At 36.4% G+C, this 72,089-nt stretch overlaps 1 protein-coding gene and 1 long non-coding RNA gene across 5 annotated transcripts in view; one reads left to right on the top strand and one right to left on the bottom strand.

Moving 5' to 3' along the window:
* LOC126821004 (uncharacterized) overlaps positions 1-2,679 on the top strand; it is a 5,808-nt gene extending 3,129 nt beyond the window's left edge. Inside the window, exon 3 of the long non-coding RNA XR_007680221.2 lies at positions 2,016-2,679. This is a non-coding gene — a long non-coding RNA (uncharacterized LOC126821004). The remainder of the gene's footprint in view (positions 1-2,015) is intronic.
* Positions 2,680-26,151: 23,472 nt separating this feature from the next.
* LOC126820875 (enolase-phosphatase E1) lies at positions 26,152-66,321 on the bottom strand. Of its 4 annotated transcripts, none has more exons than XM_050549013.2 (6): positions 66,186-66,321; positions 40,013-40,230; positions 34,788-34,892; positions 32,384-32,929; positions 28,904-28,996; positions 26,152-27,888 (listed from the first exon to the last, which is right to left on the bottom strand). In XM_050549013.2, the coding sequence occupies exons 1-6, from the start codon at positions 66,289-66,291 to the stop codon at positions 26,725-26,727; spliced, it is 2,232 nt and encodes a 743-aa protein (XP_050404970.1). In that variant the 5' UTR covers positions 66,292-66,321; the 3' UTR covers positions 26,152-26,724. The 4 variants fall into 4 exon arrangements, with proteins under 4 accessions (XP_050404970.1, XP_050404973.1, XP_050404971.1 ...); XM_050549016.2 differs by having other exon boundaries at positions 32,744-32,929; XM_050549014.1 differs by lacking the exon at positions 66,186-66,321 and adding an exon at positions 49,093-49,246.
* Between the last annotated feature and the right edge of the window lie 5,768 nt (positions 66,322-72,089).

The raw sequence follows: 72,089 nt of genomic DNA, 5'->3' as shown, positions 1-72,089 counted from the left end.
TAAATGTTATTATAAACTAATTAAATCTCTTAATGGAAAATGAAATGAAATGGGATTTAACGTTTTACTGTTCGGCCCCGACTGGGATAATCAAGACGGCCATGCCCCATGCTGTGTGCGATGAGGGAAATTGTATTTACAGGCTACAGTCAATTCCAACTGTGAAGGATTCTTTTACGTGCATGCCACGGGAACTCATTTTGTCGTCCAACACGAACGACTACACGTTGTCATTTGTCAGGCTCTCGGTCCTACACCACAGGCAAGAGGGAACCACGCCGGAAAATCCAAATGAACTTTATCGGACAACGTAGGGATCGAACCCGTTACCTTCAGCTTAGAGAACCAACGTCTTACCCACTGAGCCATCCTGATTCCGTCTAAAAGTTATATCAGTGCAAACGTGGTTAAATTCCGTTCCGTATTTACCAAGAATATGATGAAAATTGACATCTGCCATTCTATACAGATGAAAGAAATGGGATAGGGTCAATAACCGCCAACTGTAATCATCGCGACAATCAATTGATGGGCCTGTTTTTAATCCCATGGTATCCAAGTCAGGAGATTATCTACCGTTGGTATTTGGATTTTGCTCTCTTAGTTAAATCTTAAATAATCAATTTGGGTCCATTATTTGGGTCAGTGCAAACGTGGTTAAATTCCGTTCCGTATTTACCAAGAATATGATGAAAATTGACATCTGCCATTCTATACAGATGAAAGAAATGGGATAGGGTCAATAACCGCCAACTGTAATCATCGCGACAATCAATTGATGGGCCTGTTTTTAATCCCATGGTATCCAAGTCAGGAGATTATCTACCGTTGATATTTGGATTTTGCTCTCTTAGTTAAATCTTAAATAATCAATTTGGGTCCATTATGATTTGGATCACGCCATGGAAAACTTGATAATTTTCGGGAAAATGCAAATGCTAATTAAACACAAAACCTATTCCAGATAATTGGTGATTTTTCATCACAATGGTCAATATAAGAATATAATGAAAAAATATTTTTTAACTCGTACTGGCCATTTAATTAACCACAGATACTAATGCCATTGCATCGGGCACGACAAGTATTTTACTTGTGTAAATAATGTATTTTGCCAAAAAACGAAAAGAATATAGAAACGACAACTTACAGTCAACTAAGGGTAATGCCTACTATGCTATCCAGGGATAAGTATTTCAAGAGTACAATAAAACAGAAGTCTCATGTCAATCAAAAAATATAGTACCGTCGATCGTAAAGAGTAACAAATTACATACAAATACAAAAGGACAATTTTGTGTAATAACTGAAGGACATGTAAACGGTATCGTTGCGATGGACATTTAAAAAGAAAATGACGCAGTCGTGGAAAACTTTCCAGGAGCGATTTCTGTATAGCAACTGTTTATCTCAACTACATGTATAACTCTAACGCTTATTCGCTGCACGTGCAGTACAGATAATGGTGGTGGTGTGCAGATTCTTTATCTCGCTCATTATCCTCTTTTGTATTGAAACCATAGAAAGAATAACGTAACTATGTTAGTCTTCAAATAACTAACGTAGAGTTTTGTTGTGTTTTTAAACCCCATTTCACCTCTAGATATTTCACGACCTGATTATCAATTTACAGTTCTATCGACGGCTCTATCACCTGATTAGATACCTAATAAGATGATAGAAGTATGTTCATAGCTAGCTAAAGCCATGTTTTATTTCCTTTGTGCTCAGTGAACTTTTCCAGTAACAATTTTAGTGCTGATTTACTCATTGATAAATTTTAACACGAATAAGAACTTTGGTTCCATTCAAACATTGACAGAAAATATGAATTATCAAATATTCTAGATACTCCAAGTGGAAACTAGTCTTGGGGGGCGACGCTCTTCGAAAAAAGCCTAAGGTCCCCCTTAATTCATGTACGATCGACATGAAACTTGACATGCGTAGTAGTCAGTTCCTGATACTTGTTTCAGCAGCTTTTCAGTAATTTGTTTATATTTTCTATATTTCAGATACGCATAAACCATCTTATATGCTCCGAGGTTGTATGACTCTAGGTGATACAAGAGAAGATGACTGTGAGGAATCGGAGTTGGAATACCATTGTTATACTTTTTGTTCAGGTCATTTCTGTAATTTTGATTCTGGATTTGCTTTAGACACGGCCACCAATAGTCAGCCATTTTTCGTGCTAGTTTATATGTCTTCTGTGCTAGCCTTATTTATGAAATAAATCTGCCTGTATTGTGTGTCGTTCTTGGGCCTGGAATGTTATCTACAATATTAATTAGGCATTAATTAACTTATCCAAACCATAATCAACCCTCGATACCATCGTTAGCCTGCGATATTTAGTGGATTTAAATATATTTTGTGATTGATAATATAATGTAAACATAGATAATTGAAACTTGGTTTATTATCGAACCGAAGTTAGTAATGACGTTCGAGGCTAGCTTAAAATTGAATCGCTAATATCTCGTTGAAGCAATCTGACTGAAAATTTCAGCATATTCTGTTTTCACTATCTATATTTTAACTATTTTAGCGAGATTTATCAGCTCTTTATCTAATCGTACCTAATGCCTCTTTAAAGAAGGCAGCATATCCACTAATTTTTAGTAAGGAGTTATATCGTCATAATAAAATCACATAATCACATATATCTTCATAATAAAATCACATAATGAATCTGAGTGTTTTGTAATCACTATTAATGTTTTTATACAACGAGACTATAAGCTGCTGTTCAGACGGCATTGGCATTTGAACAAATTGTTGTTATTTACGAATAACGAACTACCTTTATATATTGTACGGCACATAGCTATAATAACACCTCGTAATATAATTAGTGCAGTATTAAGCCCCACTTTTATGGTCCATGCACATGACTATCACGTGATCATTCAACAAATCTTATCTACTTCTTTGTTCTGCGGAAGGCATAACATTTATTTCTAAATGCAAAGCATTATCACTATTACGCATATGGTTCCAAATTGAGTGGCCAGTACGGACCCGAATGATTTCATATTTCTATAGTTGACCGCTTGAATGGGATAATTATGCTTAGTGTATATTAATTTAATAATAAAATTAGCACGAAAATGATAATTTCGTGTATTTAGAGCCTGTTATTGCTAGAATTGTTTCTCTTACACAAGAAACGTTATCCTTTACAACTACAATGTGATCTGACACCAGGCGGGACAACCTACCATATAAAAATTATATTCGCAACCAATCGCTATCACCTAGAATATAAATCTATGTAATTATTTATGAACAATAATTTTATAATCAAAATAAACTGGGATTGGCCTTTTTTATACTGAAAATCTCAAATTGCCTTACTTAAAGGAGCTAAATCGCTATAATATTGGACCTAGAAATTTACACAAATGGGTCGCAACGCATACAATATGTAATATGAATGTATATAAATTGGTTTACATTCAATCGTTTCTGTTTTTACTGTAATTTCTTATCAATTAGGTTCGGTGAAATACGCCAGAGTCACAATCGAATGGCAATCTCTAGCGTCTGATTATTCCAGTCTACGCCAATAGTATTCATTGCGCATGGTCTCCAGATAAGAATATAGCGTCGCCGTTTGACATGACTTATGGAATATGCCTAGCCTCGTTTTTCGAATCTCTTATTACAAATGGCGCTGAAACGCATTATGGTACACGATTCGTGTACCAATTGTAAAGTGTTTATTTTGTCTTAAATATTGGATATCAGAAGGCCATCTTTTACCGGTAAGATCACAACATCAATGTTGATTTAAACAGACAAATAATTCGTGTTTTCAATGTCGAAGATTTTGGACGATATTGAGTTCGAGACTTAGCTACTTTAACGTAAGTTCGCTTGAAGGAATGGATTGCCCATGTACCTCAAACTTAGCACTTGCACGATATAATTTGAACACACCAGCTATAACTGTATGTCAAATGACAGCGATACTCCCGCCTATTCTTATTTTGATTACCAATTGTACTCATAAGTGGGTCTTTTATGTGCTGTCATTGCTATGGATGGAGCTTCGATGCTTCATCCCACTGAAAGGCTAGGTATTTGTCCTTGCTAGACCCTCGGAAAAGTACCACTGACAAAGGGAAAGCAGGCTGTAAAATCTTCATTAACTTTCTTTGCCAAAACCAGAATCGAACTATACAAACTGTATATTTAAATTTCACCAATTTGAAAATATTATTTGACCGACATGCGAATATCTCTAAAGCGTTTATACCTCTTGAAAGATTAGGCGCCATTTAATGTATTCTAACGCTGAATGGGTTCAAAGTAACCAGGATTGTCATTGTCGATGTTATTTAATCTTATCAAGCTATTTTCACGGTTAGAAGAATGGGTTAATGGCCGTATCACATGTTACAACTTCATTAATTACGCTGCGACACCTTTACAATAATGATGCCACCTTAAACATACTAATTCTAATCAATCTTAAGTCAAAGTACAGCGACTCTTACAATACCCGGGAGATTGACCGTGAGCTAAATAGTTTCTTATTTATGTCTAAAATAGCCGAATATTGGTAAAGAGTTTGGAAATATGTCAGTAAAAGGAATTCTTAGAGTGACTGCATATGCTTTAATTCTACAAATACGTTCATATTCTTCATAATTTTATATCGCGCCGCTCACTTGGTATTTTTTGTTTTATATCAAGACCATTGGATTTATTACGAACAACTCGATCAGTAATAATAAAAAATTCACTATGGATATGGACTATGAAGGTTCGTAATATTTTTCTTTTTCATTAGACTTTCTGATAATCCATTTGGGTCTACGAAAGGTATTACCGTGATGGAAAATTGCCATTTATGCTAAAGAAGTTAATGTTATATACTCTTCAAAAAAAGTAGGGGATATTCAGAAACAATACAAAACTGCGGAAATGCACTGCTGTTTTTATTAGAGGCAACCAGTGTATGTTAATAACAGGCCAATTGCCTACACATGAACATAAACAGTTCATATGGGCGGCTTATCTGACGGTCCCATTTCACTCGCAAAGAGATACACTGTCAAAAGTGAAAATGAACGTTTTTGATTTTTGTCTTCATAATGAGTAATTGCTCAAAAATTCGTCGTGGCATGCTCCTATTCATCCGTCCAATCACGATTTGGGGCAATGCGACCCACTCCTCTTGCAGTGCCACGGCCAATTCTTGCAGTGTTGTCGGTTGACGTTGACGTCGACCAACACGTCTCCCGATCAAATTAAACGCAACACAATAAAGCAAAGATACGCTAAACAGTAAATCGTATGCAAGAACCGATCGGAAAGCAAACATGGATAGGACAAACTAGCAAGCGGCAGTTTTCATCAACCCTTTCTTGAAGTGTCAAATTTTACAATGAACCCCTCCCACGTGTATGGCGCTATTGCGTGTCGCACATGCAGCTCAGTGGTTCTGTTGGGGCGATAAGTTCTTCATCTGTTAACATACTCTCAAAGCATGTCAAGTGTCCATGACTATTTATCATATCACAACCTGCATAGGTATTTGCATTTCAATATCCCCTACTTTTTTTGAAGAGTATTTATCCATATATATTCATGCTTAAATAAAATACTCGTAGATTGTTCCCCAAACCCCGGCGTATTTTGATCATGTGTTGGTGTGTCGTTTTGTTTTAATAGTTAAAACTATATATCTGACAAACTGGACAGTAAAGTGCAGGAGAAACCCAGACGTCAAAGAGACAGACAACACACAAGTAATAGTATAGGAATTGATAAAGCTTTCTAGTCTGTTTGTATTCGGTGCCAGTATAATTCAATTTAGATTCAGACAATAACAAATGATCATAATAAAAATTGGCCCAAATAATGTTCTGTGATATTGTAATCAATTTGTAACGCATCATACGGAAACCACCTCTGTTAGTAATCTAAGTGTATTAAGCTGCGTTCACACTGCATGTACATTCAATGCGAATTCCGGAGACCGGCCTCTGAAATTGGGCTAGGTTTGTCTCGGATTTAAAGCGGTGCGTCCCATTACAGCTTATTCGGCTTTAAATTGAAACACGCAACACTGAATGCATATAACTAGCAGAAGTGAAGGTCATTCCGTACCCAAGATTGAAATGAAGGAGGGGGTGGCGAGTGGTTTGTCGAAAGAAGTTTATCGCTGTCAAACAGTAACCCAATCACTAAAAATAGACTATACTTTCTATTTATCTTATTTGTCAAAGGCTCGGATTAGCCATATCGATCACTACATTTCGTTGCAGTCACGGTCGTCCAGCGAATGTCTTATACTGTGGCAGCTTGATTTCCTCTTATATCCTTATTGTCTGCTTTCTTATTGTGTTCCAGGTTGATTTCGGCGTCATTTCCGTATATGTTAATATGTCACGCGATATCTCACATTTGCATTTCAAAGATAGTGCTCTGCGTAAGATGCTATGTAGAAAGTATAGAGGACAAATGTGATGCGGCACAGCACAAATGTAAAATGTAAAGAGAGAAATGTAAAATGTTGACACGTCAACCCCCCCCCCCCCCAGAATATTCCAAAACAAAAATTGTCATTTGGCACATTACTTTTGACGTTTTATATTTAGATGTGGAAAGCACAGATGCCAAAAACTCAACACAGCCGACGTGTGACGCATACTCTCTTCTGCTTTATGTGATCGTCTAGTATTGTCTCTGGTTATATTTGTAATTAGGGCGAGATTTGTTCAAAAGAACACATATTATTATGTATAATAGTATTATGGTCTTGACTAATTATTGTTTACAAATCATAGACATGCAAATGAGCACGTGAAACAACGGAAATATGTGATATTATGATAATGAATTGAACTAAAGGTTAATAAACACGGTTGCCATAATATGCCATCTTTATGGTCAGGAATGGAATGTGTCTGTTGACCAAATTAAGTAATAACCCCTGTTAGTATGCAAGGTATGAGACATGTCCATTCCATATTCGGCTAATTTGTGACGAAATTGGGTATGAGTGACCAATCACATGATTGATTTCAGAAGTCAAGGCATATAAAACTCTATATATATGCGGAGTTATTCCAGACAATCGTGTAGATTTTGAGAGGCCAAACACTATGTGGAAATTCGTTGGGCGAGACCGTTGAGGTTCAAGAGCCTAGCCTGTTCCCAATCCAATTTCAAATGGAATAAAAAATTGTTTATAAAAATCTAATTCATTTAAATCGGGAAATCATATTAATTTGAGCCAGGGACGACAGGTTTTATTAAGCCAGAATCAGACCATAAAAGAGACTTTGATAGTATACACGACGATGACTAGAAATAATATGAAATGGGGTTTAACGTCCTACTGTTCTGCTGTGAACTGGGCTAATGAAGACGAGCATACGCCATACAGTGTGCTATGAGGAAAATGTTGCCCGGACAGCGGCACTACGGCCTACTCTTATATCGAATTCCAACTCTCAAGAGATATTTTACGTGCACGCCAATGTGTACACGGGACCTCGGTTTTTCGTCCCATCCGATCGACTAGACAGCTGTCCTTGTCAGGCCTTCCGTCCTGCATCACTGACAAGGGGAGACCACGGAGAAAAATCGGCCAATGCAGGGATCGAACACCCGACCTCCAGGCTAGCGAGCCACCGTGCCCCCCCTCCCGAAATAATATGAATTGTCTTTTAAATATATATAACATGATAAGAACTGGCGTGGAAATAATTGTTATAAAGCCGTGGATCGGAATAGTATAATGATATTTATTTATGATCTTTTAGAGGCATTTAGTAACTGGATAGAGCAATAAACTATAACACATACTTATGGAAGAACAATTACTGATTTATTTGGGCGACGTTTCGAAGAGTGTTCTCTCAACGTTTTCAAGCAAGTGATATTTATTTAAGTGATACAATTACAGATTGGGAAACGTGCCTTTTCCTATGCTGGACTTTTTATAGAATGAACTACCAAAGTCAATGATTCAATTAACCTCTGTGTGCCGTTTAAATCTCAACTCAAAACATGCTTTTAAAATCCTGAGTTGTGAAAAATCAGTGAATATAACAACCAACAGCGCCTTAGAAACTGTTCTTCAGTACTAACACGCTTTATAAATGAAATGAAATGAAATGAAATGGGGTTTAACGTCCTACTGTTCTGCTCCTATACTGGGCTAATGAAGACGGGCATACGCCATACAGTGTGCTATGAGGGAAATTTTCCCCGGGCAGCGTCACTATCGCCTACTCTTATATCGAATTCCAACTGCCAAGGGATCTTTTACGTGCATTCCAATGTATGACGATTAGTATTATTATTTTAATGTCACCTACCAAAACCATAACCAGCTAACTAACTTTCTTTCTACTCTTGCATTTCTAGATTATCAGATTGATATCTAGAATCTTACATACTATGGCGGTGTATCGGGTTCAAAATGCGATCTAGAGTAAAAAATAAAAGAATCTAAAGTAAAACGGAAAATTCCTATCTAGCAGGTTTTTTTATGGTAGAAACCTGTAACTTTGTGCATGAAATCTGCAAAAACATCAAGCATTTCAACTACAAATCATCAAAACTCTACATTCATGGACTAAATTTCTACTTTATACAATCATTTATTTTACTTTCGATTTTCACCTATCTACTTTCTACTGTAAACGATTGGCTTTCTACCTCAGACTTTCTACTTCAGACTTCCTACTAGCCGGTGGCTAGTTGGTTAAGACGCTGGCTCGCTAGCCTGGAGGTCGGGTGTTCGATCTCTGCATTGGCCGAGAAAGTTCATCGAGATTTTCCGACGTGGTTTCCGCTTGTCAGTGGTGCAGAGCTGGCAAGGACAGCTGTCTAGTCCTTCGGATGAGACGAAAAACCGAGGTCCCGTGTATATATTGGAATGCACGTAAAAGATCCCCTGGCAGTTGGAATTCGATATAAGAGTAGGCGATAGTGCCGCTGTCCGGGCAACATTTTCCTCATAGCACACTGTATGGCGTATGCTCGTCTTCATTAGCCCAGTTCGCAGCAGAACAGTAGGACGTTAAACCCCATTTCATTTCATTTCATATTATTTCTAGTCATCGTCGTGTATACTATCACAGTCTCTTTTCTGGTCTTATTCTGGGTGGAAAATTTCCCTCATAGCACACTGTATGGCGTATGCCCGTCTTCATTAGCCCAGTATAGGAGCAGAACAGTAGGACGTTAAACCCCATTTCATTTCATTTCATTTCATTTCCTACTAGCCATTTTCTAACGCAGAATTTCTCCAACAGTATGGTGGCTGATAGTGGCCATGTAATTTTCGCCCTTTTTTATAATCCGACAACACAGAATCACGACAGTATTACGACAAAGTAGACTTGGATATTAGAGACTTTTGGCAAGCGTAAATTCCTGGTCCGTATCGTGTATCCGTATCGACTTTGCGTGTGACGTAATCAATGTGTGTATATTTCTCATACGTGGTACGGCACACGGATACGGCAGCACGTATCGAACAGCTTTCATACGGAAAAGGTCCGTGTAACATCGTCGTCTTTTTTGCTACTTTAGCTAGCGTTTTTATGAATCTATGTGTATCCTAGAACACGAAGGTGTATATTTGAGGTGATTTTAACCATGTTAAAGACTGGAATTTAATCATTATTTTTGATGAGTTCTAGGAATTTTCATAATGTTCCTGTCTGTCTGCATGCTGGTTGGTTTACGCGCTAAATTTAGGGAGGCGTGACCTTGCAAATCTGTAAATGATGTGATTGTATGGTAAAGGTGTATAAACTTTCTAAAATGATACATTCGTCTCGATTTTGACAATTGCCATAAACTTAGTGTTAAATTGTACGATAAACGTGATGACTTTGACTTTCCGATTGTTAACTTTCCATTTATTAGTAGTAACATTCCAATATCACCAGCTTATGGAGTGTTTGTGTCTCAACTAATTCGTTACGCGAGAGCTTGTTCATTTTATTCTGAATTTTTAAGTAGATCGAGGCATTTGTCATCTAAGCTTCAACTACAGGGATACTTGCGAACTAAACTTATTAAAACCTTTAAAAAGTTTTATGGGCGTCATATTGACTTGATTGGTAAATATAACATGTCTCTCTCGGCTATTATTCTAGATATATTTAATTGACGCGTATACAATCTCCCTGATTATGTCTGTCTACTACATCGTTAACACTGTTCATCACGTGCATTTTGCATACCGATAGTCTATTGGCCAATCACGCTATTTTACCGAGATTTCGCCTAATAGTTTGGATGCAGCTATGGCGGGTGTGGCGCCAGGCAGGGTAAACTTCCTCTTCCGGACACCTGTTACCACTGTTTGTCGTGTATTTTGTACACGATGAACAGTCAATATGCTGATTACACTATTTTGCCTTATTACACTATTTTGCCTATACCGTTTTTTAGGACTTCGAATTTTGTCTAATGGTTTGGATTGTTCGTACTTGGTTTTATTTTATTAGTGAAACCAAAAATTGCTGTCATAGTCGAAGTCAAAGATTTTTTTTAAAAATAAGATTCGACATTAATTTTCTTTTAATAGCTCAGCGACTGTCGATCGACTTTACTCCCTCTAGTAATTTGTAACCTAGGCACTTGACTGGTACTGATGGTAATCTTGGTAGATGACTGCCATCATGGTGTAATAGAACTAAACTCATCACAGCTACTCGTACGTACGCGGCGCGAAAATCTGACAAAACTCTAAAACTACATTGACGTAACGTATGACGTAACGATACGGATACGTGATACGGATGGGAAAAGTCTCTATTATTGCGTGATAGTTGTCGTAACTTGGTGTAATTATAGCCCACCTGTCCACCTGTCATTAAAAAAAGTGGGCCTAAGCCTATCACGAAAAAAGAAAAAAGAAAAAAAGAATAGAGAAAGAAAGGCGAGGGGGAGGAAAGAAAAGAAAGATGGAAGGAGAGGACAGGACACAGGACAGGAGAAAGAAAAGATAGGGAAAAAATGACTGACAAACAACACAAAAAAAGAAGTGTACTAGAATTCTCAAATGCATCCAGTGATAGCGCTCTTAGGTCATTCTGTTATCTAATTGTATCAGAAAATCAAAAATTTGCCTTCTTCTGCTTTGGTCTGAAATGCTTGGAAAATGGGTTTGCGGTTGTCAATTTTCAAGCGCCTTCGACGCGCACGTGACGCGACTCCGGGGCGTACTTGTGTGGGCCTTGGTCAATGACCTGACTGGTGGGCCCTGAATTAATGAACTGGAGTCTAACGTTATACTTTTCTGCAACAGTCAGGCTAATGAAGACGCTATCGGTATACAAGCGATACAGGAATATGTTGATTAATTCTTTTTTTACTCAAAATAATGAAACATTTTGCATATTCAAGTAATCTAGAAATACACTAGCAGAACAAAAGCTAGTTAGCTGTCTTAATTCCACAAATAAGAAGATATATTAAGTGTTCCGAACTAGTAAGCAGAGCATGTCTCGTTTAGCCAACAACAGTCAGTTGGCCTGTTACTTTATGTTCAGTCGTGTCTAACATCATTGATATCCGTTTATCGATTCAAAAGTTATAACAAATATTTAATGAACTTTTTTTAAGTTTCAATGATTACGCATTACATGAACCCTGATACAATTCTGAATAATCAATTTTATATTATAAAAACTAGATAAATACATCCAACCACTCAATCAACATATGGTATTAAATTTATTGAGATGAAAGCAATATCTTCTCGAATGAATGTGTCCCAAGCTAACTCTCAACTAAGATGTTCCGTCATGCCCATCGGTCATTCTAACACGAGCAGATAAGTAAAAATTTCTGGCCACGCTACTTCCTACAGCAGTATCGTATGTTGTGGTCCAAAACCAATACCTAGCTATCTATTCATTCTGTATGCAACAAAACAAAGGGCTAAAAAACATAAAAATGGTGATGTTTATTTTATGAGTGGATATCAAAAGATATGTTCAGTCACCAACACTCCCAACATACCAGCTTTAATATACCAATCAATGACGTGTTAACAGTAGGATTATAGAGGAAGAGTCGACCAGACCATGAACCAGTGTGAATGAATCCATAAATTGATACCAAAACTTCTCAATCTTTTGTCACGTTTTGTATCTACATTTACCGGTTCTGTGTTCAAGTACCCATCTTTCCTCTGACTAACGGAAATACCATTGACGCAGATAATGTATCGGACACTTTTGTTGAGTATCTCTACAGCAGCATTGAGATTATTGGCATTAAATATATAATAGATGCCGAATAACATTACAACAATTGTTCAGTTGTCAATTCCACAGTGGGTAACTTCTTGTTAAAAGTTCAAAGAATTATCAGCAATAATACTTTCCAGATAATACACAACAAAAGAGCATTGTTTCAGTGGTGACGTATATCTATATCTTGGTAAATAATTGTTACTAAGCAAATCATTGCCGAATAATTTATTTTACGGTTTGTTTCATATCAAATGGAAGTGGTTTTTCTTTTTGTGACAAAACGAACATTGTTGATATCATTGATGATAATATATAAGGATATTTTGATTTACAGTTTTGATAAGAATAATTTTCTGTGTGAGAGTAAATAAAATTAGCACTTATATATTTTGTGCACGCATTTAAACATAATTTGAACAGTTTATATATTTTTGTGTGTAGATATTGAGGGACCACTGGTGTGGAGAATATGGGGCCTGTCAAAGCTAAGAAGTCTTTACCAACTCCGTCCTTGGCAGATAAAATAAAGGCAGCGAATAATACACCACTGGCTGCTGATCAACCAAGGGTATGTTTCTTTTCTTATTATGAAGTGTTTTATTAGTAATAATGTTACTTATTAACACAATATTATCTAAAAGGTAACAGTTAAACAGTTAAAGGCCAACGCTTGCTTTTACAAGAAAAAAAGCCACATTGCCAAGATTTTATCAAATATCTATATACAAAAAAAGAGGAAGATTGTTTGTGTGAATGTGTCCGTTATATTATGAAAACAAACGGTTCAGAGAGAGGGACCACTTGACCCAATGACAGACCTTATGATGCAACACGCACGCGTTAACCATTCGCCCCCCCCCCCCTACCACCACGAACGATTGAACTAACAACACAACAACCACTATTTTGTGCAACAAATTTAATGGGCCACTGCTTTTGTTTTTGGGGCAGTATTTGACGATAAAATTCACAATTACTGATCAATGACAATTTTTTCCGGCAAGGCAGAATGTCCAAGAAAGAAAACTCCATTTTGCATTATAGGGGTGCGGGTATTGGGGTGGAAAGCTTCTCGCAGCGATTAGCAATGTCCCGATATGGACATTAATTGTATATGCTGCAGCAGCACATCTAAATTAAACCAAATATTATCGAATTTTTAATTCCAAATCACGTCAGATTGCGATTTTAAAAGTTTGGAATACCTCTGACTCTGTTTAATTGATAAGTGTCTTCGTCAATTTTGTCAGCGAGAGTGTCTTCTATTTTTGCGAGTTGTTAATGGTAAACTCCATGTAGCAAAGCCAATGAAAAATTATTCAAGAGATCAGTAAACATTTTGCAGGACATTGCTACTAACAGATCTATGACAAGAGAGAGAGAGAGAGAGAGAGAGAGAGGGGGAGAGGGAGATGGGTTTTAACACGTCCACTCGACAAAACTAGGTCATTTCGAGAGTTATTGTGATAATATCTCAAAAAATGATTTATTTAGAGCAATATAACAGTCTAATGTCGATTTATAAAAGGTGTAAACTAAAGCATAAATAAAAGAAATCAATACATAAAATATAATTAAAGAAGTTAGTTTTTACATTATCGAAATAAATAGTACAATATAAGCCATAAAATCCCATCTTTTTACGCTTCGTTCTTTTCTTATCGATCCAATAACAAAGTATGAAAATTTTAATTGCCCAGATATACAAATGTGAATAAAGAGAGAGAGAGAGAGATAGTTTAGTAATGACATATTTAATTCACTATTTATTTCAGGATGCTAAAAAACAAACAAACAAAACAAACGATGAATAGAACGATATAAAATGAAACATTAATGACAATTACATTTACTTTTCATTAACTTAAATCGGACCGTAGTTTCTCGCTATTTTAATAAAACGCTAATCAAATAACATTTTTTAGATTAACTACAAATTAATACCGTAGGAGTATATAGACAGATTAAAGGAGCTAAATCTCTAACTCAATGATATCCATAACATTCGAAATTAAAAACACGAAATAGAATTCAGTATTCGTCCACTTCGATCAATATTGATGTTGTTATCTTACCGTAAAAATATAGGATCCTGGTATTCAATATTTAAGGCAATGAGTCGTGAATTGTATGGTTTTGAAAGAAATTTGTAATGAGCAAACAAAAACATGTTCCTAAAGACAAGGCTGAAGTAATTATAAAGGCTGATGGACAAACAACAAAATATTTTTTTTAAAAAACACGTAGAAGGGACTAAGCAGGCACAAACGATCGCCGTTCAAATTGGAACGTTGGAGTATTACCTAAACATAATTTATTAAAAACTAGTATAGAAATCACATTATATACACTCATAATTAGATCAGTATGTGCTTTTAGACCAAATTCGTCTATGTTACTGTTCTATGCACCATTAGAGCTATGCACCCCTTAATCCTTGTAACAACTTCATGATATTGTGTTCCATGGGTGCGTCCATTAAACCCGTTAAATGACCAACTAACAAACAAAGCACATTGATTTTGCAAGTACAATGTATTCTCTTTTTTATCCGTAGATATGTATTAATAAACGGAAATACCATCTTATTTTTTCTGTGGGAATTAATCATGATCAGATTGGTTTGATAATTACAAATATGGTTTATTCTCTATGAGGACTATTTTCATTTTTATCTTGTAAACATGTGAACTCTTATATCCCTGTTTGAATCAAACCAACTCGAAAAACATCAGAACTAAATCGAAACGCTTTCTGCTTGAGTTATTCAACTTAATAAACACTAGAACAAAATCGAAATGCTTTCTGCGTGAGTTTGTAATTAACGACGAGATTATTAATCTCAAGTAAAGATTATTGGATGTATCGTGTTATAGTTAATATACAAACCATCCATTGATATTCGATGTATAAGCCTCCTTCGAGGGTACTTATTTGGTTTACGGTCATGAATGCAGATATTAAGTATAGAATTAAAGAGGAAAAACATCACCACTCAGAAACAGCCTGGCCTATAGCCTTAAATTTACAAGTGCCATGTAAGTGTCATCAAAGAGTTTTAATTCTTCTAAAATACCTTATACCGATTTTTATCTGGTTGGCAAATTTACACATCTGACATGGTATATTGTACGCTGTAGTTGAGCTGTTGAAAATTAGTAGGGCTCTTCGAGATTGTTTTGAATCGGACAGGTAATATAATGAGAAAAGAGGCACATATACACAAAGCTTATAATTTTCTCCATCTCCGTTTCCTCCTCTCACTTTCCTTTCAAATTTTTTTATCATTATAATATGACACACTCTGTATTTATAATGAAAAGTAGATTGGATTGCGATGGGATTATTACACCTTGTCAGACACTGGTCTGCTTAGTGTGTTGGTGTCATTACCTGTCAGTCTTGTTATTAATTGGAAATTGATATTGAAATGCTGTATAGATTATTGTATTTGCTTAAGGCAATTTCGTAAAAATGAACGCAGGGTTCCTTATTTTCCGATTGTTTCAAAGATTAAAACAAGGATATGTTGTCGTGGAATATATAGTACCTCGTTCATCTTTGGGGTTGAGTCTCTGACGCATCATATTGGGTGTAATCTTAAAAGACATTGATGAGCTTTATTGTAACACCGTACATAATTTCCAAGCGTGGGTTAATGCGTTACGTGCTTATTGGATAGCCGTTATATACGGTATTATTGCTTTTATATAGGAAGTCAATCATCGAAATTAATTATAAATGTTAGTTTACTATATATTCAGTTGACAAAATATCAACGGATGATTATTTTGAAGGGCGTCGATGGAACAGAAAATAAAATCTCATAATATTTTAGTTTCATAATCATTCAGCAATCAACTACTGTTGTATAGCTTACTGTACGATACCGGTAGATGGGATTTAATAAAACACCCGACAAAACATTTAAAACATCTTTCTGTGGGTTTCTGTTGTAATATACGAGAACTGGTACTGACCTGTAAAGCAATTAGTGAACCAATATACCGGTTGCAATCTACCAATTTGAAATCACCGCAGTTGTTAAAATTACACAAACAAAATTATATCGCTTACAAATCATTCATTGCCAGTATAGTATTGATTCCCGACATTTAAATTAAAATCTGTGTTAGTCAATCATTAAATTAGTTGGAATGGCCTGGTAATAACTATGCGTAATTGTGTTCTCGTTAATAGTCTTTAACAGACCCGTGTGACGATATTGTTATAATGTTGGCTAACGCAAGGTAACAATACAAACTCCAGTTCGCAATATACACCATGTTAATATACACTGAGTTTCATCAGTTGTTTAATTCGATAGCAGTACCCTGGGTTCATTAGAATTAAACATAATGTTATATTCCTTTCTGTTACATTATAAATTCTCGTTTAAAGATACGTAAGATTGGTATCAGTCTGTTCTTGCTTTTATAGTTCAAAATAGATATTTAGTGTATATATAACATAAAGTTATTAAATGGAGCATGCGTTCTAATCCATTTAATATCTAGATCACCCAATGGTATAGAAGGTTGATTATGGACTTGGTATGTGAATAAGTGCCTAATTAATGATTTATGTAAAATTTGAACTAATTTGAAATCAGAAAAAAAACCCTGCAATAATTAGATTTAACCCTTGTTCTTGCATAACTGCATAGATGGATGTCTCCGGGGGTTCATTGAATGAACATTTTTAGCACCGACCAGCTTTCGGTATGACAGGATGTCCTTTAATATTTACGGGTAATCTGGTAAAAGCATGGTTTTAAATTACTATGTATTGATAATCCATTACGAATTCACACATCTTTCAGGTTTAATATTTACTCTGTGTTTTGTCCTATTTGACGTTTTGTTTTGTATTCAATATTACTATTGTTTTAGACATTTTGTAATCCTATGTTTATAAATGAAACATCGTGATTCTTGCTAATACACTCGTGATTTAAACCGTGTGAATATCATTAATACTGTTAGGTGAATAAATACCTTTCCCACTGATCAGGTGTGTGTTATAAAAACATTTCGTCCTGCGATTCAATATATTAAATGGGTTTTGAATTGCATAATCAGCAAAGTGAATAAAATGCGGACACCGAACAACGTGACATTAATTTCCTAATAAAAGATAATATTTTATTAAGATTTGCCTTTGGGGCAATATTAGCTTAAGTTGGAAATGGGCCAATGAAGACGGGCATACGCTATGCTGTGTTCCATGAGGGAATATTTGCCCGGACAGCGTCGCTACGGGCTGTTCTTAGGTCGAATTCCAACTGCCAAGGGTTCTTTTACGTGCACACCCTTCACCACTGACAAGAGAAACCCACGATTGAAAATCCCAATAAACTTTCTCTACCAACACCAGGAGCGAACCCAAGACCTCCAGGCTAGCGAGCCAGTGTCCTACTCGCTGCGCCACCGCGACTTTAGTTAGAAAAACAATTCTCACATTGTCACTCCTATCAATATATGTATGGTGACGTATTCGAAAATACCGCGAATAACATTTCGTGTAATATAAAAATCACCTTAAGTTACATATCTTTGGATATGGTTAGTGCTGAGAAAAGGATGGACTTTATATTATAGAACTTGTAACTATGGCTCTTACATAACCGCAATTGTTTTTGGATTTCTTGAAGTTTATGACCCTCAACTAGAATGCCACAGCTTCGAATCTTCTCTACAGGGGCAGCTCCTGCACGAACGCCAATAACAGTACCTGGACGTAACTCTTGGAAATAGAAGGAAAATTCCTCTACCTGACAATGCCCATACACGAGATCACTGATAACAATGATATTATCTCTGTCTCAAATTGTCAAAGGTCACACGCGAACATTGAGCGCTTGAGGTACAAGTTAATAAACTTTATGACGCGGGTAGTCGATAATCCGAGAATTTAATTAGGATTCGATATTTGTAATAAATAGTAAGCGATTAAAGACAACATCGTCTTATGTATGCAATGAATTCTCCTCTGACTTCCAAGAGAGGTAAGTCATGTGACGTAAACATGACCTGGTTTGATCGAATTTTTATAGCAGGACATTCCTTCGCAACTACAATGTTTGAGAAGGATTTGAAGCAAAGTTATGACAAATTAATTAGTTTGAATATGTTTTAGTCCATATATACCATTAAATCACCCAGTTTGTACGCGGGAACCCATCTTTAAGTCTCATTCCATTCAATTTATTTTTCATATTGACTTAATAACATTCTTTTTTATATATTGCAGAGGGAAAATGTTCCAAAGACCGTAGATCGTCGCCATCTTATAAGGAATTATATTAAACTTTATTGCAAAGAAGAAGACCTACATAACCTAATGATGGATTCCATTGTCGAAGCTAGAAAGTTAAACAAAGATATCATTAACAAATTTAACACAAATAAAACAAAATCGTTAGGTATTCCGAATCGAGCTCTAGATATACCAACGAATGATGTTGCAAACTCCCCAAAAGAGGCAGTAGCCCAGCGAAAGGGTAAAGGTGTTGGTAAAAAATCGAAAACAATCTTATCCTCCGACGCACAAGGCCAGGGCCTCGTAATTCCCCCTAATGACCAATCGTTAGCTGACAAAATAAACTCTAGAACTGCACTCGATAATACAAAGGATCAATTTATTTCTAGTGAAATTGTAAATAATTTTGAAGACGGTGCTTCAAGCGATTGTGATATTCTGAATTCTGAAAATGATTCGGTAAATAATATAGTTAACAGTGGTGATAATTCTAAAATTGAACATGAAGAATTGTCTAAGATAAAGACTGATATGTTAAAAGAAACTGAATTGAATACCAATGGGGGTGGCTCCAGTTGTGACAATGGTGAATTTGGGGAGTCGAGGCATGCCGAAGAATCTGTTTTAGATCCCAAAGATACGGAAAATGTTGTAAATAACATAAAGACATTGACTCATCTGGACGCAAACGTAGAGAATCAGGAGATAAATGATAAATCTGAAAAACCGGAGAGTCGACAATTGGTACCGAATGACGAGGGCACGGAGACACATTCAGTGGGAAAATGTGTTTTGTCGTACAGTGCAAGAAAGCAGAGTCTGGTTGCCCGATATAAACCATCACCAACAAATGATAAATCTGGAGATGACTCGGCCGATGCAAGAATTGTATGCTCTTCATCATCATCACCCACCATTTTACCCCTATCCGAAACAGGGGATACTTCAACACCCTCTATAGATGACTTGGCATCCCAAACCCCGGATACAGACAACAAATTACCTACCAGATCTCAAAGGGGAAAACGTGGATTCGATAGTAATTTAAAATCGACTAGTTTACCCAATGGTCTGAAAACTACAATTAGAAAAGGTGGAACGTTTCGACACCCAGGACTAACAGAAAACTATTTTTCGGATACATCGGCAGATAAGCAGAACCAAAAACATCTGCCTAGATTACGTGGACAAACTGAAATGGCCAGAAAGTACAGATATCGCGAGATGGAGAATATTACAAACGACAGGATTCGCATAATGACGGTCAGTCTTTTTATTTGATTCATCTAGCTAGTAAGTAAAGCCGGCTTTGTCGTATCTATTTCACAATCCATCCGATTTACTGAGTTGGTGGTGAGTTTAAATAAAGCTTCGTGTAATACCATCAGAGAATGTATTCTTCGTGATGCAGCCATGTTTTAGTGATCAGTATTAAATGTTGGCTAGCCGTATGGCGTATTGGTGTGTGTGGGGGGGGGGGGGTACTCATTACTTAATGCCTGAGCTTAAAATTTAAGGCTTAAAATTAACTAGCAACTATTTGTGGTTTTGTGGTTGTTGCTTTGTCATCACACATACACCAAGGCGCAGCGAGTCGTCTGTCAGCGTAGTAAGAGCGTGGTGGTGCCATGGTAGGAACGTGGCGAGCGTCGTTGGGCGTGGTGGGGACGTGGCTGCGCGTTGATGAAGCGTAGTGAGAACTTGGAAAACGATAAACATTAGAAAGGTTGTGCAACAATACAATTAAGAATATGTATTCGTAATCGTGCCTACAAAATCCTTTTGCACAAAATTACGATTACAAATACGGCGCAGACATGATTCTGCAAAACACAAGAAGGGACATTTTTAAGTATTACATTTTTGTGAGTCTAGCAGGCACTGGTGCAGTTGACTATAGTGTTCACAACAAAAAAAAGAGGGGCCATTTTTGGACTCCGGGTCCAGAGCAAAAAAAGAAATAAATGAATGAATTTCTTTTCAGATTTAAACACACTGAATCACAAAATAGAAGAAACACTCTAGATTTTAAAAAAACACATTTTCGAAGTGATTTGAGGGCAGAAAGTGTGAGAAAATAGACGTAAACCGTATTCGTTTTGCATTTACGATTATCTCGCGTGGAACGCAAATCCAAATAGCTGGCGAGACCAACAAGAGTGATGTCAGCTTGCGCAACCTTTCTTTTTATGCGATTTTGCCCGTACCGAGAGCGTAGTTGTCTTCACCCTTTCACCGCGACCTCATTATGTGACAATGTGCTCCCTCCATACGCTCTATCGAATTTATGCGAGTAGTAAGCGCGTAGCGAGTTATTCGTTGTGTGTGAAGGGGGCTTAACAAAATGATATTTTACACACGTTTGTTATATTGGTAACTAAAGATTATGTCGAATTCTTGCTGGGTTTTCTTTCAAATGAAATAGATTGATTGTAATGTATTTTTCCGACTTATTTTGCAGTTGGTATATGGTCAAAGTAGAAATGCGCATCTTAATCGTCAACTGCAGAAGTTTGGGAATTTTGGAGAAAATAAAAAACGGTTAAAGGTAAAGCCAGAAACAGAAAAAGAGTCCACGGGCAATGGTAAAATAATAACAAAAACCAGCACAGATCTTAACGAAAATTTCTTATACGACCGACAGAGTGTCTTACCAAAACCAGATCTATATCAAGAATATCCTAAAACATTGGAATGGTTTGTGAAACCAGGTCTAGTGGATGAGCTGGATGAGAGATACACGTTCCAGGAAAAGAAACAAACAAAATCCAGGGCTTATAGAATGATTCAAAGACAACATCATCACCAAAATACCCACGATACACTTCCTAAAGTTAGTACGATCAAATCCGAAGAATCCAAACCTTTAAAACTTACCAGACCCGTTCTTGTGCGATTCCAATAATATATTGTTAACGAGCCATTACCTTAACGAAAACCATATGTGTATATTTTGTGGCATTCATTTTATGTTAGCTTCTAATGTTAAACTGAAAAAAGAGTGTGAATTTAATGCTTCACCACCCAATCCTTCCGTATAATATTAATATTTCGTTTCGTTTAAATTTCTAACTGAAATTATGTCCCTTTGGTTGACTAATGCTGTATTCGTTACCGCTTGGAAATATCGTGTTTCCCACTAGGAAATAGTAAATACCACACTTGTCGTGTTCGGGTGCACAAGTGGGAATATCAACATGGCTGTCATTATCCATTCAAGGATTATTAAAACCCTAATCACCATTTCATTTGTGAAATTTAAATCGCGAAAAGGAATATCAGTCCAAAGACGTTTCATTTCGTTTCAGTATTTACAAAGATATGACGAATTGAAAATTTATCATCGTTCGGCATCTAATGCAAACGATATAAACAAGCCAGTGTAACCCTTAAGTATTGGTTAAACCTTTGATGGGCCTCTTTTAAATCCAATTAAATATCTACATATTCCGTTGATGATCTATTTTGGTTTAGATTCTAGTTTTCTTAATTAAATGTTAATTAATCAATCTAAGAACAATGTATCGTACATTAAGCCGTGAAAAATTGTATATTGTCGATTAGCGTCACGATTAATTAGCTTAGCATATGCCTTCTGGTAATATCTAATTAATTGTTACGGTATGTAGACATTTTAAATTCAAAGAAACGTAGGACATTAATCCCTTAAAGACCTAGTTTGTGCCGATTGGGCGTTAAACCACAATTACTGAAACATTTTTGTTGATCTAGTCCGTACGGTCCTAAAACCCGAACTGCCGTAGATCTACGGTACAATAACAAGTTAGTACAATGTGTTTCTTGTCATTGTTCAGAAAATCTTTCAAATATGTAAAATTCTATAAATCACGTAATCAGATCGACATGCATATCCAAAACAAACATATAACTACAAAAATAGTAATTTATCGTTCAAAACGTTCAACTTTGTAATTTTGGCTGCCATCTTGTTACGTTATATTATCTGTCGTGAACTCGATATAATCTTAGCTACCCCAGTTCTCCAGTAGAAATCGCGACTTTGGAGCCAGTTTTTGTAGTTACGAACGCTATTTACCAATTCGTTAGTCGTATTTTCCATAAAACCGAGGAGTAACGAATACAGCATGGTAGAAGGTCGGCATCGGTTGCTAATATTATACGCGGGAATCGTGGTGGCCCAGTCAGTAAGGCCCAGGAGATCCAGAGTTCCATCGTGATTAATCCAGCGTAGATGGTAGTCTGTATGTTTTCACAAAATGTTACAGGATGCGGTAAAAGTGACATAATTGAATTATATCACTTACAAAATGGCGCTTGATATATACTCAGCCAAATTAAAAACTTGACACTCGGGATTTTTGGGACTAGATTTTTAATATTTGGTTTAAGGCAACTATTTTAGTGTTATGTTGTGCACAGACGACCTTGACATCAACAGAAAGCAAGAATACGTCTCGCCGAAAGTCCTTGACATTGATAACGTTCGTGATGTCACAGTACCCCCCAAAATGAAATTCACAGACTTGAAGAACAATCGGAATAAAGTGTTTAGTAACGGTTGTGGCCTCCTCTAGCGTCTCGTACTGCCACACAATGTCTTCTCATGGATCTCAGAACATTAATAAACACTACCCGAGGAAGACGTCGCCACTGCTCAGCAAGAGCATGTTGAAGGTCCTGCAACGTCAGTGGTGGATTCACTTGCTGACGAACACGTCGACCCAGTTCGTCCCAGATGTGTTCAATAGGATTAAGGTCGGGGCTAAGCGACGGCCAATCCAGGACTTGGACACTGGCATTTCTTAAAAAATTCTTGGTAGCAATTGTTGTATGGGGTCGAGCATTGTCTTGTTGAAACGTTAGTCCAGGCCCATGTCTCTGCATAAACGGAAGAAGAACAGGTTGCAAAATCTGATCCCTGTACTGGACAGCATTTAAGTTCCCTTGGACAACAACAAGAGGAGAACGTCCATGTGCACAAAAAGAACCCCAAACCATGACGCTTCCGCCACCAAATCGGTCAACTTCTCTGACGCACACTTGAGCGTAACGTTCACCTCGTCTGCGGTACACTCGGACCCTGCCATCGGCAAATCTCAAAGCGAATCGAGATTCGTCACTAAAGACAACCGAATTCCACTGTCTTTGAGTAACTCTTATGTGTCTTGTGGCCCACACATGTCGGTTACGGCGATGAAGAGGTGTCAATATTGGTCCATTATAGGGCCTCCGAGCTCGGCAATAGTTCCAGTTTGAAGCACTCTCATTCTAAGATTAATTATTGTCTGGCGTGAACAATTAAAGGCTCTTGCAACAGTGACCACAGACTGACCAGCATAGAGCCTACCTATAGCACGTAGACGTTCTACATTTGAAAGGCGCGGCATTTTCTAACAAAGATGAAAATAACAATTTCAATTTGTTTTTCCAGTTCAAGTTACGTGTGCCTGTTCAGTTTAAGCAAACTTGCATCGATTGACCTCACGAGTTTGTGTTTGCACGTGTTTTTCAGGTTTTTCATCTTTATATGCTCAAAAGTCACGTGATCCACGTGACTTTACAATTTTATGAAATTAAAGGCTTCTTACTACTTACTATCGTTAGAAACACTTTAAAATTTATTTGACTTACCAGAAAAAATATTTTGTTGAAATTCATCAGTGTCAAGTTTTTAATTTGGCTGAGTATACATGTAATTTGTCCTTATCGTAGTATGCTAGACAAGATGATGTAAGACATTTTAATCTATTCAAGTGCCTGTGTTTTATTTAGATTGACCAGTCTCTGCTCTATCAAATTTACTACATTCTCATAAGATAACTCGTATATGGTAAGGGGGACCAATGCCACGGGTTCTTGACAGATTTAATTAGGGATGTTATCTGTTTATTTTAAGATAATGTGGTATATTATTTTTTTGCCAAGATGTAATATTAAAGTGAACTATTTTTATATATTGTTTTGATTAAACGCTTACAATTAGCTAAATGTTCGTATATATATGATGAGGTTCAATATGTGTTTATAATATTCTCCATCCACCATACCATACACTCTTCTGTTGAAGGCCCTCGATGTTGAACATATTGTACTTTCTAGAAGTAACAAAAATTATATCGCCAGGTCTTTTAGTTTTTGACTGGGCACAATTTGACTGACATTTTTGAAAAGTGGACACAATCTTTACTATTCCAGCATATCTAATTTTGTCATATTCATTTCTAGCCTATAGAGTCGAATGCTGGCACCACAGATAAACTCTTCAAATCAACGAAAGCGACTGCAAATAGACCTAATTTCGAGCAGTAATTGGGGATGGGGGAATCCACCAGGTTTCGTAAAGGTTCTTATCTTTCAATGGGAAAAATTTGACAGCGTTTTAAATCACCACCACGAGATTTAGATGAATACGAATGCAGTTATCTCCCCCTATCTGTTAACTTAACAACATGTTTGTCTCTCTCTCTCGGGACGTTAATAAACTGTATCGGCGATGAATCGTAATGAGTTGAAAATTCAACGGAAAAGATAAGGGAGTGACATTGATTACCTAATATTAATTAATATCGCCTGTGTTGATATGATTTATAATAAATTTCCAAAGGACTTAGGTTGTCAGTTCTGTCAAACACCCATGCAGAATTTACGTACAATAGAGATAACGCGAGTAAAACCCCCTTGATTGCATTATTGTTATAAGATATTGTATTTGAGATATCAATTTATTATATTCATTATCTTCAAAACGTACATTTAACTGGAAGTAACACAATTTTACTGGGAAAGGAATAATTGGGGTTTAATACATAAAGAACCTAGGTATTAGCGTATATTATAAACCTATAACGGTAAATTTCTTTGGGGTATATTCTATGTCCGGAATAACTTGCGGTCTGAAAGTCGGGGGGGGGGGGGGAGGGGTCTTTTTCTCGGGTTATTTTCTTCAGTCTTTCTTTCCCTAGCATAACCTCAGTTTCGTGCTTTATCCTACACGACATAATGTATGCATTGCAGATACCACTCCTTTATTCAACCGTTTTTGTAATGACCGTGTATTAAATCTTAACAAAAGACTTCGATATTCCCGTGTATTTTTCGGGGTAGTAAATTGGCCCTTTCCGAGCACATGGGTTGCCAAGATAAGGGAGTTGTGGGTTTCGTTATGATGCAGCATTCAGATAACGTACCAAGTGCAACCTTGAAATGAAATGAAATGAAATGAAATGGGGTTTAACGTCCTACTGTTCTGCTCATAAACTGGGCTAATGAAGACGGGCATACGCCATACAGTGTGCTATGAGAGAAATTTTGCCCGGGCAGCGGCACTATCGCCTACTCTTATATCGAATTCAAACTGCCAAAGGATCTTTTACGTGCATTCATCGAATTTAAACATGCAATAGTTAGTTTTCGTGTACGCAAACGTGCAGTTTGCCTTCTTATAAGGAAAACTTCAACAGAAGTTTGGCGGTATCCATGCATTTTCCTTTTGTGGGCTTGAAAACAAAAATCATTTCCAAGATTGCGACACTTCTTTTTAACACACACACACACACACACAAAATAAAAATTACTGCCGACGACATCAATCCATTTTAGTCTAGCTACTGAGAAAACATGTAAAAGAAAAATAATAGAAAAAAGTAACAATTAACATTTTGGGTCAAGACATAGAAAAATATTTAATAATAGCAATATCACAGAATATTAGCACAATTGTCTATAGATGTAATAATAGCAACTTTTTCCTTGCTGAAATCATTTCTAAAAGTGGTAATTGGTAACGAAAAATGCACCCCTTTCTCACGGATGAGTTGAAGTCTGTGTACCGGCATTTAACCCCCTTCCTTAAGTAAAGATCTTCATTTAGATTTCGCTCCACGCCCTTCAACACACAGTTTTTTCGTATAATATCGATGATATCCAACCTTGTTACGAAATAAGAACCAATATGAAAGGTATCGACATATCAGATGAACTCAGTATTGCTGCTCGCTTTTCACATATCTATATCAATATTAGCCTACGGCGCACAGAACTTATAAATTCCGATTCGATAAAAAAAAAGCATCAGACTAAATCCATAACAGGATTATAAGTTAAATCAAGTGGTGACAAAATAAAATATTCTGTAAAATAAAAGTACAACTTGGTCGTCAAACATCAAACAGATTTAAAACTCTCTTCGAAAGTTTGACCATATTCAGCATGTAAACTAATTAAGCAAATATACATATCACGGAGATTTTAAGAAATTGTCCAAATCTTCTTGAAACTCTTTACTAAAAACTTTATCTGTTAGCTTTTTATCTATTTTGGGGGCTTCTCCGGCCGTGCTGGGATCTATTAAACTTTTAATTTTGTGATCGGCCAGTTTATCAAGCTGTTGAATAGCATCTTCGCGTTCCTCTGGATCCATTTCAGGACCAGTGTTACTTCCCGGTTTCTGATTCTCTTTCGGTTTTGGAGGTGTTTGTGCCGATTTAGCTGGTGCGGTCGCCACAGGAGCATCTTCGGCTTTGGGTTGATCTTGTGTTTGTGGTTGTTCGGGTTCAGGAGTTTTCTTCCGTTGGGATTTTGAGGCTACTGCAGCCGCTGCAGCGACCGCAACTGGGGCTGCTACAGCTGCTGTCGTCGCAGCAGCTATAACGGCCGTGTCATCTTTTTCTTCTTTTGAGTCCTCTTTGGTCTTTTCATTCGTTTCTTCTGTTTTCGTTTCTTCTTTTGTAATCTCCTCCTTCGAACTTGTTTCTTCTTCTTTCTTTATTTCACTATTATCTTCTGACACCTTTTCAGATGTTTTACTAGTTGTTTCTTCAGATGTTTCTTCAGATGTTTCTTCAGATGTTTCAATTTTCTCCTCTGATTTAGAAATATTTTCATCCTTTACAGTAGTATCCTCCGATTTGGTTATTGTTTCACTTTTCTCCTCTGATTTAGAAATGTTTTCATCCTTTACCTCTGATTTATCCACTGAATGTTTTTCTGACTTTTCAGAGGATTCCTGCACACTTTCTACAGTAGTATCCTCGGATTTGGTTATTGAATTTTCTACGTCTTTGACCACGTCCTCGTTTTTAACCGATTGAACATGTTTATTCGTTTCCTTTACCTCTTCACTGTAGACCTCGTTAACGGAAGTTCTACTTTCACTTCCCACAACTGTCTTTTCCACATGCGTTTCTTCCTCGACTTTGTGAATAGGTGGTAGCACAGTGTGTGGATTTAAATCGGACGGTGTCGGGGATCGTTTAGGCGTAGGTGTCCTCGTTGGAGTTGGTGTTTTTCTAGTAGGTGTCGCTGTACGTCGTTTTTCTTGACGAGAACTTACTCTACGTTCCATTTTGGTTTCGTCTTCCTCTTCGTCGGCCCAAACCGTGTGATGGTTGTCATAGACTTGCTGAAAGCATATTAAGCAGGGTTATTATTAGTACGACCCGACGTGTCTACATATGGAAACTGAATTATAAATAATGTATCTCAACTTCAACATCTCAGCTAATAATAAAATATTCATGCACTGCCTGACGTAACTGAGCTTGTTAAAAGCATTGTAACAATTAATATAATCATATAATTTAGGTGGTGTCAATACGATTATTAACGCCTGAGTTATTTTAGAGAAAACCAACGAGGCAAGCTAGAATGATATTTGATCAGCAAGGCTTATAAATAATCCGTTGGTAGATACTTGACTGAACACGTTATAATATCTATTTATCTAATATATGATCTTGTTACAGTTTGTGCATCACAATTTTAACCGAGTGATATAATGATGGGGGTTGTGCAGGGGTAGCGGCGGGGTCTCCCATTCCCCAAACGCATTATGCTAAATAAAAATACTACACTGACTGATTTAGGAAATCAAATCAAATGGGGTTTTAAGTCCCACTTTTATGCACTGTCTGGGACTAATTTAGGAAAAGAACTATAAAATATGAAAAAGGCTTTCCGTTGATGGGCTTTCTTATAGGAATCTAATTTGAACGATTATAGAAAAAAGTGTTTGAAAATAAATTCTGAAAATAATGTAATGGATGTATCTGATCTAAGCCCTTGCTCGGGGAAAATCGCACCTTTTGGGTTATTGATTTTTGGCTGTCAAATAAAAGTTGTTTTCTTAACAGAAGAAAGACCTATGTCGAAAAAAACACTATTAAAAAAAATCATTCGTGTTTTAGCTCTGTTAAAAAGCATTGCTTTCTAATTTACGGAAACCAAGTTTCTGCAAGTGCTTATGATTAGTAATAAAACAGCAGCAAAATAAAGCTGGTAGTCACAACAGCTCATTATTGACCAAAACATAGAGCAAGATCAAAATATATAGATTGAGTGGGAAGCTGAAAGGGGTCACTGTGCCTTTTAAATACCTAGCCATGCTGGATGATTCGATTGCTTAATTGTAAACATACCGGCCTTGGTGACCTTGGAGTGTCCTCCATTTCAACCGTAATCTCTCTTGGAGTGGCATTTTCAGGTATTTCTCGTCGTATAAGTTTTTCACCCTGAAATATAAACAAACCAGTCCATTAACAGACCACATTAACATCATACCTGAGCTCTTGTCGGATGCATTTTAATGCATGAATTCAAGGAGACAATGTTGGTGTCCGCCATTATTACTATGAGATATGAGAACTGGTCAAACACATTCCAAATATAAAATTTACACAGAGATCATTGCTACGGTAGATGCATAACGAAGATTTGAAGAAACGGGAAGTGACGCAGAAATGGAAAACATAAGTTATCCTTATATAACTGACTGAGGTACAGAGTGATAACAGACACACGGTCGATTTTTTGCTCACTGATAGATCCTTTGGAGACAAAAGTTGTGTTTTATTAGATTGTGAGAGGATATCTGTTCGAAACTAACAATTCATAAAAAGAATTTACGGTCACAAGATAAGACAAAACGAAATTTTTTTAAAAAATCCGTGCAGAGCCTTGTTTTCATTCATTCTCCACTTATACATCTTAAGCGATACTTACTGTTTATTCCGGAACCAGTTCAAACTCATAATATGTCATATTGGTGGACACCAACATTGCCCTACAATCTGATATTTTCTTAATGTGAATTGTGCGTAGTGTGTTTAAATGGAAAACAATAACTGAGATAATACTCTGAAAAGGTGTATTATTATTATAAGTAGCTTACTGTGTGATATATTGACACATTCTCATTAACTTGGTTTTATGTGGTTCAATATATAGAACCATCTCCAAGTAAACATGGGGAAAGTCAAGAGTTTCTTTCTAGAACACTGTATTTCCATACGACGCGAACTGCTGTATGATATGGTTCGACTGTTTTTCACTCATGATGCACAAAACAACTGATGTTTGACGTATTCAATTTAATTAAATAAATTTTGATCGTTGGGGAACGACTTCAAAAATAAAATCAATTGGTCCCCCACTTCCCGAGGTGATGTGAAAAATCGTGAAATGCAAGAAGAAATACGTGACGACCCCGACTTTAGAATTAAAATAATATGTGATCAATCCATGTCAGTGTACATTTGATTAATACAAAGATATATAAGTAAACAGAAAGAGGTGACACACAGACGTATAAAAGGCATTCAAAGTGGTAAAATCACACAGACAATAAATGTTATTTTTCATGATTACAATTGGTTTTTTCTTTTCCAAACCATCTTAAGGGTAGAGATAAACGTAAATAATACTTTAAACAAATCTGACACGAACTGGATATAAAACTAAAGGGTACTAATTATTTTTTGAAAGACTAGATCTAACATATTTCAACTATAATCGGTTATAAATTATAGAATCAGATTGTTCGCAATGAATGATGAAGGAGGAGAGTGTAAAAGAAAAACAGATTAAATGACTATAAGGCTAACATGTAACGAAACAAATATATAGCACTGTTGGTTTGGTAGATTAGAGTTGGGAAGCCAGTACATGTCAATGTAGACGGCATGGTATCACGTGATAAGTGTGACACTTCTGCTGGATACGTAATTTTCGACGATGATGTACAAGACTGCATCGAAGCACGTGTCTCGTGGTAGGCCTATTCAGGAGGTTCAATAGAAAGGGATATGTAAATCATGTTAATGCCCGTAGGTGAATGTTAAACTTTGCTCTAATATATTAATTAGACTGATAACACAGCTCGGGACACAACACCAGCACAAGTTCAACAAAAAATGGACAAATCAAAATTATCCATTACTATATTATAATTCCTTTGTTTTTAGATTTAGATATACACATGGCAATATGTTATTCTATAGCTAGAAACATCATTCGGGATGGAGTTGCCGTATATTTACGAAATGAATAAAGAAAATAGCCTTCACAACTAGGGACTAAATCACGGTATATTTATTAATTTTTAAACGATTTTTACGGAACAGGGATTAGTTATCTTGCAAGGAAACAAAGTGAACGCCAAGCAAATATTATAGTAACATCGATCTGAGTTTAAATCAAAACACTAAATCCACACAAAATAGCCTTGTCTCACAAATTTGGTTGTCCTAAATGGTTTTCTAACGGCGTGAGCCTTGAGAGATCCATAAACCCTCGACTGGAGTTTTGCCAATAGCATGGCTAATGTTTCTGATAGGCAAATCGTAAGTTTTATAAACGTTTCAGCAAATTGTGAGCAGCAAATCCATTTGCAACTCCGAGTTGTCAGTATCAATGCATTTCTTATTTCTAACCCAGCCTATAGGCGTACGAGCTGGGGGGGGGGGGGGAAGGCTAGCCCCCCCCCATTTTGGGCACCAAATGCTGGAAAAATTTGGGCACACAATTATACTTTGTAAAAGTTGTATAAAAAAATATTGTGTTCTTGAATGCGTCCAATTTAACAGCGAATTTAAATTCAGAGTGTCTATAGTTAGGCAATTAAATAGAAATCTTAAGACTCGAACCCTCTATTGTTTGGAGTACAGTAAGCCACGAATTACAGTTACATAAACAACTGTTTTTAGTTGTGTATATTACAAGTAAATAAAATTTAGTTCTCTTTTATTGATGATTTAGAAATTAAGAACTTATTCATCGCAAAAGAGATATTATGATTATGATGTAACATACTAAGAACCTAACTACATTTTTGGGGCACCAACCACCACCGCCCCCTCCAGTCAAAAATTTCCCCGTACGCCTATGACCCAGCCGCAATATTAAAGTATATTAAACAGACATTATGTAAGAGCTAAATCTGCGTCATGTAGATCTTTCTTTAGGCCTTAAATGTTATATAATTCAATTAGACATTTATAAACTTGTCAAGACAATAATCAACTCTTGAGGTCATCGGATGCTCTAGACTTTCAACAGATTTATATCCGACTGGCAGTTAATGATTTAATCTAAAAATGGATAATCTAGACTTTGTTTATTATCGTAACCGGTAGCAATGACAATCGTGACTACACTGTTCTGCAAGCGACGATAACTCCGTTCAGAATGAAATCATTTGAGTGAAATTTGCAACATATACCATTTTCATTATCAACATATAGCGAGAACTGTCAGCTCCTTATCTAAATCTTTAATAATTAAACGGGGTAGGCATGCAATCGTACTAGATTGCAGAGATCACAAATCTAAGATTTGAAGCTAAAGACCTGAAGCTACGTATACAAATGCTTGTACAAAAATTAAATGTATAAGCAATTTTACAGATTACAACTAGAAAGAATATTACACAGAGGACTGGGTTTAGGTCATTTGGATTCAGATCTTGCTTGGTCTGAGGTTAGGTTCAGGGTTAACTAGGTTATGTTAACAGTTAAGGGTTTAATAGGACTAGGACGCTAGATCGGAGGCTTTTCTTGTCTAAAATGAAAGAATGTTTAAAAGCCGTTTGTACGTCTGGTGTCGTTAAATGACGTCATCACCTGATCTTCGACAGACTGACAATATGCCAACACCCTTCTCTGTAAGATGACCTTCTGGGCCAGGGTTAGTTCATTAGCAGGTTGATCAGATCGTTTCCTTCTAACTCTTTGTCTTAAATTAAGATTGGCTGGAGATGTTTGAACATCCCGGGAGTGTGGAGGTCCATTCGTGTCAGACTTGTGGATAGAGAAATCGGGGTTAGATTTAGATCTATTTATATAGACATATTGGCTATGATTTTGGCTTGTTGATACTATTTCGGGGATGACGGTATATCCCGGTTCGAGCTGGGTTATGTAAGGCACGCGATCATTAAGGTGTTCCTCAATGGAGGATATGCTCATGGACCGGGGCCGTACCTTAGCAGACGTCTGCCGGGATGTTTGTACGGGGGAACGACTTGCATTTTTGGTAAATGTAGGTTGTGGTGATGGACTTCTCTTTGGGTCGTCCTCGAGCGTTGCGTAATCTGCTATATCCACACTGGCAAATGATGTGTCACTCCTTTCTAAACCAGTTGCCCGTCCTTTTGTTTGTTCATAGGCCTATAACAGAAAAAGAGAAGAAATCCCATAACACAAGAACTATATACTCGCGCAGTATTATAATAATCGTATTGTCTTATTTAGTACTTGAAATGCCAAATTCTTTTTAATTTGGGTCGAAAATATTTTTTTTTCTGAAGATAAAGCCAGTGTTGAGGTATAACTGATTGTATAACAGTCGACAATTTAAACTCAAAATGAAACTAAAATGGGCAACAAACCGCTCAAACTTTAAAACGAAAATGCAAATTAATAGAGTTTTTTCAGGCTGTCAGACAAAATTATAACACATCAGATCGACTCAATTGAATACTATATATATTCAATACAAAATCAAAGACGTGCATATACGTTTAGATTAAGGCAACTCTCACTTATGTGTTGAGGAAATAGTAACAATATATGGATATGGCATACTAAATATAGAAAACACTTCCTGTTTCCTGTTATAAATCAAAACAATAATCAGTCAGATATTGTCTTTCCAAAATATTGACTCAACTCGGCATTAATCCCAGGCCAGTTTATGCCTATACAGCACACACTGATTCTATTTCAGGCTGTAGGGGATTGGATGGCTAAATGGTTAGCGTGAGCGTGTTGCGTCATACGGTCTGTCATTGAGATAACTGGCGTGGTTTCGATTTCCCGGTTGTACGTGGTTTCCTCCCACTACTAAAGACTCCTTCGCGCAAGGGGACTATTAAAATAATATTGAACCACATGTTAGTCTCGAAATGACCTGTTTGTGTCGTGTGGACATTACCCCCCCCCCCCCACTATCTCATTTCATGGCTGCATTGTATGTAATTCCCTGCCACGTTATTATTGTCTTTCCTTTAGCCTACCTTAATATTAACCGTAAAAATTAATATGTAACAAAATAGAAAGGAAAGCTAACGTCCAGTTGACACAAACTAGGTCATTTCGGTACTAGCATATTTATGTTTCAATTTTATTTCAATAATTCGCTTGGGTGTAGGGATCTTTGGCTGTGAGATGAAACCGGAGGACTCAGAGACAACTCACAGTGTTTGACAGGCGACCATACTCCTTGTCACGTACACGTGTGGGATCGAAGCCACGCCAATTGATTCAATAATGAACGACCTTATGATTTAAAGTGCAACACTTTAAACCATTCGACTACCCAGCCCCCTTTTCTCAATAGAGAAATACACCCAATATTACTTTTTTAAAACCAAGTACACTGTTGAATAAAATCCACAAGAAAAGCTCTATTCATCCGTTATTCCCGTTAGGCGGATCTGTTCCATTACATTATGATTTGTTGACGTGGTATTGCTGTGACAACCGGGGATTGAAGTCATGGTTCTACGACAAATCGATAGTTACTGTTTGCATTCTGCTATTAACTGACAATACTCTATGGCGACAGACATTGATTTTTTCTATTCACACAGAAAGTATTGTAATGGAACGGGGTTTAAAGTCTTATATGATAAGAATGTATATCCTGGAATTGTGATTATAATAGACAGTGGAGAACTAACTACCCCGCCACAAAGAAATATTTAAAAGTATCGTATTAGTTACTCCGAAAAAAGTAAGCATGATTGTGAACTTCCCAAGACTATTTTAGGTATTATCTAAAGACATATGAGGCATTCATAAATTTTCTGTTATTCATTTCCTGTTTCAAATTAATTTAGTTGGGTTTTATTGCGAAATAAACACGTCCTATGGTAGTATTAGTGCCCTAGACGCCAACACCGATGCTTAATGAATATAATGTTATCAGTTCACCGTGAATCCCCCAGAGACGGGTGAATTCAGAACTATGCAAGAGATGTTTGGCGCAACGTACCGTATCTTTAGGTCAAAGAAAATAATGTACCTGTTGCCTTGTCTTAGATCTGGTTGTTTGTGGTGAATCATCAGGTTTAGATTCGGCATGATATGCTACAGCTTTCTCGCCATCTACATTATCAAATATTTCAGCCTAAAATAGAAGGATGTGGAATATTAACACACCAGTATTAGTTTAAAACAGATGTTACATAATGACAGATGTTATTGATAGTTATCGTGCCATTTTGACACATGTAAGCAGAATTGATGTCGGCTATTGCCATCCATGGTTGTCTAGATGGCACTCATTGTCATTACCATAATATAAACTTATAGCTGGTCCGATTTATGTAAAGTCCTGTGTCTTGTAAAGCAATCTGTACTGAACGTTTAATCTGGTATATGATGCAATATAGCCAGCTGCATAATCCCTTCGATCATTCTTTGTCTAGAACGGGGTTATAAGCAGGTATGAAAAGGAGATTATTCAGCGAAGACTGTGGGCGCCTTGAGTTACGGCTAGAACCAGGGCCATATGAGCTGGTTGGAATGGGGACCGCGTGGGTCTCGAATCCCGGTCAGAGAGCCGAGCTGGAAACACACTTGATTGATATACACTTATTAATTTGGATCATATTCAAAAAACCGTATGAATCTTTGTACACAAATCAACCTGTTGTAGTATTTGTGTCTTTTGAAAATCAGTAAGTTCATTATCATCATTATTTTCAAAATAAAAAATGTTCTATTAAAAAAAAATCGAAATTTCAAAAAGACCCGGAAATTATTTTGAATGAATTGTATTCTATATGCCAATGTCATACTTCCGATAAAGTGTCTTGTGCAGTGTGTGTACTCAACGACAAATTGTACACTTTTTGAAAAAATCAACAACGAAAAAACTTGGTGTTCTCATACAGGATATCATCAATTCTAAGCAACCCAATGAACGTTTTCTTCCTCAATATTACGATGTTATAATCGGTTTGATAAATTGTAAATGTTATACATCCTCATAAAGTACGAAAGAAAAACCCCTGATGTGTTATGTAAAATCATTGGACATTGGATTGAATAGAATCTTTGGAGAGCGATAAGTAATTAAATCTACACCAGATACTATTCCGAAAATTTCACCCACAGTCGTACACAAACTTTTACCCCCCAATTCGTGATAAAATATTTAACTACCATTAAACTATTGAAAATCTAAATGTACAAGCATTTATTGATAATTACGATAACACTCCATGTCGATGCGTCAACTGTCTTTTTAAAGACAATATACACAGGGGATATTTCGATGTTGTTGAAGATAAAAATCTTAAAAATCCGCTTTGGACCACAGTTTCAAGAACAACCAAGTAAAACAAATTTCAAATAGTTACATAATAATCTCAAATCAGGAAATGTATAGTAGCTTGGTCTGATATATTTCGTCACCTCTAGAATCTTTTGGAGAATGGGAAAACTCGATTTTTGATCTCTTGTCAAAGTGAATCAAGTATATTAAACAAAACCCAAGATGCCCCCTACCTGAAGTCCTAACAACAATACATCTATAGCCGAATGCCTTGCTACTCTTCAAGAGAGATTTGTTTTAACGCCTGTCGATAAGGCTAGCAAAACATTATATATTTTTTTATTAGCAATGCCATATTTGAGGTTGGGGATCAGATAATACAGCAAACAATTGGCTTACTAATGGGAACTGACCCCACCCCAATTATGGCAAATCCACATTTATAGAAATATGAAATCTGCTTTCAGGATCATAGAAAAACCAGATTACAAAGTAGCTAAAAGTCTTAACTACACCTTCCGATACATTGATGACATAACAGCTATAAATGGTAACGGAATATTCAACAAATATCAAAGTGAAATATAACCCCCAGAACTAACATTAAATAAAGAAAATTCTGGCACTATAACTGCATCTGTTCTTGACTTAGATATTAATATAATTAACAGTAAATTTAATGTCGGTATTTTCGACAAAACGGACAAATTTGACTATTCACGGACATTACGATGTTTTAACAATATGTAACGATAAAAAAACTATTTCTTTCTAGAATAAAATCTCTCAATTTTAATTGCATTTCCAAAGGCGGAACACAATTACATATTTTAAAAGAAATTTCGAAACTTTCTTCCCTTTACATACCAAGTGTGACATTTCTTGTAAGTATACAACTGATTACATATTGGGTAATGATCTAACTGAATAATTATATTTAAATTTAATTTTCTGCAGTTTCCTAATTCTATCTGGATTATCGCCCTTATTTCATGCGTTTATATAAATACACCTTTATAGTTCGATTTCTTCAACATACCTAGATTGACATTTCTGATAGGTGAATAATTCCGACTAGTTCCTAAATTGATAGCTTATTATTTAACTTTTGGCGTTGTCTTATCTGAATTATGGTCCTTTTTATTGTTGTTTTTTATTACATTTAATTCTTGACGTCATTTGGCAAACCACCGCCTTTTACGTCACGTTGCACTTTCTCCCTTTGTTTCTTTGTATTCAGTATTGTTTTTTCCTCTGTTTTTGTGGTAAATAGGACATATGCCCTAACTTTGTAGTCAATACACCTCAATTCTTTCGAACGCTTACGTATGTTTCTCACTAGCTATACATAGATTATTTAGTTGTAGGCTACTTGGCTGTTTTATACATTTCACCGATATGGTTACTTGAAAAGGTAATATTTTCCTCCAAAATGCTCACATTCCCATTTCATGTGGCATATAGCAGATCACGACTCGTACTAGTATTACACAATGTTTTGGGGATATATTTCTCCTTATTGTTAGTTTTCATTTTTGCGTGAAGTCTGTATCACTACAGGCCCAGGATTGTACAGCGCAGTAGACTCTTACATCTAGACCCTGGATCCATTCACTGATATGTATGTTTGTTTGTGATTTCTGCGTATCGTGTCTTGTCCGTAGATTTGTTTTGTGTAATTGTGCAGCCCCCCCCCCCCCCTGCACTTACTATTAGTTGAATAAGCTTATATTTCGCCAGAAATAAGTTTGACTTGATTTTTGGTGTACCCGGGCCAGTCTACCGTAGTAGGGAAACAACATTATTGAACACTGTTATTTCGGTCAACAAATAGACCGCGATGTTAATTTCGTATCAAGAAAAATATTCAAATTTAATCTAATGTTTTTTTGATTATCTACAGACACGACACAAATTTGATAAAATTTTCTCAAAATCAATTATAATTTTTTTAAAAACAAATGTGTACTCAATTGCACTTGAAATCTATTAACGATTTTCTTATGTTTATGCACGCATTTAATATTTAATAAGACAGATTCGTATTTACATGCAAATTGTTTCTATATGCGTGTTTGAAATAACCCTAGAAAAATGATTCCAATTTCCTATCCTTTAAATCAATTATTGCGTAATCTTAAAAACCCGTGAATAGATTTGAAGTAACTAATATTATAACCTGTCTATAATTCGATGTAGAAATTTTTGTTGAAAGATCACATTTGGTTTTGTATAAAGTTGTGAATTGTGAAGGTATTTGTTTGAATGACGCAACAGTTATTGATTATCGATTGTTCATAACTTTATGCAAAAATAGATTTGGAAATATCAGATTTTTTCTGAATTAAGTATAGCTGTTTATAATTCCAGTCTTTGCAAAAATTGTCAATTTAACTATATTTGACGCGCTGATCAACACCTATGTGTCGGTTAATGTTGAAACTAAAACTAGTAAAAACTCCGACTTCCGCTTAATATTGCGAAGCTAAATTTAATGGTATACAATCCTGGATTAAGCAAAATAAGCACGTGCTTAGAGCATCAAAGAATGTCTGTTTTTTTTAGATGCCAAATTTAAAACTAAGAATTTTCAATTAGTTTTCCATGTGGGGGCACCAAAATCTTTTAATCAGTACATTAGTCTGACATGAGTCAATGAGTGTAAAATCCTAATACATAGTTATAAACGTTCTGAAAAATATTTATGTGCCAAGTTCTCGTAAATCGTACGATTTACTCGTAATATTCCTTCGGACATGCAGTAATTATTATTAATTATTTTGTGGGCAAATATCTATTATATTAGTGACGTTTTGACAGATATCGAATTGAAATGTTGCTCTTTGAAAGACATATACCAGGTTGGATTCCATTGTCGGCAGGGAAACGTCCTCTGTATTATTTAACCTTGACCACCCCACCCCACCCCAGTTGTGCAGAATAGAGAACGAGCAAACATAGGGGAAAACGATTTATACGTTTGGCATATGGTTAAAGATCCCTCCGACAATTGGAAATAGAAGGTAGAGTAGGCCGTAGCGCCGCAATCCGTTCAAGGTTTTGCCTCATGTATACAAAACGCCACGGTGTATGCCTGTCCCCACTAAGCTAGTTAGAAAAGAAAATGGGGGGGTGCATTTTATTTTTTAGGTTGTCAACCGCACTTCCAATATTAAATTAGCGTTTTAAGGTATTGACAGCTATATCACTACTCACCGGAAGTACTTAAAATAACCTTGATAATGTGTTTTAGACTACTGACATTTTTTAACTTGTTTTCACAATTAGAGATCAATAATTATACATAACAGGGCTATTGACCAAACATTTCCTAAGTATTCTTGTCATTCGATGTATTTATATACAGTACATGGTGTTTAGCTATTTTCGTACCCGTCAGGTGATTTTTGCTTGGCGGAAGTTACACCTAGTAACCAGGCTTCGTGAATCTTGATAATCTATGTAGCTTTCATCGGTATGATCGATCATGGGATTTTAGTAGCATACCTATAACAGCCCCGACACAGATCCAAAATATGTAAACGCAAGTAACTACTGCTTGTATCCATGAGAATAGCTAAAATTCGTTTAATAATGAGTATATTCATATTAAATTCCAGAACTGTCAACACAAAATAACAAAGAAACATGGAAATTTTATGCCACAGTGATAAAAACCTTTATCAAATTATTATGTTCAAAATACACAGTGGGTGCACCGTACAGATACTTTGACATTTGAGATTAGTTGAGGAGGAATATAAATTGTCTTGATGAAATGCACCCGCATAGCACAATAACGTATATAAGTAGAGAGTTGAATCAGGTCTTGTTTCCGATCACCTGTGGAATCCACCCTTTCATAAGGACGATTTAAATGCCATTCGTTTGTTTTTCAATGTAAAACAAGCCTTAATACAAATCGTACGAAGTATTTCATCTAACCTGAGAAATATACAGATACTTACCTCCCCATCCTTAGGATCACCAACCCCACGCTCTCCACGTAATCGCCTGAACAAGAGAATGCGCTCATAAAGCGTCGGACCGCGTGGAGCTCCCATTCTCTTCTGCTGTAACTTGGGATGAAGCATCTTTTTAGCGGCACGGTACTCAGCACCATATATTCGATTGAAAACTGCTTGGAATCGGTCGATTGGTGCTAATTGGTCGTTAGGGCTTAAAGCTGCAATTAGAAAGGGGATCTTAAATAAATTTTAGGAAGAAAAATCTATAGCATATAATGGTAAAATGTTATCATTTAATGTGAATTGGGTGTTATTTTGACCCGATTCCTGTCTTCATATCAAACGTTTAGAGTTGACTAATGACATTACCGTGTTTACCATATAAATAACGCCATGCTTCGATTTTCCGTCCATTCATATTAGTATAAAAGTCTACGCATGATTAGAATAGTTTTATCATGAATGGAACAGAATACTGATTATTGTCTATTATTAATGCCATTTTTAGTAGACAAAGGTTACTTTTTTTCTATTGTTATATTATGTTCATTGAAGAGAGTGGTGCTATCTTGTCCGTACATTATATGTGCCATTTTAAGTTGTAATGTTGTATTGTATTCATTCAAGAGAGACTACATTTTCATTGACAGTAGTGTTCGCCATAATCTGTATCGAATTCAACTGCTATTTGTTCACTGTTAATGTGTACACGAATATTTTCCCCAATACAACATTTAAAACAGGAATAAAAAGATACACTCTTCAAGAGCTAGATTTGCCCATTTCTTTGGGCTTTAAATGTTATATAAATTATTAATTATTGTACTTTTAGTAACATGACAAGACCATAATCAACTTTCGATGCCATCGGATGCTCTATATTTTAACTAGATTAGAACGGTTCGGGCCATTTAATGATTTAATTTAAAAATGAAAACACATAGCTAAGTCTCGAATATACCAGTACCGTAGTTATGATAATAAACAATCAATGCACACATCTTGTCAAAACTACAAACAGTAACAACTTGTGTTAGAATAAAGTAATTTGAATGAAGAAATTTTTGAACTATTATAGCATGAACGGCCAGCTCTTTATCTAAATCTTACATAATGTATCTTTAAGGGTTAAAAAATTACCCAAATCGGCCATTTGTATGGCGTATTACAAAGAACTTTTTGCAAAGATATCATAAAATCCATAAAACGTAATATAGATCTACCAATCTCTCTATATATATATATGTTTTTGCATGACAATTCAGCACTAGGAAGATAACACACCATTTTTGTTACAATAGTATTTGAATTATAATTCAAATTCTACCATCACACCAACATTAAAACTCAAATTATATCAGTAACAAGGGAACAGAATTTAAAAAATCTGATTATTGTCTTTTAAAGTGCACATAAGATGGTCCCGGAAGATTTGAGATACGTGTAGAAAATGGTTACTATATCCACTTTACGGCAAGTTCACGCCAATCTGGTTGAAATTAATTCAGTTATCTTCATTCAAAGTCGTAAAAATAGACCTTCCGTAAAAACAGCTTTGCCAATTATCGAAAACACTCTTAATCCCCTCAGACGCCAGTGACGTCACAGTGACCGAATGCATATTCGAAATGTTTATTCCTTAATTACCTATATACAGCCGGCGTGTGTATTTTTTAACGCCTGAAGGATTCCTTAATCCCCCTAATTAAATAAAACAATTGACTACGGAATAATTTGTTTTGTAATTCATTTTAATTTAAGATCCAATTTAGAGTGCCTACAACTTTTAAACTTTGAAGTCCTGAACTCTTAATTATTTTTTTACAATATGGAACTTATTGGACGAACACTTTTAATATGTACAAAATATACGGGTCCAGTTATGTGGTTTTTACTGCGAGCACTTCGCTTTTCCACATAAAGTGTAGTGTCGTTAATATCTGTCATTAATTAATCAATCCGACCATAAAAGTTATACAGGCATGGGTCGTAAATTAATTTCAAGTTGGTGTTAGCAGTGAGTGTTAGTGGGATTAAGAATGTTGATTAGGTAATTATCTTTTTTTACGCCGGCGAGATCAAAGACATCACTCTCAGTGGAACGTGTGCGTAATACCTAACGAACGAACTAATGGTAGAATCATACACACACACATTAATTGTATAAAATAAATTAAGTTATACTAATAAGTTGTTTAAAATTACTATATACCCAAGCTGATTCCTGTTTTATAGAATATGATTTTGCAATCTTTCCATTTGGCCTTGACCATGGATTTGGTTTAGTGGGAAGTTCTTCCCTTTATTTAACATAAAACATATCGTTTGGTAGATGATCCCGTCTGCTTCTGGATTGGTAGATGTCATCGTTTTAGTGTTTAGGTGCCAGGCCCGTCTTATCGTGGCCTCCCCTTACTCCACTATCCCACTCTCTGGGTTTGTATTTCTGTACTTAAGTTTGGGATATCAAGTACTACGGGGTTATCCAAATTACCGGTAAATGCGCTAATTTCTTGAGTCATCTTCATTTGACACGTGGCCTATTTAAACAAAGGCAGCTTAAATTGATCTACGGCATGATACGGCATTTTAAATACACTCTAAAATATTCCAATCACAAATGTCTAATCTATACCAATGAAAGACGATAATTCGGTGATTATGATTAGGCCAGTCACGTGGTAATTGGACCGTCAATAGACGCTTGCCCAGTTGCCGTGTGTATTGATAGTGCTATATTGTACATACGGTGAGATATTGTATAGATAATGTATATCCTATGTGTAGTGCCTGTGACGTCATCTGCCAATCAACCGGATTAAGGTCGTAATTGAAAAATCGAAAAGCGTTTTGGCGTGTCGGATACTTAAACGTTAACAGCGGACTTAATTTGTCTGCGATATCACCTCGGTGGAAGCGGACGTAAAATACAACTAACACTAACTAACTTAATTTTAATCAGATTGGTGTGAACTTGCCGTAAAGTTGATATAGTAACCATGGGCTATACATACATGAAATTTAGATTTTTGATCTTAAGTGGTCTTTAAAGTCTGGAGGTCGAGACTAGAAACATAGGCGAAGTATTTCTATTTGGCCTCCGGAAGAGAGCAACTGACCACCACAAGAGGAAACACTCATTAGGGGTCAGGAGGCATCGATACCTTTTTCATAGCTCTACACCATTTTTTTTTTACAGAGCACGGTTTTCTTATTTTCAAAGCACGAATTTTCCATTTCGAATCACATTTGTGCTCCAAGACCCGAATACGTTGTTTTATGAAAGAAATTCGGGGTCAAATGTAGACAAGGAGATTGCTAAGAAATCTTGAGTGGCCGGTATACTAATCGTATAAATCCACCAATAGCGTTCGAATATGGATGGGATTTCTCGCGTCGGAGATATATACTACACAAGGTAATTTAGGGAACATAAATTAATATAGGCGTTCGTAGGAAATTATTTACGTTTGCTGTTCACAGTTCATAGTGACAGAAATTTGTTTGCGAAGGATGCCCAGAATTGGGTAAATCACACACTGTTTACTGAACCTATCGTGCAACCAATGACCAACATTTCAGGTACAAAAATAGCTACAAAATGTTTGTCTAAATTCATTACTAACCTGACATAATGAATGATAAACCCCTACCAATAAGAACAGGCTTTTAAAAACAAAGCCAAGAACAGCGCACGTCCGATCAAAAACATTTTCTTCCTCCTACTGTTACGACGAAATATGATTTCAATAATTCATTGTCAAAAGTCCTAGTTGTTAACATCGAAACAATAAAAAACAAACAAATGAGAAACATTCATAAAACAACACATACACAAAGGACAGAGTGATAGTGATACATTATAAATGTATAGAAGATGTGTTGTTATGGTTGATTAGAGTTACTATTATATAGCAATAATTGCTAAATCTTTTCTACCCATGTATAACCCAATCATATCGACGCTTATTGTTCCCGTTTCTACCGCAGTTGACTTACTCTGTAAAGTTACATTTACTATAACACAGCCTTCTCTAGGGTGGCTGATTGGTATCATGTCGTGATGTCATGGTGTCGCCCTTCATATGGCGACAACCAAACAAACAACCCGACATCACGACATTATAACCAGACACCACGACAACTCGACATCACGGCGTTTTAACTCGACAATATATTAGGGGTTATCGGCCATATTCCTCTCTTGTCTGCGATATCACCTCGGTGGAAGCGGACGTAAAATACAACTAACTCATCATCATATTCCTCTCATTACTATGATTATGTACACTGATCCTGGTGTTGGTCAAGTAAGTTCTCCGCGATTTTGCAGCGTGGTTTCTCGTTGTCGGTAGTGCAGGGCAAAGGGCCTGCCAAAGAACAGTACAGAAACAAAAAAAATCTCATGTGTACAGATGACTTTCGATGAAGAAATGCCACAGTCTTAGCACTCTGCATAGCCTATGCCTTATATCTTCAATAGCCCGATTGGTGCAGAAAAGTCGGAAAATTGAATGAAATGAAATTGGTTTTAACGTCCTACCTTTCTGCCCTGACTGGGCTAATGAAAACGGGCATACGCTATACGGTGTACTGTAAGGGGAACTTTGCCCTACTCTTATGTTGAATTCCAACTGGAATACTAATATTCCACCAAAAATCTTCACACCTATATATGTTTTGAAGAAGATTCGTACAACAATATCGCCTCAAGGTATTCGAAAATCTGGGCGTAAAGGTTGTAATACACTAGAAATGAACAGGAATCGTCCGTTCATGACCCCAATGCTTAACACCAAATTTGCACCCCTACCTCAAAAACAAACAACAACATAAAAAGCTGTAGACTCTGACGCGTACACAAGTTAATTGTTGACGCGGAATATTGGCAGAGACAGCAATGATGCATGCCGAATTTGATGAAAAGTCCGTTACAGTCAGTAGCCTCACCATCCTTATTGTTGCCAGACGGGCTCGCGGACCGATATTGGTGACGACATAATATGCACACACCGAAACTTCGGGCGCATACAAAGCACTATACCCAAGCAATATACTTAGCAAATTCGATTGAAATCCATATATAGATACTGTCAATTTCATCTGAGGAAATCTGAATAACATAAAACAAATTTGTTTTTCTTCATCAAGCAATATACCTACTGAAAAGAGGAAGAGGAATTTAAATATTGTGACATTGACCATTAATATTCGTTTAGCAACTAGCTCATTTCGTTTTGTGTATCTCAGCCCACTCTTTATATGTATCTCAAACCACTATTTTTAGATATTGTTTTTTTTAAATTTTTAGCTGGTGTGATTAATGTTGTTGAAATGCGAAAGGTTAAACCCAGATGCATATAAGATCAATGGTATAAAGGAATCCATACCACAAATCAATGACATTTAATATCGCAATATGCTATATCACTATAATAATTAAAGGACAAGTCCTTTCATATTTATTTTTATTTCTCAATAAAAAAAATCCCGTGAATCACACACATATCAAAAGCATTGATATCAAAGATTTAAAAACTCGCGAAATATTTCGATCTCGTTTTGGTTCTGTAAACCGTTTATTTGATATAAACATACACTATTGCTCTTTGTAATTAATACACAATTTTACACATTTACTACAGGTACAGGTTTAAACCAATAAATTAAAGGCCTGCGCACGCCAAAGATATTTTGTCGTCGACAGAGCTTTCATGATATGGACACCCTACTGATTTGCTAGTATTTGATAATAAACGTCCGAGCACTATCTTAGTGATATCAGAGATCAGTTTCGTGCATACAGGGTTTAAACCAATAGATTAAAGGCCAGCGCACGCCAAAGATATTTTGTCGTCGACAGAGCTTTCATGATATGAACACCCTACTGATTTGCTAATATTTGATAATAAACGTCCGAGCACTATCTTAGTGATATCAGAGATCAGTTTCGTACATAAAGGGTTTCTTTACATCGGAACAGAATATAAAACATCAACACGGTACATTAATACAGTATATGACTATATTTCAACCATTCCGCCCTTCTGCTTCGGCAGCGGCTTAACTCGGAGGAGCCCATTCGCCGATCTCAGCTCCCCCCCCCCCCGCTCATCTGCGTCTCTTCTCTTCCCCATCCGTCTTTCTCTCCTCCTAATTGCCAGTAAACTCTTGGTTATATAGGCCAACAATTAGGGAAAATGGATAAGTGTCATGATCATATATGATGCACGTAAAAGATCCCCTGGCAGTTGGAATTCGATATAAGAGTAGGCGATAGTGCTGCTGCTGGGGCAAAATTTCCCTCATAGCACACTGTATGGCGTATGCCCGACTTCATTAGCCCAGTATAGGAGCAGAACAGTAGGACGTTAAACCCCATTTCATTTCATTTTCATTTTATTTCTATTTATCACGTCATAGTATGATTAATCGACCGATGCTTATTTCCTTTGAGGTCATGCGGAGCTTGTACACAGATCATATGTAGCTTGGAAATGACAGATGGGATTAATTACATGTTAAATTATAACAGCCAATTCGTGCCTAACAGGATTATACAGTGCTCAAAAGTCAATACCATATATAATAAAAACCAGCTGAGGTCAATAAGTTCTATGCATCTAAATGATCGTTCAGTTCGACGAAAGTTATAGAGCACTTTGTCACACGTTTCGTCGGCGATGGTATATTGTGCACGATAATTTGTCACAGTTCTTATTTAAGATCTTTATTTAAAACTGTTATACATAGCTATTTAAGTAAATAAAATCAAAGAAATTCCAAATGCAGTGTATTAATACCGTTGATGATCAATTAATAAATGATGATCAATTAATTGTGTGTCGTGCAGAAGAGTGAGAATATGTCTCTGTCGCACTAGGACCTACGCTTATATCGAATTACATCTATTAAGGGTTCTTTTACGTGCACGCCAATGTGTACACGAGACCTTGGTTTTTGTCCCATCCAAGGGAAAACTACACCGGAAAATCCGGTGATCGAACACGGGACCGTCAGGTTAGCTAGTCAACGTCTTACTCACTGAGCCATAGTAGCCCCGACTTACTAGAACTCCCGACGGTATTTTTGGTGTGTACCAGGATATCATATAACTAAGAATTATATTTTGTGACTGGAATATTCCCTCAGGGGTGGTCGTCTTTTGTACTCATTGTTAACATATTATTAAACATGCAGGGCATCGATAACCTGCATGCCATTGTGTGTATAATTCTCTTGGCATTGATTATTTTCCAGTGTTTTTTTTATGTTTTTCAGACGTTGTTAAAGACCGAAGAGATTGGATAAACCTCGTAAACAAAAGGGCGCTTTTATTGATATATATCACGTCAGCAACGTGGAAATATCTTAATGGCTAAAATTGATTTCAAATGTCGAAATGAAATGTGGCCTGACGCCATACCTTTCTGCACCAATGGGCTAATTAATGAAGACAGGCATCATGGAATGTTCTATGAGGGAAATTTTGTAAGGACTGATGCGTTTGCGACTCTTCGTCGAATTCCAACTGTCACAGAGGTTCTTTTGCGTATACTTTAACGTGTACAAGGAATCGCCATTATTCGTCTCATCTCTTCCAATATTAACAATTGGTTGTTGAATACCCATCGATGAAAATGGCTCAAAGAATGATAATAACTTGAAGACCTTCACGTAGATGGGGTCTCCATTTTACGAAAATGTAGGTGGCGCTTCGTACATGTTGATCGAATGGTTTGTGGTTGTAAGAACAGTGAGATACCCAAACGTACAGCAGACGCTGCGGTAAAAAAGCCGACAGGATAAACCAAGGTTTTACTTAGTCTTCGGTATTTATGGTCAATGGACAAATACAAACTAAAAATAGCCCCTCCCTCACCCCAGCCACGTGACATGCTGCTTTAAATAATATGTTAAGGCTTAGGGTAGTATTTTGCGATTAAAATATTTAATAAGGGATTTGAAGCAAAATGTTAAAAGATCGATTAGTTTGAATATTTTTTTAGTCCAAATATATCACCAAATAACACTTTATACGTGTAAAGGCATCTTTCAAAAGATCATAACTTACGTTATTTGATAGATTTTAACAATAATTGTATACCAAAAACTAAATCTGATACCTTGGAAACACACAATTTATTCAACTTTACAATCATCAAAAGGCATTAACTACTGTAATAAGTGTGAATATAAAGTTTCATAAAGATATCTTGAATGATCATTATTGGTCTTAAACATCCCAGGCACATCCAATATGAATGACATGTTCCATATTAGATAATTCTATTTACTTTTGATTATATTCCAACACAGATGAAACCTTTCAAGAAAGTATTTGTTGCTCAAGTAGAATAGAAAATTAGCAATACACGTTGAATACCCATAGACAGTGCCGCTCATCATCTAAATAAAGAATGGCCTTATGTTGATTTCAAATCATTCTAAAAAGTATATCAGTCAAAACTGGTTCAATTCCGTTCATTATTTACGAACTTATACTTTAGATTTAGAGTTTGTCAACATTCGAAACCATCGGCAATTAAAACAAACCAGCGCCACACATTTACTTCGCTACAAAACGTTTAATGGGCCAAATTTTAATCCGATTGAATCCAAGCCGCGAGATCATCTATCATTAATTTGTGATTTTGTTTTCGTACGTTTTAACGGTGGATAAAGTCGTAAAAAATTAAATATATTGCCCGATAAAATATAAATGACAAGTAAAGGGATACCAACCACTCGCTGAAAAATATTCCCTCCAACGGTCAACGGGTAAATAACACCAACATCGTCACAGTAAGACCCGCAACACTTTAGGGAAGTAGTAATGCTCAATCAAAACAATAGTAAACATTAAAGATTTACATAAAAGTCCCCCGATCAGTTATTTCCTCCCAACAAACAAATATTTATCAATGTTGGGAAAAAACCCAAACAAAATGTATGTTCGTAAATAAACAATGCACGGCAGAACTTAAACAAATGATTCCTGACTTCAGATGCGATGACTTCACAAAAAATCAAAATGTGTACATTCGTAAACAAAAAAAAAATAAAAAAATAATACTCACACTAATCCAAATGTATTCACAGACCACAGTAAATCACAGGAAGCGTGCAGCCTCGTCACTTGATATATTCAAATCTGTGACAACTTTCTTTGAGAGCCCAACAATAATACGACAGTATTAAGGACGACCAATTGGAAGGCTATGAGCTTCAATAACTCCATACAGTCGATATATTTGAGTATTAACGGAACTGAGAAAAACAAGAAAAAACACCTACAGGCAGAAACCAATAAACGGTGCTTAGAATAAATAAATTCCCGATAATAGATTTTGTATCAAGATGTTTTTGTTATCAATATCGATTCAACTAAGAATTATGAAATTGAACAAATCTTAATGAGTTTTATTTCCGCGGGTGACAGATTGCCCGTTTTATTTTTATTATCTTTCCATTTTATTTTGCTTTTTCACGAGAAGGGTAAAAATAATGATGTATCCCGTGGGTGTTTAAAATTTTTCGGCGGTACGAATCAGTGACAACGCAAGACCAAAAACACGACATGGGTAGCCAGGGCGTTGTTTTTTAAATCAACAACTTTGCTCCCAAAATTTTCCTTTGTAGTTTTTTTTCACGAGACGGGTATATTATATCCCTTAGGTGTTTGGACATTTTCAATGATTCCAATCAGTGACCACAAAAGTTCCCAAAACATGACGGGTAGTTGACATCGGTAGGGCGTTGTTTCTCAAATCAACAATTTTGCCACTAATTATTCCACTCTAGTTTCAAAGTCGATATAAAAGGAAAAAACAAAGGAACACAACAAAAGCTCAAATCTATCGTAGAAACTAAAGCCCATATGCCAACTTGATAATCAATGTACGTATGTAATATGATCAATATAAAGTATAATTAAGAAATTCAAAAAGTCTTTGTTCCAATATTTACGTACATATAAATTCAAATAGTCTTTGTATACATGCGATCTCTGTCCTTTATCAATACATTTTAATTTCAGGATGCATTATACAAGAGTTAAATCTGCTTATGGCAGGTATATTTCTGACTTCAAATATTATATAAATTATTATTTAGACATTCATTCACTTGCCTAGCCCATAATCAACTCTCTAGATCACCGAATGGCTGGGAGAGAGAGAGAGAGAGATGGGACTCGATCATTTCGTGACTAACACTTGGTTCAACTTTATTTCAACAATTTGCAAGGGGTTGGATGGCCGAATGGTTAGCACGTGTATCATAAGGTCGAGTTCACTCGACACAAACTAGGTCATTTCTGGACTAACATATGGTTCAATTTTATTTCAATAATTAGCAGTAGGAGGAAACAGGAGGACCCGGGGAAAACCCACGGGGTGGAAGGGTACCCTACTCCTTGTCACGTACAACCGGGGAATCGAAACCATGCCAGTTGACTCAATGACAGACCTTATGATTCAGCGCGCACGCACTAACTATTCGGCCATCCAACCAATTTTATAGCAAGAACGACCATCTCTTATCTAAATCTTACACAGTGCAGCTTTAATTAAATAAATGAAAATGTTTAGGGGATTTTATCGATAAAACATATTGACAGACTTCCGCTTTTTAATGAAATAAGAACACAGCCAAATAGAATTCTATAGGTTAATGTTTATAACATACCTATACTAAAACAAAAGGTAATGGAAGTGGTTTTATTATTGATTAGGCACTACATGTCAGATACAGATTGGTTGATTTAAGAAAGACAAAGAATAAAATAAAGGTGCCCTTAAAAATTTAGATTCTTAAACAATATTGTAGTTATTGTACAAGGAGACTAGACTGAAGAGTGTGCCCACAAATCTGATTAGCAGTAGTGTACGTGCAGTAGACGTTTATCGTTGTTTTACAGAAATTGGCGAATGGCGTCATCGCTCCTAAAATTTACACATAATTCTAAGTTAAACTTACACTAAAGCGCATGCATACAGTAATTTCTGACGTTCATTTTGTTAGTTTTTGTGTGTATCTTGTGGTCGTGGGATTTTTGTCATGATTTACAATTGTATTTTATATAAAGGGAAAGTGTGGATTTTGTTTATGTTTTATCTTTGCTTTGGCTGACGATAGTCGAAGGCACTAACATACCTTGCTATTAGTAATTATACACCAAACTGTTTTTAATAACCAGTTATAATTAACCCCTTAAAGAATCAATACATCAGAATTCCTCAGTGTGTTTACTTTCCACCACTTTGAACAAACATAATGGGATCAATATGTCTTTTGTTTCGTATAGAAGCGTTTGTATACTTTAACTTTTTAAAAATATAAACAAAGTATCACTTCTGGTCTAGAGGAAACGAAATAAACATGGTTTGTAGTTTTTATACAATCTGGGAAAAAAAGAGAATATATTTCATCAATACTAATGTTTATGAATTTACGCCACTTATTATAGTAGTGGGTATTGTGCGCGAAGCGCCACATTCTTACTTCGAAATAGTACGATTAGCCAACTCAAGTTACTACTGAAAAACCCCTTGATAAAGTCCACATATTATATAGACTTTGATTACCCGTTTGGCACGATGGTACAATATATTACTCTATGCATATACATTGGTTAGATTTACGAAATATAGACGTTTTTTTTCGTAGCAAAGGGAACACAACCCATGCTGTTAATAAATAAGAACCAGCACGTTACAACTCATTAATCAACCGGAAAGTGTATATCAGTGGAACAGCAGTCTATCATGTGACATAACAAAATATGATGTCATTAATACTTTCCGCCTTGTTTATGTTTTATGTTATACTTCATCATAAAAATGTCAAATAATTTTGGCCCATGTGGACGAAAATTCACAACGAGTGCCAACCAATTTGGATATCATCATACATTTGGACATTGTATGCCCACCTGGACAGTGTTTACAAAAATGTGGGGCGTTTGGGGTAGGGTGGCCAAATTGTCTCACGCGTCACTGGTCCAACCTCCCGGTCTTCCGGCTTCCTTTCACTGCTAAAGACCCTATACGCGCAAGCAAATTATTGAACTTGAACCATATCTTAATCCCGAAATGATCTAGATTGTATGGAGTGGGCGTTAAATTTTATTTCTCTCCATTTACACAAAGGTACAAGCTATATCCGAAGAGATATTTTTAGAATTAAGTAACCATTGTTTATAATGGAATAAACTAATCCTACAGGCTTCCGGTATGTTTCTAATATTCTATTATTATCTCTTGAGTGATAATGCTCCTAAACAAAATGTCTTAAGTTATCCCTCCGAGGAATAAAATATACTTATTGTGTTTGACAAAAGATCAATTATATTTACTTATTGACAGAATGTTCTTTGACGTGCGTTTCTTTTAATATAAAGGTATTGATAAAACTTGAACATTACTTCACGTATGTCTGGAATATGGCGAACCTTATCGTGTATGAAGTTATGAAATCATCGTCTAAACTTGAGTTGACTACAACAGACAGTATTATGTAAGGAGTGGTATAAAGGAAGTTCTGCTTTCTCGAATTAAGCTGTTCGTTTCTCTTAAAATTATATGTAACTTTGGAGTTACAAATCTACAAAATTATCACATTTAGGAAAGCCGGGTTCTAACTTGTCAGATTAACTATAGTCGTTCAGATGATACGAAAAACCAACGCCCAACCGTGTACATTTTCTCGTGCAGTTAGAATTCGAAGATGTGTTGGCGGTAAACAGCTGCTATTCGAGCTTCATTTCTCTCATAATAAATAATAAATAATAATGTATATTTGTAAATCCATCCACAAATGCATGCTCTAGGCGCGTACTATGTACTCAATGGTCACTATTTACACACAAATCCTGATCCACTCCAACTAAAACGCAGTGGTAAATAGATGAGTTTTTAATTTTGTTTTAAAAGATTCAAGTGATGGAGCTGTTTTAAGATGATGGGGTAAGGAATTCCACAAAAAGGGTGCACTGTACTGGGATGTTCTAGAACCGAAAGTTTGTAGATTGTACTTTGGAATGCATAATAAGGACATGTCTTGTGATCTTAAGTTACGGGATGGTACGTAATAGTTTATTAGCTCCGATAAATATGCAGGACTGGAACCAGTACAATGTGTCTCTTATGTCCCGTTTTTTATTATCCCGGTTAGCGCAGAAAAGTTAAGACGTCAAACGTTAGTCATATATTATGTTATTTTGTAGCAACCAATGATACGAACATTCCTATCCTATCTTTCCAAATGGGTTAAACATTACATCTAAGCAAATGAACCAACAAAACTCGCACGGTACTTTTAATCTGTTCATAGATACCCATGCTGTGGCAGAATGTACAAATAATGAATTCCTCATCTTTGCCTTCACTTGATTCCACAAATCAACCCTAGAGATAATCACTGTCAACAAAAACATTATGTTATTTTAATAACCATAAAAAATTGTTCATTTTGAAATCAACCACTTTACAGTGCATTATAGGTTATTTCATTTTTAATAATGTTAGTTGTTTATATTATCACCATGGTATCCACCATGCCCTTCAGCATTGTTCTATTGACTTCAAGCCTCGTTCATCAAGTTAATCAGCTTAATAGATCAATAAAAACACAAAACCTCGTTCATCAAAGACCAACAATAAATATAAAAACTACCGTTCAATAAATCAATCAGTGACGTGATAGAATATATAACATCGATTTACCGGGGGTAATTTGGACTTAAACAAAAGGTGTCGCATGAAGATAATTTATGATAAAAACGACAATATTTCTGTGAAATTATACACCCCGATATCTTAAAGTATTGATGTGTTGTTTGCATTTTTGGGAAAATATAAATTTTCTCACGTCTCATTTCACGCTAATACGTGTTCAGGTTGATTATTTAACATTTATTAAAGAGAATCAAAACATAACAACGCTCCGTATAATGGAGGGGGGGGGGGGGGGCTGGCTAGCCGAATGGTTAGCACGTACGCGCTGTATCATAAGGTCTGTCATTGAGTCAACTGGCGTGGTTTCGATTCCCGGTTGTACATGACAAGGAGTAGGGTCGCCTGTCCAGCCTCGTGGGTTTGCTCCGGGTTCTCCGGTTTCATCCCACCGCTAAAGACCAATACGCGCAAGCGAATTATTGAAATAAAATTGTGTTAGTCCCGAAATGACCTAGTTTGTGTCGAGTGGGCGTTAAACTCCATTTCTCTCTCTCTCTCTCTCTCTCTCTCTCTCTCTCGCTTTGTACAATCTCCCGGCTTGGATTCAGTCGGATTAAAAACATATACACATCAATTCGATTTCGCGAACACATTAAGATGCCAACGGCCACGTTATCATGACGTCATCCGACAATGAACAACCCTGTAGATTGCAAATTGCTTAAAGTTCAACTTCGAAGAAATGTAGGCCTGTTTTGTCGATAGATTCTGTCAAGAAAAATAAGAGGAAACAGAAAGAGTAAAGTGCACCATTTAGGTAATGGTCAGCATAGATCGGTGAAATTTCGCTTCACCATATCTTTGTAAATGCTGTATGAAATTGAAAGATTTGTGTGAACAGGCCTGCACGTACATTCAGTAGATGTATCAACTGCGCATGTTACACCGGCTTAGAAATCATCTTTATACTTCCCTTGACCTGTCATGGCAAACACGTACATATAATCCTATAACGGCGGTAATTGTTTTTTTTTCTGACAAGAACATCGCTTGTTTCAGCTTCATAATACTAAACCCTATTTTTATGAACATATACTACCGGACATCGATTATTTTACCTCATAACCGATGTAATCTACCAACATCCCCTAGTCATAGAAAACGTGCGTATGCTTTTATGAGACATCTAAATAAGTACCCAGAATCAGCTATTGAACATTGGGCTACAGACGTTGGAGTAATAGCTGTATGTGTCTCCTCCCCAAACTCCTATCTCTCTGTAGCACAAATAGTGACACAAATAGCAATACACCTCGTTAGATCTGGCAAATGTGAAGTATATGTTTTGTAGTTTAGGAGTGACTTACTGACCCAAACCTCTCTCTTTCAAATGATTTTGAATTTATCCTGATATTACACGTATACATGTCTATGTAGCTTCGTAGAAATTTATGGAAGATTGATTTTTAACTAAATAAGTTGCCTCATTAAATAAAGTTTTTATTATTATTATTATTATTATAACGTGGGCAATGTATTCTAAAAACGTGCATAAATCAACAGTCTTTCTTAATATAAATACACACATATAATTCTTTTAGATAAATAAAGGGAGATAACTACATATATTGTCAACCGACAAAAATTATTAAGACTATATGACGTGATTATAACTATCATATTATGTTCAGATGCCCAGTCGCCTAAACATTGACTGAGCTGTAGATATAGTAGACACCAACTACCACCCACTGACAACCTCCCGAAAAAGCTTCGAAATAAGAAACGTGTAGCTTAAACAGCGCATGTTTTTTTTCCTAAAATAGACGAAAATGGGTCTAAAAGCACATAAATTAACGTGAATGTATATAAAGTGATTTATATTCAATTTTTTTAAAAAGAAATATTGCAATTTATAATCAGTTTTGTTCAGTGAAATATGTGAACAGTCCAAATTAAACAGCAGTCGTTTACACCTGCTTAGTCTATTCTACAAGTAATTTTTTTTTTATATAATATTATTGTGTTATTTGTGAATCAGCCATTTTTTTTTGTACCCCCATCGGACCAGGGTGGCTCACTTACTGCACTGCAATGGCGACGGAAAATTGTCTCAGATCGCGTTAAGATCGCCAAATGCGTTGTAGAAAGGCCAGATATCGTGCATTGTCTCCATGGTCGCGAGACAAGCCTGGCAACATCCCCATGAACGTAGTACACGCGCAGTACACACGCAGTACCCACGTGGCAAAGACGCTGCGAAAATTGTAACATTTGCAATGTGCATTTATGGCGTCTTCACCACGACCCTCGCGTGTCTGCCACAACCCTGCCAAGCGTTTGGAGTCCTTAAGGTGTTGTCATGCATGGCGATGTTACGATGATTTCACAACTGTTGCGCTTTTGCACCACGTCCTTATGGCGATCTTATGGGGTTCCCAGTGCGTTTATGGAGATCTTAATACGACCATGGCGCGGTTACCAAGCTTGCATTACACTCCTATGGCGACCACGTTTTTCATGTTCATACATCAATGTGCATGTCGTCATCTTGAAATTTTCAAAAATCTGACAAGCTGATATAGTCCCCGTGATTACGTGGTAGAAACGCACGCGCAGTCGCGATACATGTAGAAGACTTGTGGTAAGAACCCCCTGAGCGTTGTTAGAGCGCCGCGGGTTCGCCGATGATTGCCGTTGCCAAGCCAATACATCTCAATAGAAACGCCATAAGCGCGGAGAGGTAAGAACGCGACTTTTTTCAAGTTTGTAATTTTTGGGGGACATTTTCTAGCGTTGTGTTCACGTTTCCAGCGACCTTTTGCATTTTCTGGTCGCCGTACTGTCGCAGCAGCGCAGTAAGAACGCCATCCTGGTCTGACGGGGGCTTTACTAATTACTACCGCGTTGTCTTTGTGGGATAGTTTTCTTGGTTATTATAAATGTCGGTCGAAACAGTAGAATACACGACTCGTGTATTGATTATAAATTGTTCGCTGTGTGTTAAACTGGATATTAGTATCCTGTATTTTCACGCCAAGATAACCACATCAACGTTAACTGAGATGGACAAATACTGAATTCTAATTCGTGTTTTTAATTTCGAATATTATGGGAAATATTTTTTTTCCTTTAAAGAAGCATAATCGCTTATGAGGTATACACACGTCGGAATAAATTCAAATTGTATATTTATACTTTAAACAGATCTGTCCATCCGTCGATAAGATATGTGTGTTTCAAGATTCGGAATTTTGTGTATGTACTTTTTTTTGAAGCTAGCTATGTGTGAAGGGGAATTTACGAAAAACTTAAGATCAAAGAAAGAGCGTGACCGGGACGCGGTGCGCGTAATGAGAGTGTGACCATGGGCGTTCTCCCCGTTCTGGGTATGCTGCCAGTACGCAGTCCGCGCTCTTACTAAGCTATCCCCACGCTTTATTTCCACCACGAGGTCGTGGCCTATCATGCTCTCTACGTTCCTACCCCTACCCTGCCACGATCCTACTACACTAACAAAGACCTTGCCACTCTTAGTCACAATCTGGATGATTTTTTGTACGCCGTAGCGTGTTCGTGGTGTATGTGTGAAGGGGGTATTTATATGAATATAAGATTAAAGAAAGATTATAGGTAAAATACCTAGCTTCAGCTTAACGCCTTTTTTGAAAGAGATTTTCTATTTTACAAACACCTGTGATACTAAAACAGGAACGTCTTTGTTACGATATACAATAACTTAATAAGCTGACGACTAAATTTGATACAGACTTATTCATATGAATTTAGATGGTTTCATGGTCCAGTTTGTTTGTTTTTATTTTATTAATTCACGCAGCAGGTAATTTTAATTTATCGGTATGTAGAACATGTTTATATTAATTAGATGTTTACTTGTATGGAAAATCTGATACCACTTTACTATTATGTTACTTATTATTCTCTTATAGTGTAACAATATTATGGTCTCTACCTAATATTAGTTTCAAATTCGTTAACAAGTTGTATGAGATTGTGGATCGCGTAATGCTTCGGAAATAAACGATATTTTTATATATCAAATTGGGCCATAGGTTCGTTAATGGAACTGTATAGTATTCTCTAGATTTAGGCAAATTGTCAGTCACAAATCTCCACGCTCTCGAGAATAATAACTGGCTCTCTTGTTTTGATATGGCTGATACTATGAGTGAGCTCACGTGTGTAACGAACCCACTCGCTCTTTTAAAGATATATAGATAGATAGAAATGGAGTTTAACGTCCACATGACACAAACTAGGTCATATCGGCACCAACACATGGTTCAATTTTATTTCAATAATTCACTTGCGCGTAGGGGTCCTTAGCAGTTTGAGAAAACCGGAGGACCCGGAGAAAACCCATGAGGCTGGACAGGCGACCATACCCCTTGTCGGAGAAAACCGGAGGACCCGGAGAAAACCCATGAGGTTGGAAAGGCGACCATACCCCTTGTCACATACAACCGTGGAATCGAAACCACGCCAGTTGACTCAAAGACAGACGATTCGGCTATCCACCCCCTCTCCCTTTTAAAGATAGGACCGCCCCTACTTGCCTTAAGCTAGATGTTAATCAAAGTACTAATTTCTTAATATGGAAATGGACATGCCCATTCCTTTCAAATTTCCTAATTTGGCTATTTCATAACTAGATACGTTCCATCACATATGGTGCAGTTTCATAAACGAAGGAGGATATGGTGGATTTTGGATAACCAAAACGCAAATGTCAATACAAGCCGGTCTCTGTACTTTGTTAATCTATCAGTATTACGGTGTAGCCCGGGTTATTTCTCTATATCTAATATTGAGATGAGTTTATGCTATGTTTCAGATGGTTGTCGAACACATTATTATGATGCAGCCTGTGAAAATCAATGTGACGTCAACTGTAAAGATAGATTATGTGATTCAACATTTGGTATTTTTCATCATGCTGTATAAAAGGTTTCTATGGTATCAACTGTCAACAGATCTGTACACTTACTAACGTTAATTATAACTGTGATAGGGATACAGGGCAGTATTCCGGCACGAGGTTATTATGGTACATACTGCGAAGACCGATGCACAGTTAATAATATTAATTATTATATCTGTATAAAGGGGTTGTTACTATGGTCTCAACTGTAAAAAAACGATGTCCAACTACTAACTGTAACGATAACTGTGATAAGAATACAGGTTATTGTTACAGCTGTATAGGGGGTTACAATTATCTCAACTGTGAAGAGCAATGTACAGTTACTAACTACACCAACAACAATGATAAGAATACAGGCCTTTGTTATAGCTGTATACGGGGTTACCATGGTACCAACTGTCAAAAGAACTGTACAGCTACTAACTGTAATGATAACTGTGATAGGAATACAGCCCACTGCATAGCTGTATACGGGGTTACTATGGCACCAACTGCTAACACAGCTGTACAGTTACTAGCTGTAAGAACAACTGTGATAGGAAAACAGGTCGCTGTTATAACTGTATAAAAGGCTACTATGGTACCAACTGTGAAGAGCAGTGCACAGTTACTAACTGTAACGATAACTGTGATAGGAAAATAGACCATTGTTATAGCTGTGTACAGGGTTACTATGGTACCAACTGCGAAGAGAAATGCACAGTTATCAACTGTCACGATAACGGGCCATTGTTTTAGCTGTATTCAAGGTTACTATGGTATCAACTGTCAACATAGCTGTATAGTTACTAACTGTGGTAACTGTAATAGGAATACAGGGCCCGGTTTCTCGAAATCTTAACTAAAGATAAAATCCAAATTTTAGTGAATACTTCAATTTTGATTGGCTAAGCACCAAAATCAACCTAATATTATCCAATCAAATTACTAAAATTTGGATTTTATCTTAGTTAAAATTTAGTGAAACAGGTCCCAGGACAATGTTCTAGGTGTACACAAGGTTACCGTGGTACCAACTGTCAACAGAGATGTAATGATGGTAATTGTAATAAAGATACTGATTACTCTAGATCTACTGATGGATATACACAAGGGTGTACCGGCAGTACATGTGACTCAATATGTGTACGAGACCACGACTGGTATTCTGTGAAAAAGTCGAAAGCGACAAGTCAACAATACGACGAAATTGACCAGACAACACAAAAACAATTGACCCGAGAGCATGAAAAACCCCCCAGTTATTTTCTCGTGTTGTTGGGTTGGTTGTGTAATACGTTTAATATGGCAATACACAAATATTTATAAAAGACTAGGGGGTGGGTGGCCGAGTGGTTAACGTTTGCGCGTTGGGTCAGAAGGTATGTCACTGAGTCAAGTGGTGTGGTTTGATTCCCCGCTTGTACGTGGCAAGGAGCTTGTACGTTTTCTCTGGGTTTTCCGGTATCCGCCTACTGGTTTCGATTCCCCTGCTTGTACATGACAAGGAGTAGGGTCGGCTGTCCAACCCTGCTGGATTTCTCCGGGTCTTCTATTTCCTCCTACTGATAAAGAATCCCTACGCACAAGCGAATTATTGAAATAAAATTGAACCATACGTTAAACTCCATTTCTCTCTGGTGGGTGGGAAGCAATTATTTCTATTGATTATGTTTCTTATACAGAACATACTCCATATCACGTACTTTACTGGGATTTTTAAAACTCTCTGTGGAAGGCCCCCTTCAGACAAATCCTGGCACCGCCAACTCTCGTACACATCATAACTTACAGTGGTTGTGTAGGAGCTCTAGGTGGGGGCTCGAGAAAAGGATTTGCTTTATAAGACAATTTGTGTTAAGATGACAAAGTAAAAGTTACTCTAGGCTTATTTTGTATTGTTATTGATTTTAGTGATAATATGCCTCTAATTATTTCTTGGTAAAAGACTTTCTAACTACGTTAATGACGGGAAAAACAAGTAGGCGAAATATGAAATAGCACACGAATGTGGAATCAGTAAAAAAAATCTATGGTGATATAAACCTGTTTATTGATAATTATGCACTATAGCTCCTGAATTATCTCACGATGCAACATTATAGATTTAAAGTGTGTTTTGATACATACTGATAAGTGATTAATCTTATAACGGTATTGATTGTGATTCCAAGACATTTACACTTATTTCAATCATCAGCTCAAATAATAGAAAGTATTGACAAAGGTTACTGGTGCCTGTAAATCATGTTTATAATCCGATAGAAATCTATAGTTTACGTTAACAATGGGTACAATGACATAGGTCGACTGAAAACATGAACAAGCTATTCATAGGTGGGGCCAGTATTCCGGAACAGACGTGGCAGGCAATGATATACCTTTTGGAAAACTGGAAGCCGGTCAGTGTCGACCTACGGCACATACGCGGCAGCTAGTTTTCCGGACCAGGGCGTACTAAACTTACACTGTCCACAAAAATCCCCACTTGAGAAGACAATAAATATACTTCGGGGCAAGTATTTATACCATTTAAACAATTGGAAATTCTATAACTTTTGAGAAAGACACAAAATTGGCGGGACCAGCATCCCCACGTACCCTAAGTAGAAAATGGTCATCAATAGACTCAGTTCTAGCTCAGTTAGAAGTATAAACATTTGTGTCCCAAAAGGGGCCGAGCGGACCCGGACTGGAGCTTATTAGCGGCAACCTTGGGTCCAGCGGTGCCGGGCTGTAGCTTATCAGTGTCGGTATTTGGTCCAGCGGCTCCGGTCTGGAACTTAGCAGCCCCGGTATGAGGTGCAGCGGCGCCGGTCTAGAGCTTATCCATGCAAGTCTGGGGTCTAGCTGTGCACGCGTCTGTCTAAATCTAATGCTGGTGATCTTCGTTTCGACAAGAGCAGCGCCGTTTTTTTTTCGTTGGCCTCATATCTGTTTTTTTGGCCCCATATCGCCCCTAATTGAAGTAATGATACACCAAGTTCATCATAATATAATTAATCGAAACAAATAGATGATCTGGTCTTTCGTTTCGTGATTAAAATAGAGAGGATAATGTTGAAAATGGCAAACAAAAGTCTTTTCGAGGAGATTAAGAAACGTTTGGATAGTTGAATGTCGATTATTGTGGATTCATACGACATGTAGAAATAAAGAAATTGGGTATCACGAGTCCCGACATTGTCTAAGCAAAAATTGTTCATCACTGGACTCCGTTCTAGCTCAATTATAGAGGAGCAGAATTAATGTGCTCGAAAAGGTGTGATTACCGGGCGGGCAGACAGGCGGGTGGACGAAGCCATTTTAATAGTCCCCTATTGTCTGATTAGAACAAATTCTGACAATTACCCATTGATAATGTCAAATGTTTTTTAAGTTCTTTACTTCGGCAACAGACTTACCTATTGATGATTTTACAATGTCTTTGAAGTTACTTTGGTGACAGACATTTTTATGTTCTTTATTAAACACAACATGAATCAGTTAACATTAATGATGTAGCTTGGTCATTCAACTGTGGCTATGGAATCAACAAACGTTTTCCTCACTAATTTGAGTCTTTTGATCAAACTGATATTTCTAGGCTTTATTTGATAAAATGATAATGCAGCACTCTCATTAAGTCGAAATGAAAAGAAAGGTTTTCTGTATATTTTCGCGTAGCTATAGAAATGAAAGCACGCATTTTATTAATACAAAAATTTTTTAAATATTAGGGGCTTATTATTGTCACATTGTGTTATACATGTAGTTTTAAAACATGGATGTAGTCCTGGTTAGATTATTTCGGAAAATGATTGAAAACACAAACCCTTCGCAGGTCTAATTGATGTTTCATCGAATTTAGTCGCCAAATAGATTTTTTGAAATAACTTCATGTCGCACCATGGATTCCAATTACCTATAGTACAGCAAATCCAGATAAGTAGTTAACAGGCTGTTAACTTCCCACATTCATCAATCTAGTGTTTATCTATATTCTCGGGAAACACAGTGTTCGCAGAGTTAATATAAAATCGATTGAATAAACAAAACAACCTGATACAATAACCAGACTTAAAATGATACAAAATTTAAATCAAGACCCGAACAATGTATATCCAGCTAGCTTCCATTTTAAAATGTATACCCCGGAGACCGTATATTTATCTGATTTTGCTACAGATAATTGGGCATGCGTGAATCGACATACACTGTGATACACTTGAGAAAACATTTTTCTTTATTTATAGAATTTTAAATATTCTCTTTCACCAGACTGCTCGATAATTGTGATGATTGTCATTAAATACCGAGTCAACCGGGTCTATATAGAATTTTTAAAAGAGACAGTTTTTTTTTTAATAAATTAGTTAAATGTTAAATTTTTATATGTTGATTTTTTATATGTTAAATTTTTACATCTTTAAATTTTAAATATTTATATTCATTGTTCTACTTATTTTTAATTTTATTTATAACTCCTGCGATATTTGTTTTTATATGGGAATAAATTTTGGGTTATGTGATATAATCGAACCTATCTCATATTTCATTTCTTCATTCATTAAATACCTATACTGCAGCAAATATATTATGACCAAAGGCATTTTTAATCCTTGCTTAGGGATTTGGATAGATTAGTTTTAAAATGAGACGAAATACAAATATCCACCATCATTGTTCATTCTGGTCCCTAATGAAAATTATACTGATGATCACGTATTAGTATATCGTATCATAGAGAAAGCGAGTGTGGAAGGGGGGTTGTGGTGGGGTGGGGTGGTGGTGGTGATGATGTGGGGTTAACGTCCACTCGACACAATCTGGATCGGGACTAACAAATTTTTCAATTTTATTTCAATTATTCGTTTGCCCTTAGGGGTCTTTAGCTGTGAAAGTAAACTGAAGGACCCGGAGAAAACTCAAGAGGTTGGACAGGCGACCCTACTCCTTGTCTCATACAATCGGGGAATCGAAACCACGTCAGTTTACTCCATGACAGACCTAATCATTCGGTAACCCAACCTCCTACACCGGATGCATGCGCATAGTTCAAGCCACAATTACTATAATACCACATTGTGCAAAAATACAGTAATATTGGTTTTATAACTAAAATTTCATTTTAGCGATATTTTTATCGTAATTTCGTCTTTTGTGAGTTACCTTGGTTCATGATTTGGTTATATGAAATGAACAGTGCTAGAGAGAAATTTGTTGTAAAATGAGTAATGATTGGGAAGAGTTTGAAATGAATAATTATGGAGAGGTGTTTGGCGTAAAATGAATAATGATGTAGAAGGGTTTGTCGTTAAATAAGTAATGACGGAGAAGAGTTTGTCATGAAATAAGTAATGGTGGAGAAGAGCTTTTCGTGATATGATATAATATATTATAATATGATATAGAGGCATTAAACAGTGTTTTCCAACGTGGTATTCATGGACACCTTAATGGGTCCTTTAAAAAGATAGCCAAGTAAATTCTGTTGTTTTTTTATTCGGACAGACAATTTCAGTAGCAGATATATAAGCCACATTAAGTGGTCATAATGCTGTGGGTTGATGTACTCGGTTTTCGATTAACTGTGTATATTGTTGATACCCAGGAATGTAATTTTATCTAAATAATATATTTTTTCATTCACATTTGTTTCATGATCTAATTTTTTAAAATTAAGATGACCAATGCAGACGAGGTGATGGTTAGAGATTTGTAAATTATCCCAACGGATTCTAGGGTGGATAAAGGTTGAGAGCCAATGATGTAGAAGTTTCCACAGTAGATATGCTGCTATGGCAGTGGACTTAATAAGGGATGCCCTAGTAGTGTTCTTAGTGCTGGTCGGTGACCTCTGGCTTACGGTCGTGGTTTCGATCCCTAGTGTGAGCGTCCGGAATCCCCGGCTAAATCTGTTTGTTAAGGCCAGCTCAATTTTCGTCAAGGTCGCTGAGATGTAAAAATAAGGTTAGGGCTCGTGATTGTTGGCGAGATTGTATGTTAGCGTTAGGGTAAGCATTAGGGCTAGGGTTAGGTTTAGGTTTGGGATTGGCGCTAGCCCTGTTTACAGCTCGTGACCTTTGACCAAACTTGAAATTGGCTTTATCAAATAGATCTAACCCCGAGCCCCTTTTATTTACTTTGGGTATTGTGGTTTCCTACACATAATAGATCCATGCGCGTGCACCGAATATGGTAACATAAGACACAGAGAGAGAGAGAAATGGGGTTTAACGTCCACTCGACACAAACTAGGTCATTTCGGGACTAACAAATGGTTTTTAATTTTATTTTAATAATTGGCTTGCGCGTAGGGGTCTTTAGCAGTGGGAGGAAACCGGAGGACCCGGAGAAAACCCACGAGGTTGGACAGGCGACCCTACTCCTTGTCACGTACAACCGGGGATTCGAAACCACGCCAGTCGACTCAATGACAGCTAACATAAGACAATATGTTGTCTGCAATATGAGCTTCGGGGGAATGGAGTGTTAAAGCCAATGAACAACTGCACTGAAAAACATAAACATGCAGTAAAACGACGGCAAAGAGAAGACGTAATCAGTCAGTCAATGGAACATAGAATTTCGTAAACGGTGATTTAAAAATCGGTTACAATGGAGGCGTTATTTTTCCCCACATATACTATGTTTCTTTAAATTTAACAGTTTGAAAGATTATTGTGTTTTTCATCTGTCAATAATAGAACGTTTTGTGTATGTAACCTGGCTGTTTAACTACATGCTAATCAATTGATTGTTTTAATAGAAAATGGCTGAACAAGTAAACGACCTGTCCCATCCGCCTGCCTACACGTCTGAATAAACTAACACCGTCATTTAATAAAACGCATTAATAAGTTGTGTGATTCACTCATGTTCGTTATTACAATGCCTGACAAACATTCACTTTCAAAGGTCGCGGTTAAAGCGCAATACAATATCGACATGCTGGATTGGTAGAATACAGGGTTCTCAACTAGGAGAGAGATGAAATGGGGTTTAACGTCCTACTGTTCTGCTCCTATACTGGGCTAATGAAGACGGGCATAGAGAGAAATGGGGTTTAACGTCCACTCGACACAAACTAGGTCATTTCGGGACTAACATATGTTTTTTAAATTTTATTTCAATAATTCTCTTGCGCGTAGGGGTCTTTAGCAGTGGGAGGAAACCGGAGGACCCGGAGAAAACCCACGAGCACCAACCAGGAGGTCGGCGGTTCGATCAGTGGGTATGGGGTGGGAGCGGGGGTGGGGTAGGCTTACAAGAACAGCGCCTAGTTTTCGGGTGGGACGAAAAACCGAGGTTCAATGTTGACAGTTGGTATTCGTTACAAGCGTACAGCATGGCGTTCACCATTCTTTATTATACCGGTCGATACAGAAAAGTAGGACGTTAAACCACATTTTATTTCATTTCGTTTGCATATAATATGGCCTTTAAATTTAAATTCAGATAAAAATCTAATCTTTTCAGCGCAAAACCTCTTAATGCCGAAATACCATTATTAAGAATATTTAAAATGGATTCTGCGATATTGTCTCGATTGCGAGAATATTTAAAAAGAAAAAAATTATAACACTACCTCTGTCCAGATCAATGCGTCGGCGTCGTTTATTTTTTTTCTTTGGCTTGTTGTCTGGACGATGTCTTCTGTGACGCCGATGAGTTTCCTTCCTACCACTCGTCATCTTGTGGCTCTTATATCAGTAAATTGTAAACTATCTGTAAATACAGTGAGTGACATTTAAAAATGTAATTATTATTGATAGCTTTATCAATTCTTAGATACCCCGGTTACAATGTTTGGTATATAAATACATTCCTCTTGTTTATATTAGTCGAGATGCCAGAGCGCATACCTTTTATGCAAACTTTATCAGGGGCCATAATTAGGCAAGGGTCGATTTATAACAAGTTCGGAAAGAAATCTCAAAAACTCTGACCAACAGGAAGATGGCTAATATAACTGCAACAAAATGGATACGTGACAGGGTTTCCCCCATGACAAACCAAATAGAAAGTCTACACTAGAACGTCTGAATAAAGAATTTTGTTTACACGAATTGTAACTAGATCGACAGACATGGATGGCGACAATAACCCCCTCACAAAAAATATGGACGTATAATTCATAGATTTATAATTATAAAAGATAAACATTTTAAACAACATATTTCAAGCAATGGCAAACGATAATTTTTGTTTATATTTGAACATTTAATAAAGATATAGGCAAAATGGAAGTCACTGACGTTTATAGAGTTTTTGACATTTATTTTGTTATTTCTAGTAAAATCTATAAAGCTTTGTTAAAAGATAAGTTAGAAAGACAATTTAAATGTTCATGAAATACTGATTTTAAGAATGGCTATAAAAATAACGAAACAAAAATAGCGCGAAATTCTTCTACCTATCTACAGGTATATAGGAAATATTTGTTTAAAAATAAGCACACAAAATAAATTTACACGATATAATAAAATACCTACTGTGAGTGACATTAATTTTGTCGATTCCGACGTGAACCCCAATATCTAAAACAAAAAAACGAAATATCATTATAAGTACATACCAGGCAGTACACGTCAGTCACAATCTCAAGAAGAACTAAACGACATGTAGTACTTGTTCCGAAGTACCGTGTAAACTCCTACCATATAAAAGCGTCTGTAACAAAAGAACTGCCAATGTTAAGATGATGTACATGTATATATCAAGGCGTGTAGGTATTTTATATGCCAATACATTAAGAATAAATCCACGCGAGTTCTTCAACCCATAATAACAATGCACGTTGCTATGGTTTAAAATACATCCTCTTTATTAGGTTCAGGTTCGATCCTAATGTTATTTATCACTTTAGTTCTTATATATTTTTAAAAAGAAAGAAAATTGCACAGATATATAAGTACAGCCATCACCATGAACTTCATGATACAAACGTTGTGTTTCATAACTCCTATCTATATAAGCATAATGCTAATTTCATTGTATGTCATTGCCCTCTTCATTAGCCCAGTCAAAGAAGAACAGTAGGACCTTAAAGCCATTTCATTTTTTTGTGATTGCACATTGCTCACTTGTGAAAAAATAGTTTATTCAAACATACATGAGCTCTTTGGAAATGTTGTTAAGATAGCGGCGTTTCCACCTACCCCTTTACGAATTTCAACTGACAAAGTTCTTTTAAGTGTACGCCAATCTGTACACTGCGCCAATGACAAAGGGAAAGCACGCCGGTTTTCCCGAGGAACTTTCTCGACCAACGTCAGGATCGAGCACAAGACCTCCTGATTTGTCAGCTTGCGCCATACTCACTGAGTCACTTACAACAGATAGGTTAATGGTGTTATCTTACTAATATAGTCACCCTTTTAATATAAAATTATGCTTTCTATGTAGTCATTAGAATCGTTTGGGTTTATTATACAAACGGATAATGAAATACAATTTTGGTCAATTATTTTGAGGGAGATTTGTCCATATTTTTGTAGAGGTGTTGGAGTTTGTCCCCCTGTAAATAGCTAACACGTTGCTTTGAATGAAATAAGTGTAGTTTGATTGTAATTTAGTTGACTCCATTGGTTGCCGTTAGACTGTCCAATCAAGGAAGTGTTCAAACAGTACAGTGTCTGCATTGAAAATACAATTATTAAAACGTTAGGTTTGGATAATTGAAATGAAATGAAATGGGCTTTAACGCCCTACTGTTCTGTCCCGACTGGGATAATAAAGACTGGATTGGATAATTAAAGAAGGAAAGATATTGATAACCTCCGAAAACTAAACCAATAATACATAATTGCTGATCAAGAAATGGTTCAAATACCGACGTCAATTAAAACAAAACAACTATAAGCAATATTTTATTCAGATTTGTATCTGAATGGGGATTGGGGAATAGGCATAGCCTATATTAAACCCCTCTCCCTGTCAGATATAGATACATGCATTTACATTTTAGAAATAGATAATCAATGTACACGTGCAAGTATGATTATAGTGAAAATATATTTACAACGAGTGTTTATAGTTGTCCCTGGAACCGTCTGGTGATTTCGAAGAACGCGTGGACAGTTTTAAAAATATTGAGTGAGTTTTCCACGTCGTCAATTCCGTGCAATAATTAAAACAGTCGTGTTTCGATGAATAGTCGATAAATTATTTATTGTTTTATTTCGGGCTTTTGAATATAAGGAGCAATTCAATAAAAATGTTCAGTGTCCTTAAATTGATGTCCACATTTACAGGATGGATTGTCAGAAATGTGACGTAAAATTTTTATGTCCGTTTAGATTGCTGCAAGGGAAACGCAGCTTAGAATGAATGATTTGGTTTGTGCGGGATCCAAACGAAAAAGTTTTTGGTGGTGTTGAATCTTGAGCCTTAAGTTTCGAATTGAAAATATTTAGAGATAATGATTTGTTTTGTGTCTGCACTTAATTTGTTACATTCTCTAATTGACGATGGTATGAAAGAAATATAGAAAATATTTGTTTTACATTTATATTCAGGTAGGCATGTGTTTCGGAGATTATGATGTGCGCTTTTTGTCAAGATTAAATCATGAAGATAAGATGGAGAAAGGCCGTTTATAATTTTATAAATGAGTTTGAGTTTATGTCTTCTGCGTCTCTCTTTTGGCGTAATAAAACCGGTTTCTTTATATAACAGTCTATGGCTGGTACCCCTTACAGCACCACATATGGACCTAAGTGCATCCAGTTGTAGGTGCTCTAATTTGTTAGCTAGTTGGTCTGTGCAGATGACGTCACAATAATCAAAATGAGGTAGGATGAAGGGGGTATATATGGTTTATAATGATTTACGGTTAAGTCTGTATTTAAGGGATCTTAAACAATTGACAGATTTGCTGGGTTTTTTCGATAATGTCGTTAATATGTTTGTTCCATTGGCAATTTTGTTGAAAAGTCAGACCTAAATGTTTGTGATGTGGGACCTCCTTGATAGGAACACTATTTAGAGTAAGGGTAGGTAAAATAGGATTTTGTTTGGTTGTCGGTGCTAGTGTTTCGGTCTTTAGTGGGTTGAAGGATACCAGCCATGATTTAGCCCATGATTTAATTTTATCCAGGTCATTGTTTAGAATTTTCGCGCATTTGGTAGGTTCATCAATTTTAAGGTAAAGGGAAGTGTCGTCAGTGAAGAGTCGAACATTTGATGTGATATTACTTACAATATCATTTATATAAAAGAGAAAAAGGAGAAGACCGAGAACAGAGCCCTGTGGCACGCCAGAGGGAATGGTTTTGGGGGAGGAGCAGACACCCCCAGTAACAACAGACTGTGTTCTTCCCTCTAAGTAGTTGTGAAACCATTGAAGGATGTCTCCCCGTATCCCCGCAGCTTCAAGCTTGTGACAGAGTCCAGCATGCCAGACCCGTCAAAAGCTTTTCTTATGTCACAGAACACTGCTCTCGTGTAGAATACCTGGTCGATGGCTTGACAAAAGTAGTGTGCAATATCGGTAAGTTGGTAAACACTAGAATCCCAATGCAAAAAGCCGCTCTGGAGGTTAGTTAGAACAGAATTCTCCCTTATAAAGTTGAAGGCATTTTTATAAATAATTTACATAAAGTTTCAGAGATTTCTTTGGATATTAGTTTTATTAGTTTTCCGCTGATGTCATCGGGTCCATTGACTTTCGAGGAGTCAAGAGTAGTAATGATATCTTCAACTTCGTTCTGGCTAAGGATAATGTTAGTTAGAGAGTTGGGTATTCTTTCTAGTGCAGGAAGTGGTGCATTGATGCTATCTATGTTAGATTGGCTTATAAAGAAATCGTAAATCGTTAAGGCAGTTACATTTGTCGGATAGTGTGTGATATGTAGTGCCGTTTACTAGAGGAGGTAGTTTATTGCTAGTGCCAGCACGATTCTTTTTCATAAATGAGTTGACAAGGCCCCACCAGTTTTTACTTCCAAAGCTATTGCAATTATTGATTTTGTTTTTGCAATTTCTGATTAGGTTTATATATTCATTTCTAATAGTTCTAAATTTATGCCAATCTGATTCTAAATTTCTTTTTACCGCTTTTTGATGTATTTTATTTTTCTTTCTACTCAACTTACGAATTGCATTATTCATCCATGGTCTTTGGGTCTGATAATTACTGTTTTATTAGGAATGTGTTTTTTCGCTAACCTTGTCAGCTCACTTGTGAAGTTAACACAAGCTGTATTAATTGATTCGATGTTAATTAAACTTTCCCAGTCCGTGTCAGTAACGTCCCTTCGCGGTTCCTCAGTGTTAATGTTGTTATAGTGCCAAATAACTCGTCTGTAGCATGTTAGTTTTGGATTCTGAAATGAAAGTCGACAGTACACAGGACAACGATCACTACAAAAATTATCTAGACAACCTGATTTTTTTATATAGTTTGGACAGTTAGTTAAAATTAAATCTAAAAGTGAATTATTACCTTAGTTTCCGAATCGCGTTGGAGCTTGAATTACTTGATAAAGATCGAAAAGTATCATTGCATTATGTAAAAATGATTGCGTTGAAGACATAAAATCGATATTAAAATGGCCAAATATAAAACAGTTATCGACATTATCGCACACTGAATTAGCAATCGAATCAAAAATTTTATTGTTTTGTTCGGCAGTAGAACTTGGAGGTCTATAAAAGGTACCTATTAAATAGTTTTATTTGAGGTATTTAATTGTCAGATTCCTGGCGTCCTGTGACAATATATGCCTTTTTCAAGCAGAGCCTTGGCCAGATTGGATGAGACGATGAGGTTATAGGGTGAATGAAGAAGAAAATCTCTTCCTGGCTGCCATCCAGACCTTGCAACATCGTTGGCAAAAGTGTATACATCTCGACTTTGTACAGAAACGCTTAGAACTTTTCAGCCAGCTTTGATTGCGGGTATATATTTCAAAAGATTCGTTGGATTACGGGATGAAAATCAATCTCGATAGGCCATTATTCTAGTTCAGATTTCAGATTTAGATTTAAAACCAATAATCTGTGATGATTCATATTTTGTTTTAAGCAATAAGAGTTATATTGTATAGATAAAATTACTAATTCCTTCCTTCCTTTCTTTATTTCTTTCTTTTCGATTTAGATGACATTAGATTAAACCTTGTTTTTTGAACGATCAAACTAAAGTTGACTCAAAATTGTCTAGGTTTGGACACAACAACAAATCATATAATCGAATTAACAATAGAATATCTATTTCCAATAATTTTTCGAAATCGCCAATACCATCCACAGAAGTCATAAACAAGATCGTCAAAGAAAAGTTTAACTTTCTTTATGAGCTATCAGATGGTATCTTAAGATAATTACCTTGTAACATTACTGACAATTTAGATTATTTTTGGTTTATAGATTTCCATAGCTGATTATTAGGAATCAATTTAACGATTACTACATGTTGTTTTTTCTAAGTTTTATTTATCCGTGTTGCTTTATTGCCGATAAATAAAACTATTTACCAATAAAAAAT

This window comes from Patella vulgata, chromosome 5 (genome assembly GCF_932274485.2).
Source record: "Patella vulgata chromosome 5, xgPatVulg1.2, whole genome shotgun sequence".
Taxonomy (NCBI): Eukaryota; Metazoa; Mollusca; class Gastropoda; family Patellidae; genus Patella; species Patella vulgata.
Note: the sequence above shows the minus strand (reverse complement) of the source record. Positions and strands in the feature narration are given on the sequence as shown.

Bases quoted from the DNA above. Each gene is read 5' to 3' on its own strand.
- LOC126820875 (XM_050549013.2), bottom strand. From the start codon at position 66,291: ATGACGAGTGGTAGGAAGGAAACTCATCGGCGTCACAGAAGACATCGT. The intron at 34,893-40,012 runs GTAAGTATCTGT...CTTCTATTTTAG, and splicing joins GTGATCCTAAGGATGGGGAG to GCTGAAATATTTGATAATGT. The intron at 32,930-34,787 runs GTACATTATTTT...TTTCTGTTATAG, and splicing joins GATCTAAGACAAGGCAACAG to GCCTATGAACAAACAAAAGG.